Source organism: Geotrypetes seraphini, chromosome 9 (assembly GCF_902459505.1).
Source record: "Geotrypetes seraphini chromosome 9, aGeoSer1.1, whole genome shotgun sequence".
Taxonomy (NCBI): domain Eukaryota; kingdom Metazoa; phylum Chordata; class Amphibia; order Gymnophiona; family Dermophiidae; genus Geotrypetes; species Geotrypetes seraphini.
Window position 1 is genome coordinate 53,015,086 of NC_047092.1, and position 72,089 is coordinate 53,087,174.

The following is a 72,089-nucleotide window of genomic DNA, read 5'->3' on the forward strand; positions in this document are numbered from 1 at the left end:
GCCATTTGTTTTAAATGCTGTTTTAAAATGCTCATGTTATAATTATTTGTATTTTTATTGGTTTTATTAATATTAATCTCCTTTATATCCTACCGGTAACTTGCTTAGAAGCTTTGATAAGTGATAGAATCAAATTATAATAAAAACTTGAAACTTTTACATTTTTTAATGGCTGTCCCAAAACATTTCCAATGAATTTTGACATTCTTTGCCTTTCCTTCTGTTAAGGATTGTCGATATAAAATATATTTTGACAGGTTATTTTCTTTTCAGGCAGCAGCTAGAGATAAAAAGAAGCATAATCGAAAGAAGCATCTATGTCCATTTTGGGCCTAAGTCGCTAGTCGCCTAAAGTCCATTCTCAAAAATAAGTCCAAAATATTATTTTTTCTGAGAATCATCTAACTGAACGTCCATCTGTTTGATCGCCCAGACCCATTCTCATCCAAAAATTTGTCAAAGTCAGAAATGGCTAGAACAAGACCTTTTAGACATGGTAGGAGCCAGTAAAGGGATGGACTGGACACCCAGACATAGCAACACAGTAGTGGGGCTTCTTACAGGGCACTGCTGCGAACTTCTCAAAAAGGGTGCCATATACACATCTCACTACAACTTCATTATAGATCACGGTGAGCCCCTCAAAACACCCCTAAAACCTACTAGACCCACCTATCTACAACCCCAATAGTCCTCATGGCTGCAGGTGGCACCTGTATGGCAGTACAATAGGATATGTTCCACCATAAATGCAATAGTTAGAATGGCTTATGGGTCTGGGTCCTCCTCTCTATGGTTCACTAGCCCACCCCCTAGTCTACTTAAGCCACTTCTGTGCTGCTCTACTAGGCTTTGCTATGCCAGGTGCTGATATTCTGGAGGCAGGTATGTATGTTTTTATTCCGATTTTTATGGTGTGTGTGTGTGTGTGGGGGGGGGGGGTCAGTGATCACTGGGGCAGTGTATAAGAGTAAATACTTTGGCCCTGATTCTACAAAGTGCATCCCGATTATAGGCAGCTGTAGGCGTCCTACAGCTGTCTAATCAGCCAATCGGGATGCACGTTTTTAAAAAAAATGCTCCCCAGGCAGGCTGCCTATATTGAAGACGCCTCCGAGAACCTAGGGAGGCTCGCAAGACGCCTAAGCTTGCCTAAGGGCCTTAGGCGGGCCTTAGGCGAACCTAGGAGGCCCTACGTGTCTCCCTAGTAGAGGAAGAGATGCTTAAAATGTAGGCCAGCAAAATGCTGGTCTACATTGTAAGTAGACGCGGCCGCTATACTTATCGCGGCAAGAGATCTCCCTGTTGCAATAAGTATAGCGGCCGCAGCCGCCTGTCCCATCATTGGCAGGAGGATGCCCAACTTCTCCTGCTGGAACCCCGGACCTGGACCCCCCTCCCCCCCAAACTGGTAATCGCCGGCAGGAGGATGCCCAACTCCTCCTGCTGGAACCCCCAGGCCCCCCCCCTCCCAAACTGGTAATCGCCGGTAGGAGGATGCCCAACTCCTCCTGCCGGAACCCCCTGGACACCCCCTCCCCCCAAACTGGTAATCGCCGGCAGGAGGAAGCCAAACTCCTCCTGCCAGAACCCCCCGGACCCCTTCCGGACCCCCCATGCTAACGACGACCCCCCCCAACTAACCTCCCTCCCCCAACTAATCTTTAAATGTTGGTCGGCTGGACGGGTCTTGCTGCCATCCAGTTGACAGGTCCGCCTCGTGGAAATGAGACGGGCCCCTTCCTGGCCCATCCCCGCTAAATCTAAGGCCTGATTGGCCCAGGCTCTAGAAGCCTGGACCAATCAGGCCTTAGGCATAGCGGGTCCGCCCATCCCCACTAATCCTAAGGCCTGATTGGCCCAGGTGCCTAGCCTGTGCCAATCAGGCCTTAGAATTAGTGGGGATGGGCGGACCCGCTATGCCTAAGGCCTGATTGGTCCATCTCCTCCCTTACCAGGCTTATAAATTCTGATTTATTATCGGGCCTGTTCTCCACAGAAATGGGACACATTGCCTTGTCCCCTCTTCTGAAAAAAGCCGTTCTCGACCCTTCCTTACCATCTAACTACCGCCCCATAGCAAATATCCCTCTCCTAACTAAACTGCTAGAGGCCATAGTTGCCACCCAGCTCTCTTCTTACCTAGAGAGATTCTCCATCCTCCATCCCTTCCAATATGGCTTCAGACCCAGCTTCAGCACCGAATCCCTCCTAGTTTCCTTAATTTCTAAGGTGCAACAACTACATTCTCGTAACAAATTCGCTGTCCTATTACAATTCGATCTCTCTGCAGCTTTCGATGTTGTCCACCACGACATACTACTTTATCAACTTTCCGAGATAGGAATTGACACCACCGTCCTAAAGTGGTTCTCAAACTTCCTACGCTCTCGCTCCTACACTGTCAACACAAATGGCACCATGTCCTTTCTCTTTAACATCTATATGTCCTCCCTGAAGCTCCTCCAATTATCTCCCCTTGAAACAATCTACACATATGCTGATGACATCCTTGTCCTCCTTAAGACAGACCAGAACCTCACCAACCTCCACGAAAACATTACAGCTTGCATAATGAGACTCCATTCCTGGTCTTTCTCGGTACAGATCCACATGCTGAGGAAAGTAAGATCCTATTTTCGCCAACAACATTTCGCCGTCCTTGTCCAATCCATCATCCTCTCCAAACTAGACTACTGCAATTCCATCTACTTAAGCCTATCAAAAAAAAGTCTTCAAAGACTCCAGCTAATCCAGAATACTGCAGCCAAGTTGATCTTTGCAAAACGCAAGTCTGACCATGTCTCCCCACTCCTAGCCAAACTTCACTGGCTCCCAGTGATTTCCAGAATCCATTTAAAATGTTCCTGCCTTGCTTTTAAGATCATTCACAGCATCTTTCCTCCCTTAATCCCACTATCTTATAACTCCTCGAGTCCTGACTCTACCAGACCTGCCCAAAGGTATAAACTATCCTTCCCTTCTCTATACGGTATTTGCTATGCAGGCAAACTGGGAAAATCCCTTCTCTTCAGAATCACAGGTCTTTGGAACGACCTTACTACCCCGCTGCGGAACCTGGGCTCCCTCCAATTATTCCTCAAGCAACTGAAAACCTTGCTTTTCACTAAAATGTAATTCTATCCCACCTTACTCTTCTATATATAAGTTCATGTAAACCTTTTTATTCCTTCTCTTCATATATTTTAAGTTCTTGTAAACCATGCTGAGCTCCACATCCGTGTAGATGATGCGGTATATAAACTTAAGGTTTAGTTTAGTTTAGTTTAGTTTTACATGGCCTAACTCACAATGTTCAACTTCCATCCAGGCAGCCTCATTAAACTTTTGGTTATACTTGCAGTACTACTAAGTTTAGCTCAGCCCACGTCCCACCCAAATCCCGCCCTCACCACTTCTCCTAAAACGCCCCTTTTAGCTCTGGTCATAAAGCAGCATTGAAAAGGCCTAAGCCATTTTTAGGTATATCTAAAACCTGTTTCGATTATCTGCACTTGGACGACAGGTCTTTTAGATTGTCCAAGTGCCGATTTAGGCTGGTTTTTAGACATATATATTTTTTTATTATGAGCCCCAAAGAGTTTAGCCAGTTAATAGCATGTGCAGTATCTTATAAAAATTTTAGAAAACTCCTGAAAACATACCTATTTGATAAATTCTTCTAAAACACGATTTGTATTGAACAATTTATAAATTTGTATTTCCTGATAGTGTTTCATCTTCTTTGAATTGTAAACCAGTGTTCCCAACCCTGTCCTGGAGGACCACCAGCCAGTCAGATTTTCAGGATAGCCCTAATGAATATGCAGGCGGCAGATTTGCATGCCTTTCACTTCCATTATATGCAAATCTCTCTCTTGCATATTCATTAGGGTTCTTCTGAAAACCTGACTGGCTGGTGGTCCTCCAGGACAGGGTTGAGAACCACTGTTGTAAACCGTGTTGAGCAGGAAGGTAATGCGGTATACAAATAAAAGTGTTACGTTATGTTTGGCACTAACCAGACAGCACCAGGGCAATTTGGGTATAGAATCTGTGCAGAACTGGCAGTTATCCGGACAGCAGTAAATACTGTCCAGATAAAGATAGGAGTAGGGGTTCCCCTTTACTTTAGAGCACAGTAAAATGCCACGGCCATCTTAGGCTTTTGGCAGCATTTTGAAATAGTTAGTAGCAATGCTTATAGCTCTCTGCAAAGATGTAAGTAGTTTAAATTTAATACAGAAGTGAGCCATGGGTTTGTTGTGGGTAGTAATGTAATATATTGTGTTTTCAGAGTCTGCCCCACCTCTGAAGAACTCTAAATGCATCGGAGAGGGGGAGGGGACGTATCTGAATTTGCAGTACAAGTTAAGTTAAAAAAAAAATCATGAATAATTTATTTTAAAAAAGTGAAGCTAATAATTCTAATAAGATTTTCAAATAATTTATGGTAAATTTCTATATGATGAAGTATTGTAAGAAGTAGAACATAAGGAGAAAAAAAAGTTAATTGCCAGTTGTGCTGTGGGACTAATAAGGATTGCAGCCGTCAGGTGTTAGGCTACACCAACGGCAATCCGAGGATCCTGCAGATACACAATATCTCTCCTTTGAATATCTGTGTTAGATATCTAGCGTGGGAGTGTATTTGAATTGAATACAAAATTTGTGCATGCTTTTCAGATAAAGATAGAGCAGCACAAAGCCTGTTCATATTATATCTGGGTAGCAGTCTGAAAATTGCCAATATCCAGCTAAGTATCAGTGGCCATATTATGCCCAGATATTTGGTAAAAGGTAAAGATAAAGGGTCTCAGACTTGATATACTGTACATATTCTATGCAGGCACTTTCTTTATCCCTAGTGGGCTCTCAATCTGTTGTTTCTGGGGCATTAGAAGGTCAAGTGTCAAGGAAGTACAGTGGGAGTCAAACCCATTTCCCCAGGTTTTCAGCCCACTGCACTAACTAATATTCTGGTATGGTCTAGTGCTAAACATTCAGGCTTAAAAAGCTTACGACTGCTGACATTTAACATCACTGACTGCATAAGAATGAATATTGACCCATCTTCCAGCAGTGACAACAGTAACAAATTCACAGTAAGGTACAATGATTAAACTGCTGGTACTGGGGCAAATTCACTGGGTAGATTTGGTCTGAGGGGTTTGAGGTAATACATCCAGACCGCTTGCAGAGTTTTGCACTGGGAAGGGGCCTAAGGCCCTGATTGGCCCAGATACCTAAGACCCTTCCCATAGGAGAGGCCTTAGGTGCCTTGGCCAATCATAACCAAAGGTCCTTCCCAGTGCATCCCAGGATGCACTGGAAAGGGAAAGGCCCACCATTTTGAAGAAGCGGACCTGCCAGCAGAAGGGGATGAGCATCCCTTCTGCTGGATTGTCATTTAAGGTACAGGGTTGTGAGGGATGTTTAGAGTGTTTGGGGGTGTTGGGTTAGGATGTTAGGGGTTCAGGGGTATCAGGATGGGGTGTTGGGTCTGTTGGAGGTTTGAGGTGGGGTGTTGAGGGTTCAGGGGGCACCAGTGTCAGGAGGAAGTAGGCAGCCCTCCTGCCACTTTTTAATTTAAAGGTGGGTGTGTTGGGGTTTGGGGCTTCAATGGCAGGAAGGGCACCAATGGCAGGAGAAAGTGGGCATCCCTCGAGCCACTATTTTTAATTTTAAGGTGGAGAGGTAGGGATGTGGGGGATTGGGGTGGCCGAGGAAGGAGGGAATGGACTTCCCTCCTGCCGATTTTTCCTTTTTTACCATTAAATTTATATAGGCCATCATCGGGGGATTGGGGTGGGGGTTCCAGCAAAACTTTTTTTTTAATGGGCACAGATATGAATATGTAACACATTCACATCTGTGCCTATTAAAAATAAATCTACTCGTCCTGCCTCAAACAGCGTAGCGGCAAGAGGCTGCTTCAGGGCTTCCCCTTCCTCTCAGCTGTTAGAGACTCCCCTTGCCGGCTCTGCACATATGTTGGTTGATTTCTCCAATTGGATTATGGCGGAACTCTGGGAAACTAATTTGCATGCAAAATTGTTTGAACATCAATCGCCGTTTTCAAATCGGACAATTAATCAGCCCCACAAAAACCCACAGGATTTTAATGTTGATTTTTGTGCATCCGGCCTAATGCTGGAGGCGGTTTATAGAATCCCATTCAGTGCTGACTGTTTCAGCGCCAGTTTTTTTAGGCAACATATTTAGAATTTACCCCTTACTGAATATGGCAATTTTTACCAGCTTATCGGGTGGACAATTTTTAAAAAGCCTATTTTCAATGAAAAAAAGCTGTTATGCATGTGACATTGTATCTTGAAACTGCTCCCAATCTCTGTGTAGCTAAATGTATTTATATTTCTAAATAAGAAGCATTGTATTGCAAAATAACTTAAAAATCCACCATGAGGGCAATTTTCAAGGAAACTGGCTAAAGTAATTAAGCTATTACTTGAGTAAATTCACTAGGCTACAAAACATATTCCCTTCAGTTGCAAAAAATAAAAATAAAAAAATGCACGTGTATTTTTAGCCATGTAGTGGGGAGGGGAGGAGGTCAGAGGAGATTGAATAACCAGTTTGAATCACTTTCCATATTTTATCAAGTAGTCATGTGCATCTTGTACTTACTAGAAAGTTCACATGTATAAGTCCCCTGCCAAACCTGAAGTTTGAAAGGATAGGTCTGCAGAGAGGTTCTTTTTGAAAATTAGCTTGCAAATCCATTCTTGAAACAATCTGAGGTTTTGAAAATTACCTCTTATAATCTGAAGGGGGGGCCACTGGGCATGCATGACAAGCTTTGAATTGAAATATACTAAAAAAAAAAAAAAAAAGAGTAAATTATAACTTCTTAAGAAAAAAAATGAAAGGAAGAAGGTGATTTAAACTTAAAAGGCTTCAATTCAGCAAAATTCATCTCAGGCCAGTAATTCACTTCTGACATTTGGAGTTGAGTGTTGAATGTAGCTATTCATACTTTGCGTAAAATAAGGCCATGTGCTGTCATCTGTGTTTTTCCAGGTAACTGGGGTTAAGGTTATTTCCATGCCCTACCCGTGGATTCCTTTAATAAATATATGGTCTTTTATTAATGTAACTTCCCCCCTCCTTACTCCTTATAAGGTTTCTTCTTGAAAGCTTGAGATATATCTGAATGAGACAGAAGGAGGTGCCAAATGTACATCAATACACAGTTGTCAAGATTCAGTACAGAAATTAAATTATTTCTAATGTTCTGCTTGCTGCTTCAATAAGTAAACTAGATAAAAAGTACTATGGCCAAGATAGTTCTACTTTTTATATATACAGCTGCTTTTCTCAAGACTTTAGAACTTACCAGAGACTCCAAAATTAAGCTCCAGTTTAGTTGTAGCAGACTCATTTTTTTTTTTCATACAGGATCAGAAGCTAAACTATTAATCACAGACCCCTGAGAAATCAGAATCCATCCTAAAAATATGTATGATGAAAATGAGAAAGACTTATCCATTCTTTAGTAATTTCAGCTTTTATTATTGTAATTCATTTTATCAGGGCATCACTCAAAAGGAGATCAGGAGATTACAGGTCATCCAGAACACTGCTATAAAAATCATTTTTAACGCTAAAAAAATTTGAGCATGTAACAACACCACTCCTCAGAAAAGCTCACTGGCTACCCATTTCACATAGGATTACTTTCAAAATACTACTTCTTACTTTTAAAGTTCAATCTAATCACATTCCATCCTTTATAGATAGGATGTAACAGCGGAAGCTGGAGCGGCCCGCTTCCCCGATGTATACCTTTCCAACCTTCAAATACCAATCCAACCCCCTCCCCAAAAAGACACGTAAACATGAGTGGATAAACCTGGTCACAGCCCTGTTTATTGTAAAAAACATATTTAAATAACAATTTACATATAGTAAACAACATATATAAACATCATTAAATAACATTTTATCTAATTAAACCAACACAATGGTACCCACCATTGTGATCCTGATCCCGAGCTACCGACATAGATGAAAATGGCCCCCGACCCTGCCGTCTAAGCAAAGGTCCGAGGGGTGGCATGTCCCCACATGCCCCATTGTCCAGGGTCATCCGACTCACCAGGCACGGCTCCCAGCCGGCCTACCACTCATCCCATGATGAGACCAGCCACCAGTAGCTCGGGATACCGCCAACCAAAACCCCACACTACAGCACGCCGAACTAACGGGCGGGAGGGCGGGAAAGCTGCCTCGGAGGACCGGAAACCGTTACAGTCCTCCGAGAGTCCAGCTTATATACACCCCCACTCACCCAACCCTGCGGCCCCGATTCAGCCCTATAGGAGGTCTGTCCCACGGTGGGAAAGACCTCCTCCCTTCATTTAAATTTTCTGCCTGCCTAACCACCCCCTCCTAACTATTTTCCCGACGGACGGCAACGCGGGCCTCCCAGCTCCACGTTAGAGCCGCCCGTCGAGACAAGCTCTCGGGCTTTTTATTAATCTCAAATGATCCACATAGAACTCTATGTTCTTCCCAACAATACCTTTTAGCGGTCTCTTCAGTACGCCAACTGTTTTATGATACAACGCAGAAAACAATTTTTTCTGTGACCGCTCCCACACTGTGGAATACTTTACCCCTGACCTTGAGACAAGAAAAGAATCTCAATAAGTTTAAATCTAATCTTAAAACATTTCTTTTTAGAGATGCTTTTGAGATTTATATTTAATTTTTTAATTCAAAATCTCAGACATCAGGCCTTACATTAATGATTCCTTTTGTGCCTTTCTCACTGTAATTCAAAAACGGCTTGACCGATTTGAGCGAAACTTGGTATGCAGATCCCTCACTACCTGGGGTGATATGTTCTGGGGGTCTCGCGGCCCACCTGCACACGTGGGCAGAGCTACAAACAGAAAATCAGATTTCACCCATTCATGTCAATGGAAAAAATGTAAAAAGCTGCCATTCTCACAGTAATTCAAAAACGGCTTGACCGATTTGAACGAAACTTGGTATGCAGATCCCTCACTACCTGGGGTGATATGTTCTGGGGGTCTCGCGGCCCACAACTCTATGTTGCTTGCTCAAGGGTGGGTTCACCCAAGAATTTATATGTTCTTGCTCCAGGAGGTAAAACTAAAAATGTTGTTTATAATCACATTTTGCGTTAGTTGTATTGTATTCATTTTGTCAAATATTTCACATTATAATTTGAATATTGTACTTATTATTAAGCTGTAAAAAAATAATTTCATTCACCACTATAAAGTATCTTTATTTGAATCCATTTACAGTGTTATTGCTATAATTAAATACCCGTGCAACGCCGGGGCATCAGCTAGTAATCTATAAATTATGCCAGAAAATGCAATTGTCCTGCATTACAAGGGTACTCTTTAACTAGCACAGTATATTTAAATATATAATCTAAATAATTGAGTAACTACAATATAAAGGATTATTTCTTCATATGCAAACACCATTTAGTAGACTGTGGTATCCAAACAGATCAGAAAGATGCCTGAATATAATTCGTTTGCTTTTGATTATTTTACTGGCCTAAATCTGCTTAAACTAGAGTCCTGTTTTTCCCATTAGTTATGTGCTGCATTTTTCATCAGATTATGTTATATGAGGTTTTCCAGTTAATATACACCGTTACATGCATATGTGACTGTAAATAATCTATATATATCAAATCGGAGGTATGTATGTGTATATGTATGTATGTGTGTGTGTATGTGCCGCGATCACGCAAAAACGGCTTGACCGATTTGAACGAAACTTGGTATGCAGATTCCTCACTACCTGGGATGATATGTTCTGGGGGTCTCGCGACCCACCTGCACACGTGGGCGGAGCTACAAACATAAAATCAGATTTCACCCATTCATGTCAATGGAAAAAATGTAAAAAGCTGCCATTCTCACAGTAATTCAAAAACGGCTTGACCGATTTGAACGAAACTTGGTATGCAGATCCCTCACTACCTGGGGTGATATGTTCTGGGGGTCTAGCGGCCCACCTGCACACGTGGGCGGAGCTACAAACAGAAAATCAGATTTCACCCATTCATGTCAATGGAAAAAATGTAAAAAGCTGCCATTCTCACAATAATTCAAAAACGGCTTGACCGATTTGAACGAAACTTGGTATGCAGATCCCTCACTACCTGGGGTGATATGTTCTGGGGGTCTCTAGGCCCACCTGCACACGTGGGCGGAGCTACAAACAGTAAATCAGATTTCACCTATTCATGTCAATGGAAAAAATGTAAAAAGCTGCCATTCTCACAGTAATTCAAAAACGGCTTGACCGATTTGAACGAAACTTGGTATGCAGATCCCTCACTACCTGGGGTGATATGTTCTGGGGGTTTCGCGGCCCACCTGCACACGTGGGCGGAGCTACAAACAGAAAATCAGATTTCACCCATTCATGTCAATGGAAAAAATGTAAAAAGCTGCCTTTCTCACTGTAATTCAAAAACGGCTTGACCGATTTGAACGAAACTTGGTATGCAGATCCCTCACTACCTGGGGTGATATGTTCTGGGGTACTCGTGGCCCACCTGCACACATGGGCGGAGCTACAAACAGAAAATCAGATTTCACCCATTCATGTCAATGGAAAAAATGTAAAAAGCTGCCATTCTCACAGTAATTCAAAAACGGCTTGACCGATTTGAACGAAACTTGGTATGTAGATCCCTCACTACTTGGGGTAATATGTTCTGGGGGTCTCGCGGCCCACCTGCACACATGGGCGGAGCTACAAATAGAAAATCAGATTTCACCCATTCATGTCAATGGAAAAAATGTAAAAAGCTGCCTTTCTCACTGTAATTCAAAAACGGCTTGACCGATTTGAACGAAACTTGGTATGCAGATCCCTCACTACCTGGGGTGATATGTTCTGGGGGACTCGTGGCCCACCTGCACACGTGGGCGGAGCTACAAACAGAAAATCAGATTTCACCCATTCATGTCAATGGAAAAAATGTAAAAAGCTGCCATTCTCACAGTAATTCAAAAACGGCTTGACCGATTTGAACGAAACTTGGTATGTAGATCCCTCACTACTTGGGGTAATATGTTCTGGGGGTCTCGCGGCCCACCTGCACACGTGGGCGGAGCTACAAACAGAAAATCAGATTTCACCCATTTATGTCAATGGAAAAAATGTAAAAAGCTGCCATTCTCACTGTAATTCAAAAACGGCTTGACCGATTTGAACGAAACTTGGTATGCAGATCCCTCACTACCTGGGGTCATATGTTCTGGGGGGTCTCGCGGCCCACCTGCACACGTGGGCGGAGCTACAAACAGAAAATCAGATTTCACCCATTCATTTCAATGGAAAAAATGTAAAAAGCTGCCATTCTCTCAGTAATTCAAAAACGGCTTGACCGATTTGAACGAAACTTGGTATGCAGATCCCTCACTACCTGGGGTGATATGTTCCGGGAGTCTCACAACCCACAACTCTATGTTGCTTGCTCAAGGGTGGGTTTACCCAAGAATTTATATGTTCTTGCTCCAGGAGGTGAAACTAAAAATGTTGTTTATAATCACGTTTTGCGTTAGTTGTATTGTATTCATTTTGTCAAATATTTCACATTATAATTTGAATATTGTACTTTTTATTAAGCTGTAAAAAAATAATTTCATTCACCACTATAAAGTATCTTTATTTGAATCCATTTACAGTGTTATTGCTATAATTAAATACCCGTGCAACGCCAGGGCATCAACTAGTTCTTACTAAAAATGTATATTCCTATCTCTATCCATAGACAAATGTTTAGATTAAACTTTGGAAAGTCAGAAGGTTTTCTTCCACCTGTTATATTTAATCAAACTAATAAATGACTTAAGCACTAAAAATCACACCAAAAATATTTTATTTGGCATCTACCATACCCCTTAATTTCATAAGTGCTCAAGTTTTTGAACTTATAGGATATGGTCAGTTGCACTTGTAAAAATTTGATAATTGGCTCTTAATTAGAGTTAACAGTTAATTGTGAGCTATAATTGGTCTTCATGTACAATGTTTCAAATTTTATGATTAGGATTTAATCAAATGTTAATAAACTATGAATAAACTATTCATTGGTACCAATTAGTATTTACATATGTAAATGTCTTTAGTCATTATTCTGTAAGTTGTGAATTCAAATTCCATAGCACTCAACCTTGAGAGGCAGTGGAGCTGGTTAGATATAAATAAGTTGGCCCTTAATATTGAAAAACAAAAACGATGCTTTTCCCATGGAAAGAAACTCCTAAACTTATTGCCCCTATTACTATAAAAAGTATTCCCTTGCAATTGGTTTATACCATTAAAATCCTAGGAGTTATATTCGACAGTAAATTAACTTTTCACGAACATATTGGTAGTATCGTCAAATCATCTTTCTATAGACTCCGTCAAATCCGTTCCCTTTCACAATATCTTTGTTCTAAATCACTAAATATCCTTATCCATTCCTTAGTAATCTCTAAAATTGATTACTGCAACGCCCTTTTTAAAGGAATTGCACAAAGTGAAATCAGACGGCTCCAAATCATACAAAATACGTCCATTAAACTTATAACAAAGACAAAAAAATTTGATCACGTGACACCACTTCTCAAGAACGCTCACTGGCTTCCGGTATCTCATAGAATAACTTATAAAATATGCCTACTCACTTTTAAATCAATGCTTTTTAAAACACCCGCATTTATTATTAAATCACTGATCCCTTACTCCAGAAACAGAATATTGCGGTCAAACGAACATTTATTGACAATTCCATCCCTTAAGATCATCAACACTAGAAGACAATTTATCTTTTCTGTTACTGCCCCACAAATCTGGAATTTTCTTCCAATTTATTTAAGAGAAGAACATAATATTGATAAATTTAAGACCAATCTAAAAATATTCCTTTTCAAAGACGCTTTCGAATAATAATTTTAATCCTGAATTTATTAATAATATTGTATTTGACCATTCATTTTAAATTCCCAACCCTGTGTTTTTACCTGACCTCCTTTTCTATAATAATTTGTAGTTCAAATCCCTTTTACCTCTTTCTTTTTGTTTTGTTAAGTTTGTATATAGTCTAGTTTATTTTAATGTTTATGTTTAAATGTATTACTTTTTTAACATATTGTAAGTTTAATTGTTTTTTAAGTATGTTCATCGCTTTGAAGTAAGATTAAGCGATTAATCAAAATTTTAATAAACTTGAAACTTGAAACTTGAGTGGCATTGGCAGGCCATAGGTGTGTTAGACCAGTGGTTCCCAATCCTGTCCTGGAGGACCACCAGCCAATCAGGTTTTCAGGATAGCCCTAATGATTATGCATGAATCCAGATTTGCATGCCTGTCACCTCTATTATATGCAAATTTCTCCCATGCATTAGGGTTATCCAAAAAACCTGACTGGCTGATGGTCCTCCAGGACAGAGTTGGAAACTACTGTGTTAGGCAGTTGCTTTCACAGTTTACTACAGAGATCTCAAAGTTTCTCCTTGAGGGCCACAATCCAGTCGGGTTTTCTTGATTTCCCCAATGAATGTGCATGAGATCTATGTGCATGCACTGCTTTCAATGCATATTCATTGGGGAAATCCTGAAAACCCGATTGGATTGTGGCCCTCAAGGAGGGACTTTGAGATCCCTGATTTACTATCATTTATGCACTTGACTGCCTAGAGTTAGATACAATATTTTTACCAATACAAGTTAATACAATCCAGACTCTCACATTCTTATCATAAAAGACATATAGCAGGATATATCTTCTAGTAAACAGTATAATTTTTAGTTTAACCAGGAGTCATCAGAAGCGGTACTCCATTATGTGACAAGCACAGGTTTATAATACGCTTCCTCATAGATTCTGGTTAGTTTGTTTTTAATATTATATCTATTTTGTCTGTTTTTTTTACTATTTTTGCAATAAATATCTTTATAAACTTATCTTGTAACTTTGGTGAGGCGACTTGCCAACAATAAGAACGTGGGAGAGTCTGGACTGTCTTAACTTGTGTTGGTGAAAATATTATTGCTAGACACATCTTAAAATTTTTTCAACCAGTCTATTAGTGTTAGATACAAGCATTTATGCCAGCAATTGAGTAGCAAATTGCCTGGGCAGGGTGGTATACATGCCAAAGTACTGATACAATTTTTAAATGAACTTGTAGAGCTATTATTAGTGCAGGTAAAAGATCCTTTATCTGAAATTCTGTACACCAAAAGCTTTGAAAACCAAAATTTGAAGCAAACCGGAATAGTTAATGTCCCCAACGCAACAATGAAGGTGTATGTATTTCTCCTGATCTCTGTACAATTCAGGTCAGAGGACTGGAAAGTGGACAACTGAAGATTCCAGGGTGGCAGTGAGAAGCAGAAAAGTTTGGAGGGTTGTGAAATGGCAAAGAGAGATACAGATTGCACTCAGGGTGGGAGTGAGAAGCAGAAAAGAAAGAGTTAATCTCTGATAATAGCACAAAAAGTTGGGGTATTGAAGAAGCTTGATGAAGGTGTGTCTGTACAACTGCTGACTGAAGAATATGGTGTGGAAACAACAACTATATGACTTAAAGAAACAGAAAGATAAGTTCTTGAAGTTTTACAGTGAGAGTGATAACAGAAATTAACGAAAACCAGAAAAGCTTAGGTGGCTTCTGAGACTGGGCGTCCTAAACAGAATTTAGCCCTTAGTCCAGCAATTTTCCACTTTTTTCTTTCCGTACTTTACCAACAGAACAAAAACAGTGGAAAATCACTAGACTAAGAGGCAAATTCTATAAACTGCGTCCCAATGGTAGGCAGCGATAGGCATACTACCACTGTCTAACCAGCTAATCGAGACGTACATTTTTTAAAAAACCACCCAGAGGCAGGCAGCCTACATTATAGGCATTTTTGCGAGCCTAGGGAGGTGTGTAGGGCCGGTTAAGCTCGCCCAAGGCTAGGTGTAGGTGTGGTTTTACCTGAAAGTAGCCTTAGGCGAGCTTAGATGGCCCTAGGCATCTGCCTAGGGCCACGATAGGTGCCTGAAATGTAGGCCAGCAAAATGCTGGTCTACATTTCAAATAGACGTGGCTGCTGAGTCGATTGCAGGAAGGGAATCTCCCTGCTGTGATCAGTATAGCAGCTGCAGCAAGGATTCATAGACCTGATTTTGCAAGCAGTCCTCTTACTAAAAAATAGAGGATATAGTATGCAATATATATATATACAGTACAATTTTTTTTAATATACTTTGAGGAACATAGAGGCCAAAAGAGGAATTGAACAAGTGTTGAAGGTACATATTTGATATTTATCCTAGAGAAATAACTTCTTGTAAATCAAGAGGATATATGCTTGGTTTTGGAATTGACATGCCACTTACTGTCCGGTGCAATGGTTAGAGCTACAGCCTTAGTATCCTGACATTGTTGGTTCAAATCCCACTCTGCTCATTGTGACAGAAGCAAAGTTTAAAAAACGATTAAAAGATAAATAAAATATAATAGTGGTGCCAGCATTTCACTGTGTACAATTTTAATGAAAAACAGCATAAAATCGCCATTCTAATGATGTCATAATAATGAGACACGATAACGTTAAAGACGTTGTAAAGATGTCTATGGGCTACTTTTACAAAGGTGCGCTAGCGTTTTAGCGCGCACACCAGATTAGCGCACGCTATAGTGCGTGCTACCTGAAAAACTACTGCCTACTCAAGAGAAGACGGTAGCGGCTAGCTCGCGCTATTCCACGCATTTAGACCCTAACACACCTTTGTAAAAGGAGCCCTTTGTGACATTTAAAAGGTATTGTGTAAAGGACGTCTAATTATTTAGACAGATCTAGACTAGAGAGTTGCCCGGGGACAGGAATCCTCTCCGTCCCCACCCGTCCCCGTCAGGATCCTCTCCGTCCCCACCCATCCCCACAAGGAATTACCTCCATCCACGCCCGTCCCCATAAAAATCAGGAATTAATTCTGACAGGATCATCAATTCCACAGTTTCTTTTGTGTTTGCACTGCTGTTTTCCTTGTGGAATCTGTTTGGTGGAACCCTTTTTTTATTTTCTGTTCAGGTAATTAACTTATAAACCCCCTCTTTTACTAAGGCTGATGTGTCCTTTATATTATATGGACGAACCCTGCTTCCAAAGCCTTCCATCCCCGTGGGAGTCCCATGGGTAAGGGGGGATTCCCGCAGGACTCCCGCGGGACCGCAGGATTCCCGCGATCCCTGTTCCCATGCAGACCTCTAATCTAGACTTACTGAGTGGTACTGAGTTTGATTCTGTAGTGCATCTATGCATTATAGAATCACGCTCAGCATTTTCCCGCTGGATGTCTAAATGACGCCTAACTTTCAGATGTCCTTTACATAATTTGGCCCTAGCAGTCTGCCCTTACAGATAAGAACTTAGTTTTTTTTTTGTGGCTTGAATGCTAATGATGTAATAAATGTTTTAACATCTTCTCTAGATGAAATTGCTCTAAAGAAACAAGTGTTAATAAGGAGGAATAATTTTGCACACTGGTTTAATGAAAATCTAAGAGAAATTAAGTATTGTTAGGAAAACAGAAAGGAAATGGTGTAGGGTTCCTTGCCAACCAAATTTAGATGTATATAATGAAGTATTGAAAACAAAGCAAGATGTATTTAATTAAAAAAACTGAAGAATCTTCATCTCAATCAAAACTGTTTAGGACAATATCTAAGTTAACATCGCAAGATAATTTAAATAAATCTTGTGTGAATTTGATCTCTGCTCAAGATATGGTGAATGGCTTAATTCAAAAAGTCGAGAATATACAAGTAGTTAATTTGAGAATTTACCTCATCCTTTGGAAATTCAGCATTTGGATTATAATAGTATTTCTCTAAGGGCTCCTTTTACAAAGGCGCGCTAAGGGCCATAACACACAGAATAGCGTGCACTAGCCGCTACCGCCTCCTTTTCAGCAGGAGGTAGATTTTTTGATGCATGCGGTAAAACCCGTAGCACACTTTTGTAAAAGGAGCCCTAAATGTTATACATAAGATTATTAATAAGAAATTCAAGGAAGAATACATGCCAGCTGCTTTAAGGAAAAGGCAGCAGCATTTTGAAAAGTCCATCAGTAGATCCAGCTATCAACCTACTTTATCTCTTCTGGCAAAAATTGTTGAAAAAAATGTTCACATTCAATCGCCAAATTTTATGAATGAAAATCATGTTCTAGACAGATTCCAATTTGGTTCCAGAAATGACTATGATACTTGAACACTGTTAATGTCCTTATTAGATGTAGTGTGCACAGAATTTGATAAAGATGAAAGTTTTATTATGGTATCACTAGATGTATCATCTGCTTTTGATTCAATTAATTGTGACATTTTATTACATAGACTGAATGCCATTGAGATTACTAGAAAGGTATACAATTGGTTTGAATCTTTGTTGAATATGCATCAGTTTACAGTATCCAATGAGATGGATAAATCTGACTGCATGACAATGACTTACTGAATCCCTCAGGGCTTAGTCCTTTCTGCGACTCTTTAACATATTTTTTTAATCGCTCTGTGTTCTATTGTACAGTTTGGGATTAGAATATAGGATTTATGCAGACAATATACAATTTATCTTTAGGTTTAAAATATCTTACAAAAAATATTAGCCCTTCCCCCCCTCCTTTTTATCAAGCTATGCTAGAGGTTTTTAGTGCAGGTCAGTAAGATAAATGCTCCGATCCTCATAGGAATTGTATGAGCATCAGAGCATTTACCATGCTGTCCCATGCTACAAATCTCTAGTACAGCTTGATAAAAGGGGCTCTTGATTTTGTGTTTGTTCTTTACTTCCCATCATGTCTAAAGACATAAACAGCGAAGGAAGCCTCTGGTGTTCTTTTGGAGAGTTAGAGTTCTTTGGATACAAAATCAGGCTTTCCCGTTCAAGGTTAGCTTCGCTGGCTTGCAGAGCCATTTCTTATGGTTTTGCAAAGTGTTTAGTGACATTTTTAGGAAGATAGTAGACATTACACTATTCTACTAATAGACTCCTGAGGCAGGCCCATTTGGGCCGAAACATGATCGTGTCGAGTCACAAAATGTCAATAAAAAGACATTGAACACCAGAGTCTTCCTTCACTGTTTGTTCTTTGCTTTCCAAGTCTTGGGAAGTAATCATCTCCTGTTTTTCTTTAGACATGATGGCCCATATTCTATAAAAAGTGCCTTAATTTAGGCACCGGTAGGTGCCCTACCAGTGCCTAAGTTAAGTACAAAACACCATTTAAAAGACCTTTTAAAATAATTTTCAAGGCACCCTCTGCCACCATAATTGCACCTACATGGCTAACACTGGAAGTCATCTACCAACTACAATTCACTCACTACTTTTACTTAAACAGAAATACCAATCACAACTTCCACTCAGTGCAAACAATTCTTATCCAATGGGAATTCTGATTCCACCTACTCAAACAGAGTCAGTGGTAATGGGATTCTTCATTATTTCCCACTATTGGATAGATATTATTATTATATTCTTATTTATTTTGAGCTTTTATAACTTATTTTATAACTTATTTATAATTTATTAAATAGATTTAAAAGTGCATCACTTATCTTAAATCCTTATCGGTTCCCCTTCCCGACGCGTTTCAAATCTCTTTTTCAAGGTCGGAGGAACAAAAGATAAAGGCAATTTGTTCCCCCGACCTTGAAAAAGAGATTCGAAACGCGTCGGGAAGGGGAACCGATAAGGATTTAAGATAAGTGATGCACTTTTAAATCTATTTAATAAATTATAAATAAGTTATAAAATAAGTTATAAAAGTTCAAAATAAATAAGAATATAATAATAATATCTATCCAATAGTGGGGAATAATGAAGAATCCCATTACCACTGACTCTGTTTGAGTAGGTGGAATCAGAATTCCCATTGGATAAGAATTGTTTGTACTGAGTGGAAGTTGTGACTGGTATTTCTGTAACACTGGAAGTGGCATTAGGTACCATAAAGTGCCTATGTAGGCGTGATTCACATTAAAGTTAGGCACCAAAAATGTAGGACTTGAAAACCCTGGCCTATAAACAGCGCCATCGTATGACTGACATGGGATCGGCAACCGCTTTTAAGGTGGCCAACAACAACAGCACTATTTATAGAATCTGGGCTGATATGCCAATGGCTTCACTGTAATAGGTTGAAATTAAATGTGGAATAGACCTAAATGATGTTGTTAAGCACTTACAATCTTCCAGATTTTCCAATCTCAGATACTTTTAGAGATGTTGAAATTCACTTTGGAGCAACTCTTAAAACATTAGGGGTTATGTTAGACACCTCTCTTAAGATGAAAGATCATATTCATATATCATCAAGAAAAAATTTTCAAGCTCAGAACTTCAAGATCTTTAAAAACAGTGTTGTTGAGTGCTAATTTTTGTCTGGTGTTACAAAGCTTGATTTTACCGCATTTTGATTATTGGAACTCTTTTCTTATGGGTGTTCCTCAGAAATACTTGAGATCTCAAGTACTTTAGCAAGAATGTGAGCCTTTGGGACAGTCAGGGAACTCTAAGTACTTTCTCTTCATCTTAATTAATCTTACTTATTGCATTTCTTCTGTTTCTACTGTAAACCGCTTAGAACCTCACGGTACAGCGGTATATAAGAAATAAAATTATTATTATTATTATTATCTTTATAAGTTACCCAGAATGCTTTGGCTAGGGTAATTAATGGAAGCCCTAGATGGGAACACATTACTCCCATTCTTAAATCACTTCACTGGTTCCCTATTGAATACTGTATTCATCATAAATTGTCACTTGTCTTCAAGGCATTAGTTGGAAAAATGTCTCCTGTTTTGGTTGCTTCACATTCTTCAGCCAGTGAGGAAGTTACGCTCTTTAGGAATTAGTTCTATGCATGTCACATCTTTCCATGTGATTTATCTTGAAGAATATAGGAATTTCATTTTTTATGTAAAAAGACCTCAACTCTGGAACCATCTTACAGAACAGATTACGGTTTTGCAAGATGTGAAAAGCTTTAAAAGTTCCTTAAAAACTGTGGATTTATTTAATTAGCTCTGTTATTTATACATCTTCTGAATTATGAAGATTTTGAAGATCTGTTTTATTGTTAAATAATGATAATACTGTTTAATGTTTTTAGATGAGATTGTATGGTCTTAAAATTGTGTATGTTAAATTGGAATCCACCTAGAAATGATTTGATAGAGCAGAATATAAATAAATAAATAGCACCCAATGATTTCATAAGAGCATGGTTTGGGAGAGACTTGGGAGTTATATTATAAAATTTCCATACTACTGTAGGTTGTACACCAGCTTAAAGGCATGCAAGGCTTTAAAAAAGTGCTTGTTGTGTCATTCTCCTCAACCTCATAAAGGTTTTGTCCAACTCCAAAATAACATCAAGTTAAAATTTCAACCTCACTACTTAATTGGTGGCACTTACTTATGTAGGTTTACAAAATGGCAAACAAAGAGGCAGATGCTAACCTACTAAAACAGAAGCAACAGAAAGTACCAGGAAACAAAGAAGTTCCAGAGTTTACTAGTAAAAATAAGAACATAAGTATAGGCTTACTGGGTCAGACCAATGGTCCATCAAGCCCAGTAGTCCATTCTCATGGTGGCCAATCCAGGTCACTAGTACCTGGCCAAAACCCAAGGTATAGCACTATTCCATGCTACCAATACAGGGCAAGCAGTGGCTTCCCCTATGTCTTTCTCAATAACAGACTATGGACTTTTCCTCCAGGAACTTGTCCAAACCTTTCTTAAAACCAGCTACGCTATCCGCTCTTACCACATCCTCTGGCAACACGTTCCAGAGCTTAACTATTCTCTGAGTGGAAAAAAAAATCCCTCCTATTGGTTTTAAAAGTATTTCCGTGTAACTTCATAGCCTTTGTAATTTTATGATCCACTTGTACCCGTTCTACTCCACTCAGGATTTTGTAGACTTCAATCATATCTCCAACATTGCCACATTTTGCCTAATAAGGCTTCATCAAAGGTTAGTGAATATTTTTAAAACACAAGAACAGTATGGCAAAAGTTGTTCAACATAAAGGAATTAACCAATCACTCTATAAATGTCTCTCTCATAAACCGAGAGCAGGGAAAACATCCACTGAGCTCTGATGCAGCCTTATTAGTTAAAATGTGGCCATATTGGACATATTTTTATTAATAAACTTTGGAATTCGATTTTGGACATACATTACAGAATTTTGGACTATTTGCAACGCTCTCAAGGGGTATCTTTTAGCGGTTCATGCTGGCTTTAACTTTTTAAATTAAACAAATGAAAAATAGCAAAACAATTTGTTTTTCTTTCATTTCACTGAAATAAAATTAAGACATTTCTTAAAATATCCTATTTCATTTTAAATACATCCCTATTTTCTGAAGCCACTGCTATAAAAGCAGCACTGTAATATTACAGAGCCATCTTGATGATAAGCTAGCACCCTATCTATCTTATGAGGGGTCGCTGAAAAGTTCTCAGCTCAACCAACAAAGTTTGGGCAGTCTCCATCGAGGACTATACACTTAGGGCTCCTTTTACAAAGCCGCGCTAGCGGGGTTAGCGTAGGTGACTTTTCATCACACGCTAACCCCCGCGCTGGCCAAAAACTACTGCGTGCTCAAGAGGAGGCGGTAGCGGCTAGCGCGTCCGGCGGTTTAGCGCATGCTATTACACGCGTTAAACTGCTAGCGTTCCTTTGTAAAAAGAGCCCTTAGTCCAGTGATTTTCCACTTTTTTTTTTCCATCAGAAAAATATGGAACAAAAAAAGTGAAAAATCGCTGTCCCAACTTTCTTGATTGGGCTGAGAACTTTTCAGCGGCCCCCTGTGGATTACAAGCAGCCTTTCAGTTTTGCCCATTGTTTCACCTGGTTCCACAATGGGATGCCTTACATTTTCATCATGAAGATCCCTTTCATATTTTCTGTATGAATACTTTTAGTAGAACTGACACAATCACTGAAGTTTTGAAAGGGATGCATCTCACTTTTTGAGACAAAATGTGATTTGGATGTTCATTTGCCATCCTGCTGTACTTCAGGATGTCAATAATACTTTTGTCAATCAGTGTGACGAATGCAATATAGTTGTTGCAGAAAGTGCATGAGAAACAAAGCTCTTAATATGTACCATCTGTTTTACAATAAAGCACAATGTGGTAATGTATTTGGAACACCAGAAGCAATATCTCTAAGACATGAAATGAACATATGTTGTCTAAGAGCCTTCGGGCTGACATTGAAAAAGAGAAAAAGACAGTACTTCAAGGCAAATATTGTCCCAGTAGAAAGACTGCCAGAACCAATATGGCTCAGTCTATTGACAGGTCTCTGGTGAACTACTTTATATGAAGATTTGCACATTGTTATGGATAGCAGAGCTTTCTGTCCCAGATTTTTCAGCTTGGGAGGAGAAAAGAGTAGTCCCATCATACCACTTTCAGTATGGCCTTGCTACAGATATTGTCAGATGAAGACGTTACAGGCCATCACTATTTCCTAAAATGTGTCACTCACTGGAAACTGACAAGAGTCTAACACAACATGAATTGAGCAGTCTGTTTAAGCAAAGAAAGTCAACCCAGAGGAACTTCAACCATATAGGAGTAAAAAGAAAGTACTCTGTTTTCCCCATCAAAAAATAAAATATTGTTTAAAAATAAAGGGAATAAGAGTTTATAATATCAGGTTAAAGTATGCTTTTACAGACAAGCATTTGGGACTACAAAGGCCCCCTGATATTGCCTCAGGAAAAAAAACAACAACTAGTTGCCCATAAAGTTTGCATGTTTTAAAATATTCATTAGACTAACACAAGTATCCCCTCTCTCTCCCCTCCCCCCCTCTCAAAAATATTGCTGGATTTTAACTAGCTTGTTAACCTCTGCATTTATATATGATTCTGTAAAGTGTCATCTTTCCTTCACTGTGTAAGTGGGCCTCAGTGTTATTTATAAATGGACATGTATTTGTGTTATATTAATTCAAATCTAAGGAATTCTAGGCAAAAATAGATGCATGTTTTAAAACTACATTCTAACACAGACTTCAATATTTTCAAGTTATCATTTCTAAATTAGCACTTTAGGCTGTCCATTCAAGAATTTGTCCCATTTTATATCAGTATTAACATTCTCTTGAAAGTAAAGGGCCTGATTTTCAGAGGCCCTTTGGGTCCTTTTTACAAACTGTGGTAACAATTTTCACCCAACAAATGTGACGCAGACCATTCAATTCCTACAGACTGCAATGCATTTTCCACGCTGGAACTTGCTGCTGTGGTTTTGTAAAAGGGGCTCTTTATTTGCATATCTATCAAAGTCAGCCATTTACGGCATTACAGAGAAAAAAAACAGAAGCGACTGCATCTGCTCCAAAACGCAGCGGCAAGACTAAATTTCCGATCCAGCCGCTTTGAGAGGGTTAGTCCCTTACTGCTAAAACTACACTGGTTACCTGTCAAAGAACAAATTCATTTCAAGCTAGCTTATATGATCCACAAGGCCATCTATGGAGAAAGCTCCAGTGGACTAGTGACTTGTATTCCAGTCTCACATACGTTCCTCAGTTCAAGATTTATATAACAATTTAAGATACCTTTCCCATCTTCTCAACAAATGCACTGGAAAAAGCTGTTTAACACTACTTTCGAGTTCCTTGGACCATACATCTGGAACAGTCTACCAACTCATCTGTGGCAAATTCCCACACGTTGTCTTTTCAGGAAAAGACTAAAAACATACCTTTTCCCCTTGTAGTTACGTACGCTATCCGAGGTTTAACACTTCCCATGTAATACTCCCTCCAACCATGAACTATCTATGTTGAATCTGCTCACTTCTAATTTGAAATCATGAATGTAGCCCTTCTTGCTGTAAGCTGCAATGATTCCCTGTTGAAAATTGTGGAATATAAGAAGCTGTATTGCAGTGGTTCCCAAACCTGTCCTGGGGGACCCCCAGCCAGTCAGGTTTTCAAGATATCCCTAATGAATATGCATGAGAGAGATTTGCATACTTGTCACTTCCATTATATGCAAATCTCTCTCATTCATATTCATTAGGGATATCTTGAAAACCTGACTGGCTGGGGGTCCCCCAGGACAGGTTTGGGAACCACTGCTGTATTGCATTGTATTATATTTAAATGCTACAGCTGAGTATACATATAAACTGTGACTATGACACTGCTTCTACACATCGGGGCCCTTTTACAAAGCTGTGGTAAGTACCGATGCAAGCTTACCACAGCAAAAACTGGTATACAGTTGAGGAGTGCTGAAGCATCCCACAGTAACTTTGCCATGTGCCCGCGTTCCCAACGCAGGAGCATATCTGAGGATAGAGAATAGGTGTGTTCTGCCCTAATCAGTTAGCACAGCTACACTGCCACTCACTAACCAATCAGCACATGCTTAGTACGAGTCCTTTCTGCCTTCATAATGGGTAGTGGTAAGGGTCACAAGTTAATCTGTTTTAATGGTCACACTCTAATGGCAAAATTAGCACATGGTTATCAATACTAAAAATTGGGATTTTGGCAGTTTTACCCAATAGTAAAAATGGTCATAGATTGCAGGAATAACCTGTGTAAGAGTGCATTAAGGCTACTTTTTGGCACTGTTTGGTAAAAAGGTCCTATCACTTAGCACTGTTTTATAAACTGCACTTAAAGTTAGGCCAAGTTTTATAGAATAGGCATAGAAGCTAGCTCCACAACTAAAATTTAGGCACAACCATTTCTGCCAACTAAATTGACTCAATTTATTGCTGGCTAAGCATCATCTTTCAATGGTACTCCTTGAAGTCTGCAACCTCAAGCTTAGCAATGAAACTTAAGTCCACTCTCAGGCTACTTCAGTTTACCTTTACAAATTGTGAATATATCATATCTGCCTTTTCCTTTGCTCCTCCCCAGTTAATTGAGGACTCTTCCCATATATTTTTTTGTTTCTTATTAGAGAATGTATTCATTTACGCTGCTAATTTGTGTTTGACTTATATTGTCATCTATAATTTGAAATGTCAAATAAAAATAAAATAAAATATGTTAAATGGCATTTGAACCTGGGTCCCTTCGTTCACAGGCCACTGTACAAATCACTAGGCTACATCTTTGATCTTGCTGTTCTGTTCAGAATGGCAAAGATACCTGCAGCAGGCTTTCCTTTCTAGTTTTATTTTCAGCAGAGAGGAAGGAGGGAAGCAACCACTGGAGGATTAAAGAATAACAATGTCTTATTCCCTATAGTAATCAGCTGCTCAATTAGAGCAACCTTTTCTAACATGGACGTGACTGATAGGGGTCTGGATAAAAATGTCCCTTTTAGATATGGATGTTTCTTTACCATTTGAAAATCCCTGTTGGATGTCCCAGAATTGTACACAATATTCTAAATGAGGTCTCACCAAAGTCTTATACAGGGGTATCACTACCTCTTTTTCCTACTGGCCATACCCCTCCCTATACAAAAAAGCATCCTTCTAGCTTTCGCCGTCACCTTTTCAACCTGTTTGGTCACTTTAAGATCATCACATACAATCACACCCAAGTCCTGTTCTTCTGTTGTGCACACAAGTTCTTCACCCTCTAAACTGTACCGTTCCCTCAGGTTTTTGTGGCCCAAATGCATGACCTTGCATTTCTTAGCATTAAATTTTAGCTGCCAAATTTCAGACCATTCTTCAAACTTCGTCAGGTCTTTCTTCATGTTATTCACACTATCCGGCATGTCTACTCTATTGCAGATTTTGGTATCATCCATTTAGAGGCAAATCTTACCCAACAACCCTTCAGCAATATTGTTTATAAAAATGTTAAAAAGAACAGGCCCAAAAACAGAACCTTGAGGCACACCACTGGTAACATTCCTTTCCTCAGAGTGATCTCCATTAATCACTACCCTCTGTCACCTTTCACTCAACCAGTTCTTGACCCAGCTCATCTTTTTGGGACCCATCCCGAGGGCACTCAGTTTATTTATTAGATATCTGTGTGGAACATTGTCAAAGCTTTTGCTAAAATCTAAATACACCACATCTAGCACACACCCTCTATCCAATTCTCTGGTCAAAGAAATTGATCAGATTTGTCTGACAAGACCTACCATGTTGCCTTCGGTCCTGTAATCCACAGGATTACAGAAAATTGACCATTATCTGTTATAAAAGTGTTTCTATTAATTTCCTTACCACAGAAGTCAGAGTTACAGGCCTGCAATTCTCTACTTCTTCCTTACTTCCACTTTTGTCGAGAGGGACCACATCCAGCCTTCTCCATTTCTCTGGTACCACTCTAGAGACTTGTTGAAAAGGTCAGTCAGCAGAGCTACCAGAATTTCCCTAAGTTCTTTCAGCACCCTAGGATATACACCATCTGATTCCATCACTTTGTCTACCTTTATTTTAGCTAGCTTCTCATGAACATAACCCTCTGAAGATCGGTCAGGGTCTATTACTCTTCCATCCCTATTCATGTTTGTCTTCTGCGGTCCTGCGATTGTGAACACAAAACAGAAATATTTGTTAAGCAATTTGGCCTTTGTTTTAATCAGCTTCTAAACATTCCTCCCCTTCACCTTTTAGTCTCACAAGTGTCACTTTTGCACTTCTTCCTATCACTAATATATCTAAAAAAAATGTCTTATCTCCCCGTTTTTACTGTGTCAGCTATTTTTTCTTCCATTTGTATCTTTGCTTTCCTGACTACATGACCAGCCTCTATTAACTTTTCCAGATATTTTTGCCTATCTTCCTCTTTCTGCAATCTTTTGTAGTTTATGAAAACTAACCTCTTATTCCTTACCTTCTTAGCTACTACTTTTGAGAACCCAAGCGGCCTTCTTTTCCTCTTACTTACTTGCCTTACAAAAAGGATTGTCGCCCTTACAATCACTCCTTTCAGTTTTGCCCACCACATTTCCACTCCTTCCAGATGTTCCCATCCAGACAATAATTCATTGACGTAAACCCCCATCCGAATAAAGTTAGTTTTTAAAAATCTAGAACCTTTGTTTTTGAATGAGTCCTCTCTATACCCATCTTAATAATAAACTGTACCATGCAGTGATCACTGGATACCAGATGATCACCCACTCTAAAAATATTTCTGTGGCCCTATATGTATTTTATAAAATGTCTTATGTAAAATAGTCCAGACACTGTAAACATCTTTTTTTTTTAATTCTTTATTCATTTTCAAATCTTGCAACAAGTGTACAATATTCAATCAATTAATTCGTTCAAAATCACTTGACATTCTTAATGCATATAAAAGAGATCCCACCCACACCCAGCCCATTCATCAGTAACAAACCCATTAAAATACAAAACATATCTCCCCCATCCCATCCCATCTTGATGTTGATGTCCCTTTTTGACCTAGATATCTAACTATACTACCAGCCTCAACCTGAATCTCACAATCTATACATAAGTTTCAGGCATTGAACCCAAACTGGCACATTCTAAGTTTAAAATTATCAATAGAATTGGCCAGCTAAAACATACATACTAGACCATACTAATGCTCAGGTTAAAAAATGCTTTTGTACCCTTTGAAAACTTTGCACCATCAAACACTATTTTGACTTCATCTCTTTTCGACTGCTGGTTCAATCCCTAATCTTAAGCATCTTAGATTACTGCAATATCATATACTTGAGATCCTTTAAGAAAACCATCAACCGATTGAGAGTCATTCAGAATGCTGCCATCCGTCTCATTTATGGTCTCAAAATATCGGATCATGTAAGCCCGTATTACAGAAAACTACACTGGCTGCCGATGGAGGCAAGGATCATCTTCAAGTTTGCCTGCCTCTGCTTCAAAACCTTAACAGGTTCATCCCCAATCTACCTGTCACACCATTTTGAATTTCCAGGCACCATCTGCATACGTAGTACCTACCTATTTGCCTTCCCATCCTTGAAGGGCTGTATCTACAAGAGATTCCTTGATAGATCTCTGTCATTCCAAGCAGGCAAATGGAATAAATGTCTAACCACCCTCATTTCAAATGCACCCTCCTACCAAGCCTTCAGGAAATCAATTAAAACCTATCTCTTGGATAAATTTCTCTGACTCCCTTCCTGCCTTGTTGTATCTCTGATATGCCTCCGGATATACCTGACTACTCTTGACTCGATAATGTAATTTGAAAGTCTTTTCTGTTACATCGCTGTCTGTGTACAGTCTTTTCCTCTGTAAACCGCTCTGAACTGCTGTGGTATTGCGGTATACAAAAAATAAAGTTATTATTATTATTATACATATACAGGTTTGTATTGGCACCAAATCCATGATTCTATAAACCAGGAGTGGGGAACTCCGGTCCTCGAGGGCCGTAATCCAGTTGGGTTTTCAGGATTTCCCCAATGAATATGCATTGAAAGCAGTGCATGCACATAGATCTCATGCATATTCATTGAGGAAATCCTGAAAACCCCACTGGATTATGGCCCTCGAGGACCGGAGTTCCCCACCCCTGCTCTAAACGACACCTAACTCGGTAGGCACCATTAGAAAAGGCATCTACTGCATGCCATTCAATGTTAGGTGCCATTTGTAGAATCATGCCCAGTAGCAGCTCAGTCAAGTTAGGCACCACTGGGTGTCAATAATTTAGGTGCCGGTATATTAGGCCAGGGTTTTCCTCACATAAAATACTGGTGCCTAACTTTTTTGCACACCAAACTCCGCCCATAACCGTGCCCACTTTTCAGGTAGGCGCCGCTAGGCACCTCATTGTGGACACCGACATAGAGCCTACCGAGGTAGGCTCCTATGTGAAAATGAATTTTTAAAGCATTTTTTAAATTGGATTTTAAATGGCGCTTTTCAATCAGCAGCGCTATTTGAACCAATTAAAAAAATTAAGTTAGGCACCTGTATCAGTAGGTGCCCTGATTTAGGCACCTAGCAGTAGGTGCTGCTTATAGAATCAAGCTTAGCCATTTGGGCTATCACTATAGGAGGGGAAGTTATTAGGGGTGGGCTACTACCGTATCGATGGTGGACAGATTATTTATCACTAACGTGTGCTATTTTTGCACAAGTCCCATTTTATGCAGTGACCTAGGGATGCAAATTAACTGATAGAAAGTTATACTATCGGTTGAAATTATTGGTTGATAGTTGAAGCTCCCTTTAACTATATTTAAAGCTGTGCACTAGAGGATTTATTGAAGTCATGGCACAGGAAGAAGTAGAGTTTGGAGGGTATACAGAAGAGCAGTTTCAACATGTTTTGCAGAGACCTGCCCTTCTTGATGATTTAGAAGAAACCTCCTCCCAGTCATCATGGTTAGATCTTGAACAGACACATAAACGACTAATCAGAGCTGAATTGCATGGCTCTACCATAGTTCAGTACCTTAAAAAAAGCATGATCCCACGTGGACTACGAATATTAAAGGAACCCAAAATAATGACATCGGATAAAACATTTATGGATAAGTGGACAGCAATATTAAATCGCTGTTCACGAGACCTAATGATTTTGTTAGTGGAAACAACATCTGATATTGAGCTGGAATTAAGATCTAAGACTGTCTCTATGGAACTACAAATGAAGGATCAAATAGAGAAGGATGAATTTGAAAAAAAACGTAATGATCTCGAGGACCTTCTAATTCAATATAAAGATTCTACAAAACAAACAAAAATAAGGAAATGGAAAAGAGACGAAAAAGATTACCACATGGGTAGAGTATACTCATGGAATAAAAAAATGATGTCTGGCCCGATAAAAAAGAAAGTAGCATTTAATGCTTCTTCAGAAGAATCGGATGTCACCAGCGGTGATTCAACGGAAGCTCCTTCTACTAAGAGTTCGGGGGACGATGGACGAACAAGAGGTGGACGTCCAAGAGGAAGATCCAGAGGAGCCCAGAGAGGTCGGGGAAAACTAGTGACCAATGGGAAGACAAAATGAATTCCACTGTAGTTAATATTTCCACAGTTCCTTTGACTAAAGATCAACTATCAGTGCTAGAATTAGGTCTGAACTATGTGATAAATCAATATCCTGATTTTTTTCAACTGAGATTATCCTTTTTCAAATTTTTGAGGAAATTACAACTAAAACTTTTTTTCCAAAATAAAGAAACTATAGAGCCTGAAGATGGAGGCTCGATTTGTAAAAAAGAATCAAAATGGAACCCCCCTGGTCCTTTAGCCCCAGCGGTGGAAACATTTCGGAATTTAGTTTTAGCAGGGTTTTCTATTTTTGAAAAATCTTTTTCTCGTCAACAGGTCTTCCATAATCTGACTTACTACCAACATCAGGCTCTCATGCAGCTAAAAGATAATCGTGATTGCATGATATTAAGAGCGGATAAGGGTCGCACTACTGTCATTCTTAATAGAGAAAGTTACTTAAAAGAAGCTTCTCGTCAACTATCGGATGTAATTGCCCATTGATGAAAATAATTTTTGATTGGGTAACAGCGTTTTATGAAAAAGAAATGTTAACTAAAAAAGAATACCAATTTCTTTTGGAAAAATATCCACGCACGCCCAATATATATTTTGTGCCTAAAATTCATAAGACCCTAAAAGACCCACCAGGCAGGCCTATAGTAAACATTAAAGAGTCATTGCTAGAACCCCTATCTAAATTTCTAGATGTTTTTCTAGCTAAAGAAGCACTAAAAACCACTTCATATTTGAAGGATTCATCCCATCTGTTACGAATTCTCTCTCAGGGACTTAATGTGAGTGCTAAAACCTTTTTAGTGACATTGGACGTAGTGTCCCTTTACACCAACATTCCCCAAAATGGAGCTTTAGCAATTATATACGATACTCTTCAGAAAAGAGAAGGTACACAAAGGATTAGTACAGAATTCCTGATACAGCTAGCCCGTTGGGTGATAGAAGAAAACTATTTTGAGTTTGAAGGTGTATATTACCAGCAGATCCAGGGAGTAGCGATGGGGGCCACGTTGGCCCCGTCGGTGGCCACTCTCTATGTGGGACAATTCGAAGAAATATATCTATAAATCGAATTATTTTCAATACATAACATTATGGAAGAGGTTTCTTGACGACATTTTTTTCCTGTGGGAGGGCTCTGAAAGTGTTTTATGTGAGTTTCTAAACTGGATTAACACAAAAAATCCCCATCTTCAATTTACACCGGCCTATAGTAATGATAGAGTAGAATTTTTGGATCTACTCATAATAAAGGAAGAATTTCGGTTGATAACTAAACTTTTCAGAAAATTAGTGGCAAAAAATACTCTATTGCATTTCTCCAGTCACCATCCATACCATTTAAAATTTAATCTTCCAGTAAGTCAGTTTCTAAGACTTCGCAGAGTTTCATCACAATTGTGTGATTTTATCAAATCAGCAGAAGAGTTAAAACTCCGTTTTAAGGCCAGAGGATACCCTGTGAAATCCATAAAACAAGCGTTTATAAGAGCTAAATATGCGAATAGAGAACTGTTGATTTCCGAAAAAGAGCCTGAAGATCAAAGCGAGAGATTAATCTGTGTATTGCCATACTCTGAGGCGGCTAAAGAACTTATAGCCCAGATAAGAAAATACTGGCATGTTTTACAAATGTACACCATATTTAGTGACATCCCGATGTTTGCCTTTAAGAAAGGAAAAACAATTGGGCAAGTCTTAATTCAACAGAAATTGGGGAATTATAAAACTAAACAGATTGGATATCACACGAGTTGTGGCCATTGCCAATGGTGTTCCACTACCATCAGGGGCACCACTTGGAAAGATTCTCAAACGGGGAAAGTCATTACAGCAAAAATGAATACCACTTGTCAGTCAACATATGTTGTATATATTGTAATATGTCCGTGTGGTCTTGTATACGTGGGCCGTACTTCACGACCCATGCATATAAGACTAAATGAACATAAATCGCGGATAAAAATGAAAAACATCCAAGCACCAATGGTAGAACATTTTTTAAAACATCAGCACACTATTGAGCAGATACAGTGGCGGATAATAGAAAAGGTGGAAGAGGGACGGGAGGGAGGCAACATTGAAGAAATTTTGAATTATAAAGAACAGCGATGGATTTACACCCTAAATACAGTGACCCCCACAAGGTTTAAATGCAGAGTTAGAATGGGGTTCTCTAATGTAACATGTGGCTGAGTGAGGAGGTAGCCAAAAAATTGGGCTCTTCTTTATTATTGATATTAATGTAATTAATGTGGTTACGATCGGAGAGCCTGCTGACGCGGCGCTAACGTGATGACGTAGTCGCGTTAAAGCCGGGCTCCGCTCTATTTAACATCTGAGTAAGAACGCCGCCGCCATATCTGAGGACAAAGTGGTCACAGGTTGGCGGCTAAATTTATAGATGAGTGAGAGATGTTAGACAGCTTAGCTTTAAACAAATGAAAAAAAAAAAAAAAGGGATGCAAGTTAACTGATAGAAAGTTATACTATCGGTTGAAATTACTAGTTACGAATAAGCCGTTTTAATAGTAAAACCTCATCGTAACGGCAGCCTACATTGATAATTTCCTCTTTATATCTGCAGCACTTAAGTAACCCTTTTAGTCATCTTTAAAGGGAAGATCAGGGTTCATATATGAAACAATTTCTAAATCAGCAGCAGATATCGATAATAAGCAGTTGTCCAAATTGTATCAGAAAAGAGATGATAAATGAAGTTCCAATAAGATCTTGCCATGAGAGACTGCTGAAAGTATAGCAGAAGGAAGATGATAACTAATGACTGTGCGTTCATTTTCCCCACAGAAAGGACATATGTAGTCCAAGAAAAAAAAAAAAAAAAGGTGAGAATGCACGATTATAAAAAGGAATGCAGTGGATTGCAGAAATGCCAACAGATGTAGCTGACATCAAATGAATTGCCGGTGTAAAACTTTGTTGGAGAAAATACTACAATGGAAAATACATAGATGCAAACTAATTGGCTGTCATTTTTTCTTGTGTTTTGTTTTCTTTCTTTTACAAATCAGAATGCAATTATCCAATGCTGCTCAAAATAAAATACAATCTACTAAAGACGTTAAGAAGAACACCAGATTCATCTGGTGTGATATAACATTAGCTGAGCTGATGTCACCTGCTGGTAATATTTATTGAATGATGGTGTGGGGGAGAGGATGAGGGAGAATATATGAGGTGTTGTCAAGGATCTGTAGAATAAGGATTGACAAGTTTATAAGAGGAGGTAAGACAGGGTTAATAGACAAAGCTTGTAAGAAAGAAAAATGATTAGGGAGGTTTCTAAGGTGATGGGGGTGGAGCAGTCACGTGATTGGTAGGATGTTGTAGCAGGCTGGAGTAAATTCTGTGAGGAAAGGGGAACAGTAGAGTAGTATCTTCAGGAAAAGATTATCCCTCCCTCCCTCCCATTTGTGCTGGTGTTATGTGTCAGTGTTGAGGGTGGGTGTACAAGTTATATGTCAACTTGGGTGGGTTTGCTGGATCTTATGGAGTTGGGGGGAGGTGGTCGCAGCTTTGGGTGGGGCGGAAAATGGAATTTGGCCCAGTTGGATCTGGGAGATGAGCAGTTAATAAATAAATAAATGTAACATTCGTATGTGATACCGCTGCGAGGGGAATCATGGCCTTGCATCATTGTGGGTCATGTTTGGGGGTATGTTATAAGTTTAAAGACTTAATAGGATCTAGTTTCGACACCGAATAGCTCCCTGGGAGTGTGTGAAATATGCATTGGGGGTTTGTTGGTTTTTGGACAGGGATTGTATTGTAAGTGGAGATAATATTCAGAGATAGATCTAATCTAATCTAATCCTTAGGTTTGTATACCGCATCATCTCCACGTTCGTAGAGCTCGACACGGTTTACAGTAGGAGAAATAGGAAGGAACTACAACAGAGGGTTAGAGGTAGATAGATAATAAAGCTGCAGCCAAATATTTATTCCAATAAAATTGAGTTGTGTGATTTTTGATTGATGGTGATTAGCTTTCAGTTGCAGGTGATAGAATGCGAATGCTAATGTTATAGTTTGGCAAAAAAAAAAAAAAAAGAACTTCAAGGTTTATATCATTGGCACATCATGAAAAATAAAAGAATATGCAGTTGTCTGTCATATGTTTTTTAATACTCTATTTAGTTCATTGCTTTTTTTTAGATATGGCTTGCAATGCTATTAAACAACAGCATTATCACAAAAAGATTATTGCCTTTATAAACCCAAATGTTGATTTAACCACATTTTGGCCTTGAAGAGACAAACTTCCTTAGAAAACTAAAATCTCCATGTGTCATTGTTTATTGAAAGCTTCTATACTGTATGGCAACCCCTGTCATAATAAAGGGAAGTTTATTATTGTGAGATGATATTTGACTTTTAGCTCTCATCTTAGTGCCAAATAGCACAGTATCATATGTTAGTGCCACTTGATTTTCCATTACTTTGTTTATCTGTTCTCAAATGGATCTCCAAAATTGAAGTATCAAGGGACAATAAAATAATAAATGATCTAATGTCCCAGGTTTGAGATGACAGTGTCAACACCTATTAGACTTGGAACTATCTAATTTTTGTTACCAAACTGGGGTCCAAACTGCTCTATGTAACAAAAAAAACCCAAGTTTGTCTCATAGATGCAGACACTGTACATCTCATCCTCCAAGTCCAGATTCATGGCCATTGAGAAACAGTAATCTGATGCTTTATCTCAATTCTCCAAATGTCACGAAGACCAGTTTTTGGTTTCTTGTTCAAAAATCCAGATATTAATTTGTACCACCGAGCAGCCTGGTGACCCAGGAAATCCACCTGGAAGCACAGGAATGGCAAACTATACTGATTTTTAAGATTTTTCCAGTCAGGGAACCCCTCCTGAATGGCCTGCTTCAACTGCAACCACCTATACCTTTGAGATTTAGCAATGTCAAATTTTTGTTGCAGTCGTGAAAACTCAAGCAGCTTTTTATCCGATATCACATCATCTAAAGTACATATGCCCGCCTTCATCCAGTGTTTCCAAATGACCTTAAACCCACCAATCTGAATCTTGGGGTTTAACCAAAGGGACTGAGAAGTGGATTTATGAATTGAAATATCTGTTAAATTGGTAATAAATTTTAAAGTCTTCCAAGTGTCCATTAAAATTCTATTGTCCTTATACAACCTAGGCATCTTGATACTCAAAACATGACATAATCTCAATGGATATCTAATATATTCTTGAAATGCCTTTACTGAATATTTTTGTATATTTCTTTTGATAATTTTTAGTTAGATTTTCAATTCAATTTCATCATTCTATCTTGTTAGACCATATATGTTTGTGGACCTTCGGACTGCATCCAGGCATTTAGTTGCCGGTTGCTGTAATCTTCGTGAGTCCAATCTTTATTAATTAAATGTTTAACTCTTCATTTTAAATTAAATTAGTGAAATTTCTACATATAATGCTTAGAAGAACATCACTTAGCTTATCGGTGATTTGTTCTTCTGTTACCGATAAGCTAAGTGATGTTCTTCTAAGCATTATATGTAGAAATTTCACTAATTTAAAATGAAGAGTTAAACATTGAATTAATAAAGATTGGACTCACGAAGATTACAGCAACCAGCAACTAAATGCCTGGATGCAGTCCAAAGGTCCACACACATATATGATCTAACAAGATAAAATGATGAAATTGAATTGAAAATCTAACTAAAAAGCATTTCAAGAATATATTAGATATCTTTAATACAACGAGTGGCTTATTCTTACGACTGTTGTTCAATAATCTCAATGGAAACAGCAGTTGCCATTCCAACCTTAACCAGTCTGGAAGATTTTCCATGAGCTCGGGGAGGATCCAATACATACCCTGATGCATTATATAGGCTTGATGGTACCTATACAAATTTGGAAAATTTACCCACCCTCTACAATTGGCTTTTATAAGGATACTAAAGCAATTCTTGCTGTTTTCCCCAGCCAAATATATTTTGTAAGAATACTATTTAATTTTTTGTAAAAGGACCCCTGAAGAAATACTGGTAATATACCCATTTGGTAACAAACCACAGGCAAAATCATCATTTTCACTGTCTGAACTCTCCCCCACCAAGACACATGTAATGGGTTCCATTGTTCACACATTTCTGTGACCTTTAGCAATAAGGATTTTTCATTTACTTTCATTGTTTCTTCCAGCATTTGGTAAATCCAAATTCCTAAATACTTTATACCCTCTTCCTTCCAAAGAAAGGGGAATGAATCAAACAATCCTTTTTGACAATGTACATTAAGCAGAAGAATCTCCGATTTACTCCAAGTTATTTTATATCCTGAAAATTTTCAAAATCTTTCAATCAAGGATTCCTCAAATGAAGCAATATGTCATCTGCATAAGCAGAGACCTTGTATTCCCGACCTGCGTAAGGAATACCTTGGATCTCCTTTGAATGTTGAATAGCTAATAACAAGGGTTCCAAAACAATATCAAACAGCAAAGGAGATAACAGACATCCTTGTCTAACTCCCCTCTCCAGACAGAAACACTCCAAAAAAGTATTATTTATATATAATCTGGCAGAAGGGGAATTATACAAGGTCTGAATCATTTGTATAAATCTTGAACCAATACCAAACCAATTCATTGCTTGATACATAAAGGTCCATTCCACCCGATCAAATTGTAATTGTATTTGTATTTAAGTGCTTTTATAGAGTTATATGATTGTATTATATCATGCACTTACTTATAGCTTTAAAATGAATAAAGAAATTTAATTAAAAAAAGAAAGCTTCTATACTGCTGCTAATGACTGGGGGAGTCTATTCAGAGTGGTTTATATGATCTTTGTAATGGTGTTACAATGCATGAGCTTCTGTAAAGATGTTACAATACAGAGTTTGTGTCTCCTGGGATGGTTTCAATACAGACATTAAATCATAATCAATACATTATTAAACCGAAATCAATACTTGTGCTTTTATAACGGTGTTACAATACAGAGTTAGCGTTTTCTGAGTTGGTTCTCAATACATCCCTCTTAAACTATAACAATCAATCCTCTTTCTTATTTCTGCCTATAATATATAATCAATCTACCTGCTTATACATACCTACTGGAGTATACCTATACAGTCCTATGAAAAAATTAAGACATCCCATGAAATATTCAGTTCATTCTTAAGAAATGTTCACATATCGATGTCAGATCTTTTTTTTTTTTAATTTATCTCTGGAAAAGAAAGTGATGCAATTGTAGGTAAACTACAAAACTTTTCCTTGATTTACAAATGAAACAAAAGATATGAACAAAAATGTGTCTGGAATCAGTTTGGTCTGCATTAGCAAAAATAATTGTTCCTGTTATTTATACGATAGCTCCTGAACTTAAGATTTTGGAATATAGAAACATGATGGCAGATAAAGGCCAAATGGCCCATCTAGTCTGCCCATCCGCAGTAACCATTATCTCTTTCTCTTTCTATGTTGTTTATTACATGAAAATAATTCATACGTCTTTAATGACCCCAAGCAGATATTAGAGTTTGTAATTTCCAAGGAAGAGTTAAAAAATACATAAGTGATTTTCTTATAGCTGGTTTGGAAACATTTAGGTCCTTTCACAAAGGTGTGCTGCAACACACACTAAGGCAGGGCTGCCCAATTGCGGTCCTTGAGATCTACAGGAGACCAGGTTTTCAGGATATCCACAATGAACATATATGAGAGAGATTTGCATACCAAGAAGGCAGTGCAGGCAAATCTCTCTCATGCATATTCATTGTGGATATCCTGGAAAACCTGGCCTGCCTGTAGATCTCGAGGAACGGAATTGGGCAGCCCTGCACTAAGGGCGCCTTTTATAAAGCAACAAAAGTGATGCTGCCTTGGTAAATGCACCGAAGCCCATTCAATTCCTAGGGGCAGCAACCTCGCTACACTCATGTCACCCCTCTCCTTAAATCACTTCACTGGCTCCCTATCCGCCTTCGCGTACAGTTCAAGCTCCTATTGCTGACCTACAAGTGTGTTCATTCTGCTGCCCCTCAATATCTCTCTTTTCTTCTCTCTCCTTATACACCTCCTCAGATAAGCTGCTCTTAGCTGTACCCTTCTCCTCCACTGCCAATGCCATGTTTGCCCACAAAGCCCTTACGTTGTTTAAAAGCAGACTGAAAACCCACCTTTTTGATATTGCCTTCAATCCATAACCTTACTCCCCACTACCCAACCTAGCCAGCAGATTAACCATTCCCCTTAACTGTATCCATGACATCCTATTTGTCAATCTTGTCTATTTAGATTGTAAGCTCTTTTGAGCAGGGACTGTCTTCTTTGCGACTCTGTACAGCGCTACATATGTCTGGTAGTGTTATAGAAATAATAATTATTAGTAGTAGCTCTGCATTTAACGAGTATTGCTTACAAGCATACCTTTGTGAAAACCCACCATTGTTAGGGCTGACTGTGGATTCTCTTTGACTTTTGCATTTGTTCTAATAATGAGCTAGATTCACTAAGCAAACCGATCGTGTACTGATCGGTTTGCGAGCCCTTTGCGACAAGATTTCCCTCCGACCCGATTCACTAACCTGTGTACCAATCCGATTTTGATCTGTGCATGCAAATGAGGGGAAAAGGCATGCAAAGTAGGCAGGGACGTGATTCACTAAAAAAAAAAAAAAGAGGGACACCGACTGGACTGACCGATCCAAAATAAGCAACTGACGAAGACCAGTCGTTCAGGTCCTTTCCGACTGCCCTGCCTTCAGCCCCAATCTCCTGCCTGCCACGATCTCCTGCTCTCGCCCCCGATCTCCTGCTCTCGCCCCAAATCTCTCCTGACGCCCCGACTCTCCTGCCCTTCCCCGCAGTGCAAGCCCGAAGTTTTAACCCGCAGGCTTAAAGCGGGATAAAACCAAGGGCTTGCAAAAAACAAAACGTTTCCGGCTGAGAACATGCGCAGACCATCTACAGGCAAGGAAGATGGTCTGCGCATGCTCAGGGATTGCTCTCTAGCGATCCGTGCAGTCGGTGGTGGGCGTGCCAACGATCACCTCCATTTGCATGCAGGCCTTTAGTGAATTCTTCAGCTTGCATGCAAACAGACACTGATCAGACACGGATAGAAGGTTAGTGAATCTAGCCCAATGCGTTTTCCTTAAATTGAAAGAATACTTCCATATTTTGGTCCCAGTGCCTAAAATTGTGGAGGAAAGAGTTTAGAATACTTTTTTTTATATATATTTTCCTTTTGTGAAGTCCTTTTATTTCATCAGTTGCATTTTTGTGATATGCTTGTATAACTTGTAATGAGTAAAAATAAAAATTAAAAACAGATTTTGGAATCTAACCCTCCCTTTTACTAAGCTGCGATAGAGGTTGCTACCACAGCCAAGAACACTAAGGGGCTCATAATCGAAAGAGAAAAATGTCCAAAAACCGACCTAAGTTGGCACTTGGACGATCATAAACGAAAGTACAAAGCAAGGGGGGGAGGGAGTATTAAGAAGTGCTGGACTAACTGTTTTTGGGGCTTTTTTAAGTACAAAGCAGGGGGGGGGAGATTAACAAGTGCTAACTGGACTGAGGGCTAGATACACAAAGCAAACCGATCGTGTACCGATCGGTTTGCGACCCCTTTACGACCAAATTTCCCTCTGGCCTGATTCACTTACCTCTCCTGCGATCCACTGCCAATCCATACATGCAAATAAGGGGAAACGCATGCATAGTAGACAGGGACGTGATTCACCCCAAAAATTCTGTGCTGGCCGATCAACGCAAGAAGCGATCAACGCAAGAAGCTACGTCTTTCCAATTCTCCTGCTCTATTGAAGCCCTGCTCTCTGCCCTGTCGGCTCCGATATCCTGCAGCCCCGAACGCCTCCTTTAGCCCTGATCTGCCTTCCCCGTACGCCACCAGCTGCCCCGACTCTCCTGCTGTTCCCCATTCAACTGCCCCGTGGAGTTCTCTTGTGTGGAATGTCCCCACTCTCCTGCTGCCCCAGATCTCCTGCCTACCCCAAATGCCTGCCTGCTCCGACTCTTCCACCCTTCCCCGCAGGCTTAAGCAGGTTAAAACCACCAGCTCCAAAAGTGAAAAAAAAGAAAAAAATTATCTGCTGGCTCGGAGGTCCAGCGCATGCGCAGACCATCTACAGAGCAATCCAGGCAGGCAGATGGGGGCGTTCCTCTGATCGCCCCCATCTGCATATAGTTGTTTGCAGAATTCATCGGACCTGCTAGGATGGGGTCCGGATCAGACCCGATGGGGCAGGTTCGTGAATCTAGCCCTGAGGTTTTTTTTAAAAGTACAAAGCAGGGGGTGTGTTAAGAAGTGCTAACTGGACTAACTGGAGTTTTTTTTTTTTAAGTACAAAATATGTGCGTGTGCGGGGGAATGTTAAAAAATGATCGGTCCCAGGGGTCACATACCCTAGGTACGCCACTGCTAGCTAATGTTGACTACTTTTCAGGTCCTTTCTAATTCAATTAGTGGGACATATTTTGGCCTTTTCTAAGGCGTTATTTTCAAAGACATAGGAGCTTGAGCGCTTACAGTCGAGCTTGTAAGTGTGCCTATATCAATGTGTGCTCTAGAAATGATCCATCAGCAGTCTGTTTGGCACTGAAGCTTATAAAATTAGCCTGAAACACAGCAAATTACCATGGAAAATACACCAATTTAGATATATGAAAGTCAAAGAATATTGCTGGCCTTTTATAGCCTTGGGACTTTTATCAATTTTTTAAGTTAATGAGTGTGTGTTTCTGGGCTATTAACTTACAATTATGTAATGACAAACATTATGTCAGTTGATTATTAGCACACACAAAATGCCATGTCGAGAGTCTTGTATAGCCATTATAAGCTGTTTCCAAAAATGAAATAAAAAGTAAGAGAAGTACCGTATTTTTATGCATATAACGCGCGCGCTATACACGATTTTACAAACCACACAATAACCATGCGCGTAATATCCGTGAGCGCATTATACTTTTTTTTTTTACATTGCCACTCTGTCGCTAGAGAAGGGAAGAGGCAGCCACGTCAGCCAACTAGGCAGGCAGCCTTGCGCGCCGCTCTGCTGCTACGGAGTGTGATAAGCAGACTATGCCTGCTAGGAGTGTCCCTAGTACAGGTCCCAGTGCAAATCTAGACACTGCCCATAATCTATCTTATTCCCCATTTTCTGCCTCTCAGACCGAATTTCCTTCTAGGGCCTGTAGAGGGAGTAAGAGAGCAGCAGTGCTAGATTCCCATCCCCCTCTGGGTCACAAGGTGAATCACCGGAAATCCTTTCCATCTGAGGGTTGGGGGCGGGGCTGCAAGCTGCTCTCCCTGAAGACTAGGCTCCTAGAAAATCAGAGGAGAGAGGAACAGCAGCAGGGAAGGTCACAAGACTCAGGGCTGGGAGCTCCTGATAGCTGTCAAGCTCCTGAGGCCATGGAGTTTGTAGCAGCTGGAGAAGAATCACCTTCCAGTCTGAATGAGGAACCATGTGACATGGAGTTGGAAACAAGCCCTGAAGCTAGGGTTGGGCTGACTCCTGAGAATGCTCCTATGGAGGTTTGCCTCATAAAAGCAAGTATTTGAATGTTGCTGAAGTTTATGGCAAGTTTTGTTTTTTCCATTTTTGAAAGCTTAATTGCGCTTTCCCTTTTTGAGTTACGTGTACTATGGTATGCTAAGACAGTGGGGTTAGCCCCGTGTTACATGGTGGGATAGTGGGCCTAATTTCTGGCAATTCAAGACCACACGGTGCACACTGTATTTCCAGTCTTCAGTCGCTGAAGAAGCCAGTATTTTTGCACTGACTTTATTTTGGTGGAAAAGTTTTTCCTTTCTTTTGGTAATGAACTCCACCTGGACTATTATTTAAATGAGAACTTACCTCTGAGGAAGAGAGTTTTGTTTAAGTTTGGACTCTTTTTGGTTTCTCAACCAGAGACTGTTTATTGAGCATTGTGTTTACCTTGTATGGGAAGCCCATTGGTTTTGCCATTTCAATCCTGACAAACAAGTTACTGTTTTTCTTCTGTTTGAGCAATTAAAATATAATCCTTTCTTTGACACTGAACCTAGTGTTTTGGATGGTGTCCCTTTCACTGAACGCTGAAAGAACCTATCTTTGTGAAGCCCGCAGCGACTCACAAGAGTTTAATTGTGACCAGTGATCCCAGGCCCTCGGCCTGGAGCTTGCCGGCCACAGGAGGCAGCTGGAGACAGTGAGTCCTGCTTCCCACATGAACATCATCTTCCCCGCGGGCCGGAAACAAGCAGCAGCCTTCGGAACTGGAAGCGGCCCTGACAAGAGAGTTAGCAGCTACGGCAAGGCAACAGTGGTAGCAGCGGCTAGTTCCAGCCTCCCGCTCTCCTCCCTCCCTTCCCCCATGGCAGCGCCAGGCGGCACATTCGGGCTTCAGCCACCTCCACCGCCGCTCCTCTGACTCCCTTCGCCTCAGCCCCCGCAGCAGGCAGGACATGGAGGAACAGGCCTGACAAGCTGCGCTGGAGGAACTAAAATAAGGTACAGGGGAGAGGTCGGAGGGAGTTTGGGGGGGCCCTGCCTGCCTTGGGGGTTGGGGGGGCCCTGCCTGCCTGCCTGCCTGCCTCGGGGTGAGGATGAGGAGTACAGGAGCAAAGAAATGCTGAAGGAGGAGGGAGCATAGGGACAGGGACATGGAATAATGCTGGAAGGGGAGGAATAAAGATGCAGAGATGTGATACTTAATGGAAGGGGATGAAATGGTACAAATGGATAGTGAAGAAGAGAAGAAAGATGAGGAGTGCGGTATACGTGTGGGCGCGCTATAAGGAAATTTTTTTACATAAATACTTTGTTCCCGCGCGCTATACGCGTGGGCGCATTATACTAGTATGCGCGTTATATGCGTAAAAATACGGTATTCATTTTCTTGATTTTCTTGAATTAAGATTTCATGAAAACTACTAATCATTACAGGAATCAACATTCATTTAGATTTTGGCCATCAGGATTTAAGAATAAACTCCAAAACATGTATTAACTACAATTGCAGGAGAATATTATATTTACTAGGCTTAAGAACCTAGTCATAAAGAAGAATTTACTCTGAAGTCCTTTCAACAATATTAAACTTTGCAAACATAAGGGTAATTCCATAAAATGGAGCCTACATTTAGGTGCATGCTATGTACCTAACTGGGGCCTTTTCTATAAACAAAAGTAAACACTTACAGTGTTCTCTCCCGGTCATTCGTGGTCAGTGGTTTGCGGTCCCAATCATTCGTGGTATTTTCCGACTGCGACCGCCAACCAGAAGAGGACAGCTGGAGAGGCAGGAGAGAACAGCTGGAGCGTTGTCGAGTGAAGGAAATCACTCGTTGTATGCTCCGACCGCCTTTTCCTGCACTAAAGGCGGGCCTTACCAATCAGGAGCTGCTTTGACACGCAGCTACTGATTGGTAAGGCCCAACTTTAGTGCAGGAAAAGGCGGTCGGAGCATACAGCGAGTGATTTCCTTCACTTGCCAGCACTCTGGCTGCTCTCTCCTGCCTGTCCCGCTGCCCTCTCTGTATTCGCGGTTTTTCAAGATTTGCGGGAGTTCCTGGAACGGAACCCTCACGAATATCGCGGAGTATTGTATTTGTATTTGTATAATAGCAAAGTAATATGCCAAAAATGTACCCATATTTTAGGCATGATCATTTACACAAGCCACAGAACTGGTGTAAGTTATTGTAACATATAGTAACATAGTAGATGACGGCAGATAAAGACCTGAATGGTCCATCCAGTCTGCCCAACCTGATTCAATTTAAATTTTTTAATTTTTTCTTCTTAGCTATTTCTATTTCTATTGCACCTCGATTACTGAAAAAAAACACATGTAAATTATAGGATTCTACAAGGACTGGTTGAAAAGCAATGAGACTATCTCTGTTTTTCTTTCCAAGAAGTAGATGTGGCAACCCAATGCTCATACATCAACATTTCTGAACCCGAAGTTGGACTGCCATAGTCTTTATTGTTGGGTCACAGTGAGAGGAAGAACTTCATATGTTTCATCATGGCAGATGAGGAAGACATATCTGTGAGAGTAATCCAGAGGTGTGTGATTGAATTGTGTGTTAAACTTGGAAGGAGTGGTAATGAAACAATGCTAGCCTCCCTCTTAGATTATTTGCATAATTTGTTTAGTAAAGGTACAGGGGCTTTGATATTACAATTTGATTTGATCAGTGAGTTCATTTGATCTTGTAGATCATAAGAAACTGCATTTCTGGTAAGGTCTTTAGATGATTCAGAGGTTTTCTGTACTCGTGCACTTATCAGGGTCATTTCAGTAATATATTCTCTAGTAAACGGAGCAATCCATGTGGTGTCCCTCAGGGGTCCCCCCTTTCCCCTTTGCTCTTTAACATTTACCTGGCTTCTTTAGGATCCAGGTTAACAAACTTGGGCATTAAACTTTATAGCTACACAGACAATATAGCTATTGTGATTCCTATTATTTCCTCATGACTCTCAGCTTTGCTTTGGATACCAGTTACTGTCCTGTTTGCTCCTTATATTGACCTGTGTTGATGTGATGAGTAATAAGCTTTTGAGACTCTTGACAAAGGCATAGACACTGAAATACTGTCAGTGTCAAGTCTTTGCAGTGCTACAATCAATAAAGTGCATCTTGAATTTTATACCCGTGGCTGAATTATTGACATTTTATCCTCACGACTCCTCTGTTGTGCTGTGCTCTTCTAGTCGGTGAGGCCACCTTGGGCTTTTTTCTTCAGTTCCTTTTGCAGGGCCATTTTGTCTGGAAGTTTGTGTGTGGATATGTAGCCATTCCCTTATATTGTGGGCTAAGAAATGGGTGTTGGAGTCTTACATCACAACACACTTGACATTGGCTTTCTTGAGAGTTAGAGTGCCCTAGTTGGGGCTATGAGGACCAGATCCTGAATACCCTATTGCAAGTCATGTGTTTTTGTCTCCAAAAATGTTATTTATTCATCTAAATATGTGGGCAATTAAAGGGGTTGAGTTGATTAGACAGATGAAATGGGACTTGCTGTTCGTATGCTGCTGTTTTCTTCAGCTATAACTAGATGGTCACAAATCATTCCAAAGAAAATGTAAATGGTAGATGAGCTGTGAATAAGGGTCAGTGCTGAGGTGTCCAAATTTGTTGTTTTATTTTGGAGTTTAGTGGCGGTGTATGACTTGTTAACATCAGTTTGGCAGAATGTGCACCTTTCTGATTATAGGTTTGGTATTTTTCTTAGTTCAGTTCAGGACATTGTTGAGGCTTACGTAAAGTTGCAGCATCTGCGGTTGAGAAAAAGGAAATAAGCAGCACCATTCCCATTTGTGGGAGTTGTTAAGTGTGGGATATCTCCTGGATTCAACCTAATGGCATTGCTGAGAAGTTTGGAGGTTATTTTGATAGTATGAGTAAACTTAGGGGGTGGGATTCTCTAGCTTAGTGTCGCCTTAGATTGTAGGCAACACTACCAAGTTTGTGTAATCCCATTGTGGCTGGTCTGTTACCAAATGGCCAGGTGGCTGTGTGTGGTTGGGAAATCAAATTGGGAAGAGAAAGGATAATTTGATAGGAGTGAAAAAAATGGGAGTAGGCTGATAAAGGGAGAGAGTGGACTGATACCCTGGGGAAAAGTGTTAACGTATTTTTGTTGGGGTTGTTAAAAAAAGAAGCTGCAGCCATGTTTTCCCATGTGCAAATTTGTTTTGGTTTATTTATGGTGTGAAAGGAGGCCAATAGGGTATAGAGGTACAAGTATCAACAAAGGAATTCATCAACCAGTCATCATGAGGTCATTCACACTAGAGAACAACAGTGCTTTCACATGGCATCTTAAGCTTGTAAAGCTAACCAGATACAGTTTATATCAATCTATATGATATGTGGTATGATTGCATCATTACCAGCAGCATTACAACACTCTTTTGAATATCCAACAAGTGATTTTACTTTCTTAACCCTCATCTCTTGCCATTATTTTGTTCTTTGTTGTAAGGGCGTAATCTATCCAGTTGTTTTCATTTGCAATTTCTTTTAAAGCTAAGTGAAAAGTAAAGAAAACCAAGGGCTCCTTTTACTAAGGTGTGCTAGCGTTTTTAGCGCGCGCTGCATTGCCATGTGCGCTAACCCCGCGCTACGCACCAAGAACTAATGCCAGCTAAATGATGGCGTCGGCGTCTAGCGTGCGTGGCAATGCAGCGCACGCTAAGCCTGTGCTAAAACCGCTAGCGCAGCTTAGTAAAAGGAGCCCCCAAGTGTTTAGGAGAATGTATACGTTAAAATAACAATGCACCTCAAAAAAAGTAGCAAAGAACAACAAAAGTAGCTACTTTTGTTTTCTAATGACTACTAACTGACTTCTGTGTATGGTATTAAAATCTCCAAATTAAAGAAAAAAAAGGCTACGTATGGTGAATTATAACTGACTAATGACACAGCTGTGTAATCTAAGCAAAGTGGGGAAAATATATATTTAAAACTGCTTCTAAGCTAAAATTGTAACTCCAGGTAATTTGTAATTGCTACCAGCATGGGTAATTATCCATGTTTACCTCCTTCTGAAATGTGGTATTCCTAATACGTCTAATTTGTAATTGGTAATTGGTACCACTATGGGTAATTACCCATGTTTACCTCCTTCTGAAAAGTGGTATTTCAAATATATCTAATTGGTAATTTGTAATTGGTACAAGCAGAAGTAATTATGCATGTCTACCTCCTTCTGAGTAATGCATGCTATTCAAAAGCCTAGTGTTCTGTAGTTACAGGTTCATACGGGATTTCAACAAGCACAAGGAGGTCATAAAAATCAATGTTTACACAGGAGTTAATAGAATTCACTTTTTTTAAAAATTGTTCAAAAGTGTTTCAGCACTGTACGGTTATCTCTAGCTCTAAATTAGTAAACATCTGAAGCCTCAATTAAATGCCCAGTTTTTGTTTTATTAAGCCTAACTAATCAGATTCTATAGCTTTTCATCTTGCCTCATACCTGCAAGCTGCTAACGAGATAATAAACTAACTAAACTAAACTAAACCTTGGGTTTATATACCGCACCATCTCCACGAATGTGGAGCTTGGCACGGTTTACAGGAAGAAAGATGAGAGAGGAACTACAGTGGAGAGATTAAAGAGTTAGGTGTAAAGCAGTTTATATACCGCAGGACCGTGAAGTTCTATGCGGTTTACAATGATTAAAAAGAATGCTAAAATTGAGTAGAACTTACATAGTTGGAGGTTAGTGACTAACAGAATATGAGAGCGGTTGTTGTAGGAGAGATTGTGCGGATCAGCTACCTAGGTAATTCAAGAACAGATATGTTTTTAGGTGTTTCCTAAATTCACCATAGTTGTTTGTATGCCTAAGTAGTTTTTCCAAGTAAAGACACTTCATGGGATTTCTAAACTGTACATTGGGCTAGATTCACTAAGCAAACCGATTTGCGACCCCTTAGCAACCCCAGCCCAATTCACTAATCTCTCCTGTGATCCGATTCCAATCCGTGCATGCAAATGAGGGGAACTGCATGCAAAGTAGGTAGGGACGTGACTCACTAAACTTCCCAATCCGACTGGGCTGGCCGATCAACCCAAAAAGCAACTGCTGGGGCCAGTCGAAAATGTCTTTTTGACTTTCCAGCTCCATTAAAAGCCTTGCTCTCTGCCCTGCTCTCTGCTAGCCTTGCTCTCTGCTGCCCTGAATCTCTCCTACCCTTCCCTGCACTGTGAGCCCATGGTTTTAACTGATGGTTTAAAACGGGTTAAAACCACAGGCTCTGTGCTCGACAAAAAAGTTGCAGCTTAGACGTTCCCCCTTCCGCACCGATGCCCCCATGCCAATTCTCCACAAAAGGCCCGGATCACCTACTTCCCTCCCTGCACCTTAATCTCTAGACTGGCTGACTGGCCGGGCCCATCCAGAACCTAAAATTTCGAAGTAGGAGGAGTGCTCAATCCCTCCTGCTCCGTAGGCCTCTCTCCCTCCGGCTGGGTATATGGCCGGAAGCTTCTCCTCTGACGCAACCAGAAGTTGCGTCAGATGATAAGCTTCTGCCCACAGATGCACAAGACTGCAGGCAAAATCCGACAGCTTGAGCAAGTTGCTCTCTAAACTTAAAAAGTGTCGTAAAGGTAAGGGGGAGGGAGGGAGATGCTTGGACCACGTGAGAGGTGCTGAAGGGTGGTGAGATGGCGAGAGGGAAGGGTGGTGGTGGAAAGGAAAGGAACAGATGCTGAAGGGAGGGTGGAGAGGAACAGATGCTGAAAGGGAATGGGGAACAGAGAGTGGGGAGAACATGCTGAAGGGAAATGGGGGAGAAGCAGCTGAAGGGAAATGGGGAACAGAGAGAGAAGACACTGGAAGGGAAGAAGACAGAGATGCCAGACTATGGGGGAGCGGAGGGAAGAAGATGGGTGCCAGACCAATTGGAGCGGAGGGGGGGGTGAAAGGAGAGGCACAGTAACAGGGCAAATGGAAGACGCAGAGAGAAGACAGACAGAGGATGGAAGGAATTGAATGAGAAGATAAGGAAAGCAGAAACCAGATAACAAAGGTAGAAACAAAAATTTCTATTTATTTTTTTGCTTTAGGATAAAGTAGTATATTAGTTGTGTTGATAAAAATTTATAAACAAAGCCCTGCCAGCTGAATATCTCTTTCTCTAGTTCAGCAGCCAGAACTTTGATTTATAAGGAAGGAATAAACTACATATTGCAGTACTGAGACTTGTATGGATGCTGCAGAGATAGTAGTCGCGGTGACGGGGCAGGGACAGTGGTCGCAGGGACAGGGCAGTGACAGGGACAGTGGTCAAGGGGATGGGGCAGTGACGGGGACAAATCTTTTCCCTGTGTCATTCTCTAAGTGGCACAGAGAATGGATATGGTAACATACCCCCGATTTCTGTATACTGCGGCCAAAGTTGCATGTACAAATCTGTGTGCATTGCTAATTTGCTTGTGCAATTTAACTGTTTAACAAGCCAATCTGTGCCAATGATTGCCAATTAACAATCAATTATTGGCACCAATTAGAATTTAAATGCAAAACTTATTCTACTGTATAAAGTGATGCTTGTAGATTCTAGTGCATGGGTCTCAAAATGGGATATTGTCAGGGGAGAAGGATAGGTGAGTCATTGGCATTCCTAAAGTTAGGTGCACTATTATAGAAAAATGAACACATAGTACCAATATTCAGACCACGGGAGTTATCATGCTGACTCCCACAGTTGGCACTGAGCTTGGATAGTCAATGCTAGGTCATTTCTGGTGAGCAGAATTGAATATCTGGTTTATACTCATAAATACACACCTGTTATGAAGCCGCATTGGTTTTTTTATCGCTGGCCATGGCAATGTTAGCTCTGCTGCTCATAGGAATTCTAGGAGCGTCGGAGCTAATATTGTCGTGGCCAGTGATAAAAAGCCTAACATAATTTTGTAAAAGCGGGGGGAGGGGGGTTAGTTAAGTAAAGTTAATATTCTACATTGGCTGGCTAAGTTTATAGCAGAGAATAATAGACCCTCTATTTATGAAGCCTGATTTGGCCACTAAACATAGCCAGCTAGCATTTAAAATATCACAGCTAGCCACTAAGACCCTGAATCTCTAAACAGCGTCCAGCTCACAGACACAATTGAGTGCGATTGTCAATCATCTATTAGGCGCTGTTTATAGAATCATGCCTAGCGGTGCCTAAGTGGTCTTAGGTCTAGTAGGCTTTGAAACCTTAGGTGCACTGGCATTTAGGCCACAGTTTTCTTGTCAAACCACGCCCCAAATCTGCCAACAATCTGCCCCCTAACCACGCCTACTTTCTAGTAGGCACCTGGAGGTAGATGCCAGCCTCAAAGTGGCAGGCACCTACTGAGTTAGGTGCCTACCAATTAATTATTTTTAAAATCATTTTTTTAATTGTTTTTAATGAAGCTTTTCAATTATCAGAACTGATTAGGCTAATTTCAAAATTCAGTGCCTAGATTGGCTAAGCACGCTGATCTAGGTGATTAACTTTAAGCATCTTTTATAGAATCAAGGCCTAAGTGCTAATATTCAGCAGTCATCTCTTGCTGAATATTAGTGCTTAGCTGGCTAAGTGCTATTTAACTGGCCAGGAGCTGTTCCTTGTCGGTGAAATAGCACTGAATATCAGCCGGATATTTTTCTTTATAGAATAGGCTCTAAATAGCTGCCCTCTTAGTACCTAAAAATAGATACACTGTTAATAGAATTTCCTCCATTCAAGCAAATATCCAAAACCACTTATGTGCTTGATCAATTAGCATACCATACTTTACTGTGCACTGTCACTTGTGCAGTTAGTAGAGCTGTACTTGCCCTCACCTCTAGGGCAGCCACTCAACCCCAATGTACCAAATGAGTGGTAGATGCACACACATCACCCTTCCCTTTTTTCCTCAAAAATATCCTCAACAGTTAATACCGAGTTTCCCATTCCAATCCTCCCACTTAACACTCTATCAAGACTTCATCTGTTGAAGCACCAGATTTAAACTAGAATCTCTGACCCCCTAGAGGTAATGCTAGGGTACTACCATTAGGGTTCAAGCATTTTTGCTGATAAAAAGTATGGTAAATATAGTAGCTCACCACATTGTAATAACAGCATCCCATCATTTTGTGTTTTCAAAATTATATATATTGAACCTGATATGGAGTGACTGTAGCCACTGGATAAAATAAATCAAAGGAGTCATGAGCATGGAAAAAGATGACTATTGCTATTTTGTTGCACTTCTGTGACTGGTAAAGGTGATCTCTTATTCGCGATCTCTTCTTCCTGGTAAATTTTAACTTATGAGATAAAGCACCAACATTTCTTGTTAAAACTGTTGGGTCAATATTCGGCCACTATGGTCAGAATTTTTTTTAACAACAGTTGAAGTAGATAAGTTAAACCCAAATACCGAGCACTGCAATACAGATACTCAGAGATGCTAAATATCTATGTAGAGAGGCAAGTGTTGTTGATGTTCGAACCACTATTATCTTATTTATTTATATTCTGCTTTAAGCCCAAAGAGTTACAATAAAACATTCACAGTTTAAAACAAAGCACATACTCATAAATACTCAGATAAACAGTATTACATTACACATTTCAAAAAAATAAAAAGAATATAAAACATAGCATTAGAAATACCCTGTTTCCCCAAAAATAAGACCTATCCCGAAAATAAGTCCTAGCATGATTTTTAAAGATGCTCCTAATATAAGCCCTATCCCCAAAATAAGCCCTAGTTAAGATTGACCCCCAAAGCGCCTCCCCTTCGAATGTCCCCAATGCTCCCTGACTCCATCCCTGACACTAATGCTGCCAGATTTGCTGAAAAAATTGGACTCATCAATTCATCAACCCCCCACCCCTGCTGCTTTAGGAGGCCTCGGAGCGGAGGTATGTCAGCTTCACGGTGGGAGGGTCAGTGGGGTCCTGCTGCACAGGGGGATGGGTAAGAGAGGAGGAATGATGCTGTACATAGGGGGGGGGGAGAGAAAGAAAAGAGGAAGAATTGGGGTAGAGGAGAGGAAGGGAGATCTGATTTTAGTACATGAAAAAAATAAAACATACCTGAAAATAAGTCCTAGTCTGTTTTTTGGACCCAAAATGAATATAAGACACTGTCTTATTTCGGGGAAACATGGTATATATGTAGCCCTGGCTCCACCCACACAGCTCATCATAGATGACCAGGGTTCACAAAAAGAGATTTCTTTCTGTGGGGCAATTCTTATGGTCACCTAAGCTGGATATACAGTAGACTAGGGCCAGACATACTCTGGTAGGCTGAAGAAACTACAGTTCTGGGTTCAATCACCATGCTCAGTCCCTTGCCTCATTGCAATTCAAAGAAATCAAGCCAGAGTCAAGGGGTAACTGAAAACAGCACTTTAATTTAATCTAATCTAATCTAATCTTCGATTTATATACCGGGTCATCTCCCAGTGGAGCTCGACTCGGTTCACATATGATTAAGACTATAGTACATAGCAGAAAAACATAGAAGAAAGAAGAGCTATAATTAAAAAACTAGAGTACATAGTAAAAGAGCATAAGAAAAATAACTATAATATTATCATTTTGTTGAGGCTGTAGTTAAACCATTTAAAAATAGCGAGAACGACAAAGTTTTCAAGGATTTACGAAATAATTGCAGCTGGCCTAAGAGCCTAATGGAGTCAGGAAGTTCATTCCAGATCTCTATAAACTTGAAAACAAAAGAGCGACTGAGCTTCCCAGCAGATTTAATTTCCTTAAAGGAAGGGAAGGCTAACTTATATCTTTGTGTATTTCTCAAATTGCAGAGTCTAAAAGTATTCCAACATAAGGGGACAAAAGGATCAAATATTCCATAGAGAAACTTGAAAATTATGCATGCACATCTACACTGGATCCTAAATCAAACTGGGAACCAGTGAAGCTTTTTCAACAGAGGGGAAACATGATCATACTTTCGGTTCCCAAAAATGAGCTTAGCTGCAGTATTCTGTATTGACTGAAGTCGTTTTAGACTGCCCTGCTTACTGCCCAGATAAACTGAATTACAATAATCCAGCTGTGAAAGTACAGTAGATTGTACCAACACTGTGAAATGTTCTTGATGGAATAATGATGTAACCTTCTTCAACATGAGCAAACAAAATAAGGACTTAATACGTTGTCAATGAAGTAGATAATAAGAAATCTCTTAGCTCTCAGATGCCTGCGTTAGCATTAGCATAGTGTTTTAAGCTAACTTTTTGCAGGAAGTATGGTATCTTTTATCGAGCTTTAGAGTTCTTCAATCAAGAATATTTTTTTAAGTTTTTAAATGCAAGTTAAAATATATAAAAGCAAAAACCGGCACTTAGCTTTGAGCATGTAATTTCATAGCCGGTGTTATGCTGTTGAACCAGACCCAACGGGCCCCGTTTCACCCAACTTAGGGCTTCCTCAGGGGTCAGAACGATATTGAGCTATTAAAGCCCAAACCTTCAATTAGAAAAAATGGCGCTGGCCGTTGGGTCTGGTTCAACAGCATAACACTGGCTATGAAATTACATGCTCAAAGCTAAGTGCTGGTTTTTGCTTTTATATATTTTAACTTGCATTTAAAAACTTTAAAAAATATTCTTGATTGAAGAACTCTGAGAGCTAAGAGATTTCTTATTATCTACTTCATTGACAACGTATTAAGTCCTTATTTTGTTTGCTGTGGTTATTTAGGACTTGTCCATTAATTTATTATAGTGCTTACCTTCTTCAACATGCACAGACTAAAAAAACACTTTTTTGTCAAGGAATTTATCTGTTCATGAAATGTAAGTGATGAGGCCAAGATGACATCTAAGACTCTAGATGAAAATCAATATGCAATGAAATACCTGTTTTCAGTATGACAGAGGTCTAATCTTGGCCCAACCCAAAGCAATTTGGTTTTGGCAGCATTCAATTTCATTTGATTAGACAAAGCCCACATTTGAAGTTTAGAAATGCAGCAGTCTATACTAGAGACCAGGTTGTTAAGTTCAGGGTCAACATCTAATAAAATGAAAATATCTGCATAGGTAAATCTAGTCTCTGCTTTTGAAAGGTAAAAATTTTTTAGAGAAGTCATATATACATTAAACAAGATTGGCGACAGCGGAGAGCCTTACAGCACCCCACAGCTAAATCTCCAAGAAGAGGAAATCTCACCCTCCAAATATACCTCATAAGATTGCAAAGAGAGGAATTTTCTAAATCAATTCAGTACAACTTGGTTTAAACCAATATCTGATAACATATGAATCGGGATGTCATGATGAATGACATCAAATGACGCCGACAGATCAAATTGCAGCAATATTGCACAATTATTTTGTATCTGTAAATTTTGAATCTTTGAAATTAGCAGGAGTCTCCGTACTAAAATTTGGTCTAATCCCATGTTGAAATGGTAACAAAATAGAAAATTTCTCCAAGTAGTTGGAAAGTTGGCTAGAAATAATTGACTCCATCATTTTTGTCAAAAGGGGTATATTTGCGATTGGTTGATAATGAGAGGGAACTGTTGGGTCCAAATCGGCACTTTTCAATAACAGTGTCAAAGTTATGTTCCCCATACTCAACAAAAAATAACCATTTTCAAGAAAATGATTTAATAGTGAAGGCAGCCATATGATAGCTTGATTAACTTGATTGTAGGCTTCAAATTCAACTATCAACAATTTTTTTTCAGTGTTGGCAGTCAGGTTTAAAAATTAATTTTTTTAATTTTTTCTCTGTAACCATAAATCACATCCGGTTCACTATAACCATACCTTTCACACTCTCAGTCTCTGTCCTCTCCTATGATCCCTTGTAAAAATAAAGTCCTGAGATCTTTTCCGCTGTGAACCCCTTGGATTCCCTCTTTCTTCTCTCTTCTGTTTGCTCTGCTGCAAAGTCTCTTAGAACTTTCTCCTCACAAGTAATCAACACTTCAGGAGTCTCCCATGGTACTGGGACTCTGGCAGGAGAAACCCTGGATCTGGTTGAGGTTACCGGCTTCCACGCCCCAAACACTAAGTACAGCAATCTATTCATTATACAAGGGTGGCTTAACTTAGCCAAACAGAGAGTACCCATCTCTCCTTTTTAGTCATTCCCTCACACAGGGCTCAGTCCTCCTCAAATAGCTATCTAGAAAAAGTTAGGGCAACAATTTTTCTATTCTTATATTATCTGGGTAGTTATTCAACGATAAGGTTTGAAATTAGCGCTATTCGAATAGATCTGTACTCAAACCATGTTTTGCTCAGTGTCATGCCAGCACTATCTAGATAGTGTTGAGGTGATCTGCAATGATCTTCAATGGCACTGATGAGATAGAATCACTGAATATCCATAGATTGCTACAGCTGAGCAGCAGCGGAGCCTATAGGGAGACATTCTATAAACGGCACTTAGGTTAGGCATCATTAGGCACTCTAATCATGGATGCCTAGTGATGCCTAACTGAATTCCGCGCAAAGCATAATTGTTTAAAATTGAATTCATTAGCTTGGTAAAAAACGATTAAACATTATAAACCAATTCGTTTTACATGGAATACCATGTGGCGCCTAATGGGAAGTAGGCATGGTAAAGGGCAGATAATAGGCGTGGTTGACTTAGGCATCGCTAAGAATATGTGATACATGCCAGTAATTAGGCTAGGAAAACCCTGGCCTAACATAACAGTGCCTACCACTAGGATGCCTAGTAATGTCTAAGCCTGCTTAGGCATCCCTAGGCATGATTCTATAAATGGTGCTGTGTGGTTGATTGACAACTGCCTAGGCATGATTCTATAAATGGTACTGCATGGTTGATTGACAACTGGTGCCTACAAGTTAGGGGTAGTTTATATAATCAGGCCCAAACTGGCCTTCACTATATGGTCATTTTGAACTCAAGACTTCTGCATTTCATACTGTCTTTGGGTTCTTTTTAAACTGTTGTTTAATAGAGGTTATAGTATTATTTAAATCTGTTTTAAGCATGAGTGTCATTTGTAAAATACAAGAAGAAAAAGAATCAGGAAATGCAGGTTAGTTAGACTGGAGTCCTGGATAAGTGTACAGCAAATGAATCTCAGTGTGGACATACAAGACAACACCATTGCAATGGTAAATATGTGATGTATAATTAGATGATAAAAAAAATCAATGCTGCTAGTACTGGATAGGATCTCAGTATCATTGCTGATGGCCAGCTGTAAATGTCAACGTAATGATAAGTCTCAGCATGCAAAGCATTGAGTATGTTAAATGAAGGCAATGTATTGTTATTCTACAATTCTACAATCCCTACGAGACTACACTAGAAATATAATTAAGAATTTTAGTGCTGGATAAAACTTATTTTGAATAAATTCAAATCTGATAGTTTTCTTTCTTCATTAATTGCAGCTATGTTTTGCAATAATAAGCTGTCAAACAGTCAAATAATTTGAACTGAAATTACTTTCAGTTAAAGTTCTAGGATCATGTGGTGGATAATGTCTTAAAAGGTTGCCTATGTGTAAAATCCACATAGGTTCCCATTTCCAGACTATTTTATTAAGATATGCAGGGAGCAAAGTAGCAAAAATCATGCTTAGAATGAAGCCTTCTCACCTTTACTTTGAAGATTGATACCTTCTACTTCTAGGGATTAGAAGCACCATTTTGATGCTTGCAGCTTATGGGGAAGAATGAGTGGGGATCACTTATGATTACCACTGCTGAACAACAGGGAAATCTTTGGTTGATCCAAAGATGGAGAATGGATTCTTTGGAGTTCTGGGATCTGTTTTGGGGAGGTCTGGGGGTCTCTTTAATGAGATAGGGGTCTGTTTCAGGAGGAAAACAGTGGGGAATACAGTATTTTGGGAGAACATTTGTTGGTGAGGAGCCTCCAATCAGGGTATGGTCTTTGTTAGAGCCAAAGGAATGATAGGATGCATAGGAAGAAGCATAATTCATATGAAAGGGGAGACTGTAATGTCTCTGCACAGGATTTTGGTGAGATCACACATTTTTCAAAGCTGAGTATCTTTTGGATTCAATGCATTGTGGATTCAATGCTGTATACCATGGGAAATAACTAGCTAGGCTCCATGAGGTTTGCTTCTGTGGTCAGTTGTTGTGCTGATTTGTCTCTTCTTGTAGATTGATTTCAGTGCTGGGGGTCATCTCCTTGATTGCTGTCATGATTTGTCTAATCTTGTAGACTGATTTCAACATGTATTATAGCTGGAGCTATCTTCAGGGTCCTCCCATACGAATCATTATTGTTCTCTGTATTATTAAATCTACAAGTTGCCATTTTGGCTTGAGAATTAAGTACATGAAATTTACTTTTATGCTAATTATATCTAGCAGTTGACATTCTTCTGAGAAGATCAAGAATGTCATATAATTAATATATATTGGTCCTCAAAAGCCGTGGCAACCATGCGTCAAGATTCCACTGCCTAGATAGTGGCATAATTAACGACAGCATAGCATGCTCTGAACAATTAACTCATTTAGTTTTGAATATCAGACTCCTACAGGAAGAAACTTCAAGTAGATTACTATGTTTATGCTTTGTCTATGTTTGACTTATTATGCATGTTCTCTTGTGAACTGCCAATTTGGATTGTGTAGCATAGAAATATATAAATAAGTGCTCTACCTGATTTCTTTCAAAAGGAATTTTTAAAAAATTTCAAATTTTATATTGCTGAGTTGGCGTCAAGTTATTGTCTGTTGCTTAAGTAGAACAGAATTATATTTATTTAGTTACTTAGGGGTCCTTTTACTAAGGTACACTAGCTGTTTTTGCACGCGATAAATATTAGCGTGCGCTAATCAACACACGCTAAAACGGCCAGCGCGCCTTAGTAAAAGAGGGAGTTAATTATTTAGAGAGCCTGCTTGGTTTTACTGGGGCTCTTTTAACCTCTAAAAAGGGACACAATATATTTTTGCTCTTTGAAGTCACAACATTTCTGAGATGTTGGTTTCCTCCCTCCTCCCAAACTCCCACTCATCCCATCTTTCAATTCTTGCTATATGGACCCACTCGGCTGAATTGAATTAGCTCTGGTATCCATTTGAAGGGGATATTAAAGAAGTAAATAAGTCAAATTTTAGTTATCTGTTAAAAAAGCAACATTAATGATAATATGGGAGGCTTTAAATAGTCATTTTCTTACATCTTTGAGGTAAGCCTATGTACTTTTAAACAATTTTATAAATGATATTGCAATTCTCTATTAGAAAACCATGTAGCCCTATCCTATGATACAGTTTTATTTGGTACTTCTATGAGATTGAGAAGCCAAATTTCAGCAAATAATAATAAATTGCTATTAATAATGACAGGAGTTGCCATTCAGCATATTACTAGAAACTGGAAAGATTATACCAGACTCAGTTACACCTTTTGGTGGAACTCGCTATGCCATATATATAAAATGGAAAGAATAATTGCTTTACAAAAGGGGAATTATAATAATTTTAAGAAGATTTGGGGGTCATTGATAGCATTTTGTAATGATTAGACACCTTCTTACATAACAGAACATAGTTAGAAGGGAGGGAGGGTATTTAGAGTTATAATTTTTCCTATTTTTGTTTATAATATATGTAATATTGAATGAATTTAATACTATTGTTGGAAGGGATGGGAGGGGGGGAGGGGTTTTTATTTATATATTTATGCTGATGTTTGATTAGATTTTCGAGTGATTTGTATGATCTAATTGATATTTTATTGTACACTTGATGTAAGAAATGAAAATGAATAAAGATTTTGAAAAAAAAAAGAAAAACTGTCTAAGAAGGTTTGCCTCTTTGCAGAAGACATCAAAATTTGCAATAGTGTAGACAATGCAGATGATATGGAGCATGAGGAGGGATCTAGCAAAGCTTGAAGAATAGTCTAGAATTTAGCATCTAAGGTTTAATGCAAAAAATACAAGGTCATGCATGTGGGCTAAAAAAAAAAAAAAAAATCCCAAGGGAACAGTAAAATACTGTAGATGAGAGAGCAGGAATTAAGGGTGATCATATGTGATGAGCTTAAGGTAGTGAAACAGGTAGAAGAGGTTACAGCAAAAGCCAGCTTGGGTGCATAGGGAGTAGATTTGTCAGGACAAAGTAAGAGTTAATAAAACCTCTATATATGTCTCAGGTAAGACCTCATTTGGAGTACTGTGTACAGTTCTAAAAACTGAACCTTCAAAAAGATATAATGTGCTTGTCTCATAGAGCATATTGGGACAGACTTAATCTCAACAGTTATGCTTTGGAAGAACGGCAGAGAAAGCGAGATATGAAAGAGACATTTAAATACCTTTGTATCATAAATGCACAGGAGGTGGATCTCTTTCAATTTAAAGAAGGCTCTAGAGCAAGGGGGTTTAGGATAAAGGCAAAAGGCATGGAATGGCTTCCCAGTGGAGGTGGTGGAAACCAAACCTGTATCTAAATTGAAGAAACCATGGGAGAAGAATAGAGGATCTCTTTGGGAGAGGAAGGGATAGTAAAACTTTGTAGATTGTATGGATGGACAGATTGAATAAGCTATCATTTTCTCTATTTTATGTAAATGCTCATATTTTAAATATATCCAGTATTCAACTCCCACCCATCTTCCATCAACTTCATATTTTAAAAACATCTATGTAAACTCAGTTGCAACCCAATATGAAGGGGAAAATGGGCTGGCACAAAATACCACACGATCTCCCTTCCTCCGTGCCTTTAAAAAACATGCTTTTGAGTGAGACTTTGTGTGCCTTGCTATTCGACTGCTCAAGTGTCCTCTGAGGAAGGCGTTTTTATATGCCAAAACAAGGGATCCTTGTTGGGACTTTTAATTGTTTAATAAAGACTTTATTACCGGTTGAAAATACACCACCCTTGCCTTTTTTTGTTTGACTGCCCTTTTAAAAAAATTTGGCCTTTGATCCCCTATCACTACCCCTCTCTCTCTTTAAAAAGCACCCAAATGTCCCCCTCCACAAGTTTACAAAAGTTCCTCAGGCAAACTGGGAGGAGCAGATGGTCTTACCCCTGTCCACCCGTGACTGGAGAATAAGTGCTGCTACAGCTGACAGTCCCAGCACTCGGTATTAATTTATTCTCTGCACTCAGTGAACAAGTCATCCCCTGATCTAAATATACAGTAGGTATGAACAGAATTCATCCATTTCCTGTCTAGGTTATTGGTGTTCATTTTCTGTCTTCCGATAACTAGATGCAATTGATCTGCAGTTTTCATAAGTCTCTCAAGTCTGGGTTACAAAGGTGGAAAATTGTTTTACTCTAAAAATGGCAAACATGAAACCGTTTCCCCCCCAGTTAGAGGTTGTAAACTGAAAAAAAACACTATGAACACCTTCTTTCACATCAAGCAGCATTGTGGGGTAAAGACCTAGATCAACTGCTTTCGCCCACTACTTATGAGGAATTCAGAAAATGTCTAAAAACTCAACTGTTCCTAAAGTATCTAGACAACTGACCCACTCATCTTCTTTCTCCTCCACAGTGTTTCCTCTGTCCTGTTAATCTCTTTCTCCTCAACAACGCATTAACTCTCCTCTTCTCCCCTCTTAAATTCAATCAATTTGTACCTCACTTAATCTATTGTAAACCGCATAGAACTTAACGGTATTGCGGTATATAAACTGTTATTATTATTATTATTTGGAATCCATAGTAATTATTATGGTTGTACAAAACTGCATCAATTCAAAAGTAAATTGGACAAGTAGATGAGAGGAAAAAGTGCTTATCCAACAATTCAGAGCCAATCAACATAGCAGGAATTGGAAGAAAATGCATTTGCTGTTTCAGAATTGGCTACAGATGTTCAGCATGTGTTTTTATCATTTCTGTCTTCATGGAGTTATCTTTACAATGACTTTCATGAGAAAAAGGGTAACAGGGCTATTAAAATGCTGTATGTATATCCATGTTTGCATGCATTTTTCATCTTGTTTTCTGATAAATTACTTCCTGTAGTCAACTTGATGAACCAAACCAAAATCCATTTTATGATGTGCTGAAAAATTAAATGCATGGGTACACTAATATGCTTCTTGGCTAGTACTTCTAAATAAGAAAAAAAAATGACTTTCCAAAGAGATAACATCCAATTACATTGAAGACATCAGCAATGCAAAAATTAGACTTCTTTTAAAGGTTAATCATTACACTACATAATCACTTTGAGTCTTCCAGTCCCACCTGCTTAGTTCAGTGGTATTATACCAGCTCATTTCATCTTCAAATTGTTTTTTATTCTCTATCTATTTATTTAATTCATTAATTTTCTCCCTGTCTTGTGATAATTTCTCTCAAGAAGCAATAATGTAAATCTAGAATCCCAAGTGCAGATGTACACAGTATTATATGCTACAGCTTTCTTCAGCCCTCTTTACCTACAAAGATAGATGCACTTTCTTGATTTATAGCTACAGGAAGTAGAACAAACCTCATATTACCCTTGAATTTTACATACTAAATGAAGAAAAGCATCAGCAATTTCTAACGAACACAGGAATTCGAAGTTCAAAAGGACTGAGAAAAAAAATGTCTCTAAACCTTACATTTATCACCACGTGCTTTAATCTAACATACTGCATTATTTATAAGACATTATCGGCTTGAGAAACTAGCTCACCTCAAGACTTGATAAATGTAGGGAATGCCACCCAGTCTTTCTGCCTGAATCGTTGTCTCTATTACTTGGAGACATCAGTCAATTTTTCCTAGATCATAGAAATGCAAGATGCCTATGCAAACCTTTATCAAACTGAAAACTGAATAAGGAGCTTTCAACACAATCTCCAGATAAAGACAAAAGCCTTTGGAGTCTTCTCTCCCAATTCTGTGAGAGGTTGACAGAAAGGACTAAATTCTGTATATGACACTGAAAAATCGGTACTGATATAATTTAGCAATGATGCTCAAAGTTGTGTGCCATTTATAAAATAGTATTTGGTGCCAGGATCTACACCTAATTTTGGACACGAAGATTTACACCAATTAAAATATGGTATAAATTTTCACTTATTCTGTAATATTGTGTATAAATTTGAAGGATGCCTTTGGCCTACTTATGCCAGTCCCATGGCCATGCCCCTTTTCAAATCCACGTGAAAAATTTGCGCAAGGATCTCAGCACCTAAACGTGCATGTATAAATTTAAATGCCAATTAGTATCAATAATTGATAATTAGCATGCAATTAGTGCTAATTTGCTTGCTTGGGATTTTAAATTGCATACACAATTTTGAGCACCTTATATAGAATTAGGGGGAAATGAAAATGTAAACTTAGAATAAGTTAATATGTTTTAAAAAAAAAAAAGTATTACATTCTAAATTTGGTTAATGAGATTGTTAAACCTTTTACATTTTTGTTTCTGATTTGTTGAGACTCCTTTGTCAGTAATTTAGCTTTGAGATCATTAGCATAATACTTCAAATATTCTTAGGAATTAGTTTATCTTGCTCATTTATTTAAAGCACTGGGATTTTATTATTCTAAAATATTATTGTTGCAATTTATATAGTATAAACAATTCAGAAAAGGGGAATGGATGGCACAGGAAATAAGGTAGAAGATTCTAAAGTCCCTCGTTCAAAACCTTTCAGAAAGCAATATAGTGACCTATGTCCTCTACCCAGTTCCCAATGTTTAAAACATGATTTTCAAATTATTCAGTCTCTGCTATTTTACTGCCTGTAATCCAGAACTATTCATGGATGGTCAGCTGAAACAATCTATTACCTTGCTACGATACAGCTACATATGCAATAATAAAGATGATCAAACAAATGATCCTAATCACAATAATGAAGGACCATAAGTTATATGCTATACTGTACAGATAGCACTTAGACACTTCTTAAAAAGGTCTAGTTCCAAACATATAAGTTCTGTCCAGGATGTCTTGTTAAATGTTTGATTATCGCTGCAAGATGTCTATGTCTAACCCACCCTTGAGACTGCCCAAACCCTGCCCATCTCGTGCTCTGATTGTACAGAGGTTGGAACACCTTACTAGATGTACAGAAAGACGGTTTTGTTTATCGACACTTGGACGTCCTGGAGAATAGGACATCCACGTGCTGATTTAGGATGCTTTTGGGAAATCTATGTTTTTTGATTATGGGCCCCTCAGTAACTCTCCATTATGTGACTCTGCCTTAAGTATTGCATGATGTTTTGGTTGCCATATTTCAAAAAAGAGATAGCAGAATTAGAAAAGGTTTAAAGAAGAGTAACCAAAACTATAAAGGGGATGGATCTCCACTCATATGAGGAAAGGCTAAAGATGTTATACTCATCAGCTTGGAAAAGAGATGACTGAGAAGAGATATGATTGAGGTCTACAAAATTCTGAGTGCTGTTGAATGAGTTAAAGTTATACAGATCCATGGTGAGACCTCACCTGGAGTACTGTGTTCAGCTTTGGAGGCCACATTATCAAAAGGATGTGAAGAGAATGGAGTCGATTCAATGAATGGCCACTAGGATGGTTTCAGGACTCAAGGATCTCCCATATGAAGAATGTCTGAACAGGCTGCGCTTAAATTCTCTCGAAGAGTGCAGAGAAAGAGGGGACATGATAGAAACATTCAAATACGTCACGGGCCGCATTGAGGTGGAGGAAGAAATCTTTTATCCTATGGGTCCCATGGTGACAAGAGGGCACCCGCTAAAACTCAGGGGGGAAGATTTCATGGGGACACCAGGAAATACTTCTTCACCAAAAGGGTAATTGATCGATGGAATGGTCTTCCACGTCAGGTAGTTGAGGTCACTACCACACTCGACTTCAAGGGACGATGGGACCATCTGGTGGGGTCGCTCCAGAGGAATGCTTAAAAGATGGATTCTCAAGGAGGGAGGGTTCTTGAGTGGGCAGACTTGTTGGACCGTCGGCCCTTTTCTGACGTCATACTCTATGTTTCTATGTTAATTTTTAACTCTTTTAAAAAGTACAAAGAATAGAGGTTACTCAATGAAGTTACAAGGAACTACTTTTAAAAACAAATAATAGAAAATATGTTTTTCACTCAGTGAATAGTTAAGCTCTGAAACTCATTGGCAGAGAATATGGTTATAGCAGTTAGCATTTAAAAATATTTTGACAAATTCTTGGAGGAGAAGACCATAGTCTACTATTGAGACAGATATAGGGGAAGTTTTTATTTCAATAAAAAAAAAAAACACTGTGGATGAAACATACTTCTTAAAAAAAGTTTTTAACCATTTCCTACATTAAAAATAGTTTTTGAACAGTCTAATTGAAGAAGGTCTAATAGGGCTGACTCTGTTTGGCTATTCTTATGTTCTTATGAAGAGAATTCCAAACTAGGGCAGTTTGAAAGATGATGATGATTTAAACAATCTTCTAGGTATAATCTTTTGCACAGTAGGAAAACCAAAAAACATCTGGTCTTGATGCCATTCTGAACACTGATGTGCATCACTTTCATTTGACTTCTTCATTGATGTCCCTCCACAGGGTCATGGGTGGAATGGGAATATCTTATAGTGGTTTGGCCGCCACAGACACTTGTTGCCACATGTGTGTGTGTATTCTGGGTTGATGCTGTGTGTTGTGGACTTCTTTGGGTGGCAGTACACTGCTGGTGGCCCTTTATTTACAGGGCTTTGGGATCACCTGTCACACATCACCTAGGAGGGGGAGAGAGGAAATGAGCAGTCAAAGCAGTCATATAAGAATGAACTGTAAGCTGTATATTCTGATAATTTCAGTCACTGTGTTCAGGTAGATGTGGCTCTCAATTGTCTGGGCGCGCCTTTGTCTTTCGCGCCGTTGTCTATGAACCAGATGTGGCTCTACGTCTACGGTGTCAGGTCAAAAGTGCGCTGGGACAAAGGCACGCTCAGACAATTGAGCACAGCGCGGAGGCGCGCGCCGCTCAAAATTACAGTTTTTAGGGCTCCGACGGGGGGGCGTGGGGGGAACCCCCCATTTTACTTAATAGACATCGCGCCACATTGTGGGGGCGTTGTGGGGGGTGTGGGAGGTTACAACCCCCCAAACCCCCCATAACGCCGGCGCGATGTCTATTAAGTAAAGTGGGGGGGTTCCCCAACAAAACCCCCCGTATTAGCACCTAAAAACAGTAATTTTGAGTGGTGCACGCCTCCGCGCTGCGCTCAATTGTCTGTGTGCGCCTTTGTCTTTCGCGCCGTTGTCTATGAACCGGCTCTACAGGTCTATGGGGATGACTCTGTTCGCTCACCTTGTCAGAGTCCTGCAGATTATGTGACACACCTGCACATATGTAGTCTGAGACACTGTCTGCACTCTTTGTATAATTTCCCCTCATTTTGGAAGACTATGAGAGTGAAATAATGAGACTTTTTACTGAAGAAATTTCTCTCCTTCCTGGTCTCCTTCCTGCATGTGAATGTGGGAGCACAGTAGTGGGTTTGATATATATATATGGGGGTAGTGGGGCCCAAAGGCACAGAGCTGTCCAAGTCATTGGGTAGTGCTTGTGCAGGGCAGAGTTAGCTGTTGTGTGCTGCAAACATGGACTGTCCATCTACTGCTTGTGGATAGCACTATATACCTTGTCCCCTATATATGATATATCCAGGGCTAGTGCTATACATTTTGCATCTGGGCATATATGTTTGAATTACCACCTCAGGCAGCACAATATATTTTGACTGACAGAGTTTGAATAGGCACTTGGGACATTGTGAAGTGTTTTCAGCTTCCTAGGCACCCTTGAATACACGTATTTGAACATTTTGCATGTACACATTTTGAAATATCACCATCGATATGCTGTATATTTTGATGGCCTTTAAGATTTTCATCAGGTAAAATATGTCATGATCTCTAGACATTTTGGCTAAAATGTATGTTCCAACTTCCATGACTTTTCTAAAATGATGTGGTACATCTTTTAAATATTAAATATACATTTTATAATGAGCAAAACGCAAAGTATACTATATATTTCTCCTTCTGATTAGTGGCATAGTAAAGGGTGGGGTTCCGCCCCGAGTGCCATCTTGGTAGGGGTGCTGCACCCATCCTCCTCTCTACCCCCCACTCCTTCCCCACCCCTACTGCTGCATGTGCATGCTGCTTCTCTTCCCTGTACCTCTGTAATGTTTGTGGCACAAACAGCAACCCCCAACCTGCTGTTGCACCTGCGTCGGGTTTTCTTCTGACATCACTTCCTGGACCCGCGCCTAGGAAGTTAAGAACATAAGAACATAAGCATTGCCTCTACTGAGTCAGACCACAGGTCCATCATGCCCAGCAGTCTGCTCCCGCGGCGGCCCCCCCAGGTCAATGACCTGTAAGTTATCTATTACTTTAAAGCATTTTGTATTGCATAGTACCCCTCTATTTGTACCCCTCAATCCCCTTTTCCTTCAGGAACTTGTCCAGTCTCATTTTGAAATCCACAATCACACTTTGTTTTACCACTTCCTCTGGAAGTGCATTCCAGGTGTCCAACACCCTCTGAGTGAAGAAGAACTTCCTGGCATTTGTTCTGAATCTGTCTCCCTTCAACTTTTCCAAGTGCCCTCTAGTTTTCGTTTCCCCGGCCAGTCTGAAGAATCTGTCCCTCTCTACTTTCTCTATACCCTTCATGATCTTGTAAGTTTCTATCATATCACTCTAAGTCTCCGCTTTTCTAGGGAGAAGAGCCTCAGCTTCTCTAATCTCTCAGCAAACGAAAGGTTCTCCATGCCCTTTATCATTTTTGTTGCTCTTCTCTGGACCTTCTCAAGTACAGCCATATCCTTCTTAAGATACATAAGAACATAAGCATCGCCTGTCAGAGGGAGAGCCCACACAGGAGCGACAGCAGGTTGGGAGTTGCTGCTTGCACCAGGAATATTACATGAGTACGGGAGAAGAGAAGCAGCATGCACATGCAGCAGTTGGGGGGGTGGGGAGGTTGAGGAGGGAGTGGGAGAGGGAGCAAGGGGAGGAAGCGAGGAGGGGAGCAAAGAAGAGGGTGAGGCAGGAGCGCCAACGCCCCAGGTGCCTCTCACTCTTACTATGCCACTGCTTCCATCTGAGCTCATCCATGGTTGGAAGCCCTAGACTCTTCCCTGTTTAAAAAATATATATATATTTAAAATTTCAGTCAAAATGGAAACAAAATATAAGAGGTAAGAGCTGGCCTTATCTTAGAGAAGTGTGTCTGTGAGTACACCAGGAAGACCGCCATTCATCATTGCTAAATGTGCCTCCTTTTGTGAATAATTCAGTGCATTCAGGTTCAACCGAGCTCAGTTTCAGAGAGGAAAAAACCCTTCTCCAGGAACCCTGCTTTACTTGTGACAAAAAAAATCACAAACAAGATTGGCTAATAGAATGGTGGTATCTTCTCGCAGGATTGGCACCATTAATTGACTTATAAGGCCATGGGTTTTTGGTGCTATTTTATAAAATCAGTGCACAACTTGCAATGAATATACATAAATGAAAGTGGTCCATACTTGTGGGCAGAGCATGGGCATGTCATAGGGGTGTTGCCATGCGATGTGTACAACTTATAGAATTCTCTTAGTTCTATGTAGTGCTTGGTATACTTTAGGCCAGTGTGTCGAAAGCTGTGACACACTAATCTCAGGGTTGTGACTGGAGGGCACATAGAAATGCACAGATGTCCTCCAGCTGCAGCCCTGAGCTTCCTATTAAAATCGGGGGGAGGGGGCTACAGAAGGAGAGGTGAGAAGGAGCAGAGTCACCAGTGCGGAGGAGAGGCACAGGCGCCAGCTGACTGACTACAGGACGTGCCTCTCGCTGTGAGAGGCACATATGCAAGCAGTCAGCCGGCGCCAGCACCTCTCCTCCTCACCAGCATCTCAGGGCACACCTGGAATCTGTTGGGGCTCACTAGTATGCCGCTGCACACAGTTTGTAATACACTGCTTTAGGCATGGCGACTTAACACTAGCCATTGAACTGGCATAAGTGGTAGCTTCTAAGTTTCGATGTGTGCCATTGGGTTCATAGTCATTCGTGCGTGAGACTTCAGCGCGCCGACATTGCAGCACCAACAATTCGGTGAAAGGCACCAGCGCGCCACCTAAAAAGTGACTTTTAAAGAGCTCTGACGCGGGGTGTGAGTGGGGAACCCCCCCAGTTTACTTCATACTATTCACGCTGCTGTTGGGGGGGTTGGAACCCTCCATTATAGAGTAAACTTAACTTTTTCCTGATTTTTTAGGAAAAGTTAAGTTTTCTCTATAATGTGGGGGGTTGCACCCCCCAACCCCCCCAACGGCAGCGCAAACAGCGTCCCCCCACCACACCCCTTGTCGGAGCTCTTTATAAGTCACTTTTTAGGCGGCGCGCTGGTGTCTTGCACCAAATTGTCGGTGCTGCAATATCGGCGCTGAAGTCTCGCACGCTTTTGTCCCATCACTGTGCCATTGTGGTACCTTAATTTAGGTGCCACTTCTTAGAATTGCCCCTATATTGTTTTACAATTGCTGAATTTTCAATTTAAACTTAACTAGGACCAATAGCATTTGCCTTAAGATTACTAAAGTGCAGAACTGCAGAAACAGGAAACATCTGCTAAGAGTTCAGGATACTATATTTTGTCTCATGCAGGAGTAGTTTTACATTTAGAAAGTAAATTAACCTTTGGAGCTCAATAGGAAAAAAAAAAAAAAAAAAAAAAGCACACATTTCTTTATAAAAAGCATCTGCCTCATCTTTATGGAGTATGGAAATAATTTAAATCTGTCTTGAGTTCCAATTTGTTTAAAAGTACAAATTTAGACAGGTGGTCAATACAAGACATACTATAGCATTACGACGCTAATTAAGTGTTACGAATGCATCCAGCAGAGAAAATCCCCATCCCCTCCTGTTTTGGCAGTATTTATCTTTTAGGAGAATGGCAGCTACATAATAAAGTACATCAATAGTAATAACTTCCATTTTAGAGATCACTTTTAAATGACAACCTGGGCATTACGTAGCAGGCATATAATCAAGAACAGAACTTATTTTTCGACATATGTACATTCCTCCAGTGTTGATTAATAGAAAGCTAAACAAATGGAGTAATATGCAAATACTAACTTCTGCAAATCATTAAGGGAGAATTATTTCAGCTTGAAGCTATGTGTTCTGTTATTTAATCTCCAGAATGATTAAAGTTCGTAACAAGAGGAGTAACGACAATATTTTCCTCTCTCGCCATCTCTCCTTTAGGCCAAGTATTAGAGAGTCTCTCTTAACTGAAAGAGAATGATGAAACCCCCCAATACAACTCAATCTATCTACGAGGAGGTTGATGTTCCATATTTTGCATTTTGCACACCGTTTCTGATTTTCTGCATGTTATTTATCTCTGGGGTCTACATATAAGTGCATGCGGAGGAAATTTAACATGGGAAACTGAGCTGCAAAGATTTTTTAATTTTTCCTTATCAGGGCTAGCAACAATTTTTGATTTTGCAAGAAAAAAAAAAGACCTATTGAATCTGTGAGCATTAATAGTTAATGACAAGTTTTGACACCTAGTGGTGTCTACATTATAAGCGCCACTCAGCACGGTTGTCAATCAACTATAGGCACCGTTAACAGAATTACTGGTGGTGCCTAAGTGGAATTAGGAATTTGAAAATGACATGGTGACAAAATTCATCACCGTTCCCGTCCCTGCGGACAACCACGGGAAACCTTCTCCATGTCTTTCTTCATTCTTTAAGGAGAAAGGGAAGAATCAGAGTATGAATGGACACAGCCACTGACACTCAAGCCTTGCGTTGACGAATGCTGGTGTAGAAGGACTGAGGTTGAGATAGATACTAAAGAATGACATGGGAAGGTTTCCCGCAGTTATCCATGGGGACTGGAACGATGATGAATTTTGTCACCATGTAATTCTCTATTAGGCTTTGCTAGCTGTCATAAAGCTGCTACATTATTTATTTATTTATTTCATTTTCTTTCCCAGGACAGGTTACAGGTTACAGGTCAACATACACAATATACAGTTAACGGGTTACAATTTGCCATAGTTATAGTACAAGTTTTTTCAGGTACAAGTTTTTATCCTAACTCGACACATACTAGGGATCTAATACCACTATCCATAATATGCAGTTTACAGATTAAATTACCTAATTTACCAGCACCTTTCTCAGATGCCTAGTGATGCCTAACTCAACCATGCTTACTCTCTACTCTTAACCACACCTGTTTTTCAGGTAGGTGTCATTGGCATATGAAGGCACTTCCATTTAGGTGTCACTAGGCACCATCTTTTTAATTTTTTTTTTTTTTTTGCTAATTATTCAATTGACTTCAATGACACAGTCAATTACCACACAATTTAAGCTAATTGATGAAATTTAGGTTATGCATACATTTCAGTTAGGCGTTGCTAGGCAGCCTCAATTACGATACCTAGCGGCAGCCAACTAGGGCACCGTTTATAGAATCTGGCCTTAAAATATCAAATACTGCACAACTCTTGCAAACAAGGAGAAATTTTTCTCTGCATTAACATGGGGAGTATCCTCTGAGAATTTTGCAGTAAGCATTTTAGTAAAATGGGTTCCTCAGTAAAATAAACAGAAAAAGTCCAGCCTGAATGCTAAAAATATTGAAAAATTTCACAGTTATTGTAGCTAAATGAAAGGAGTTGCTTATTAAATAGTCATGGGCAGAGGAATTGGAAATGTAGTTGTTCCTGTTAATCTGGCTACGAGGAGCTGCTGAAACATTCTCAACCCAACCAACCAACTTCCTAAATTCTGAGCATTATTTTGCCTCTGTAGCTGAGAAGAGTGTTACCTTATTTCATTAAGTGCCATTTGCAGAAACAAAATTCTACATTTTGGCATTGTTTCAGGTCATTGATTGAACCATATCAACATCATTCTCTTTAGAGAATGACACGGGGCAAATTTGTCCTGATCCCCACAGAAACTCAATTTCCCCGTCCCGTCTCATGGGTTTTGTTGCTGTCCCTGTTTCTGCCCCATTTCTCTAGGCTCTACCTCAGGGGTCCCCAAAGTCCCTCTTGAGGGCCGAATCAAGTCAGGTTTTCAGGATTTCCCCAATGAATATGCATGAAATCTATGTGCATGCACTGCTTTCAATGCATATTCATTGGGGAAATCCTGAAAACCCAACTGGATTCGGCCCTCAAAGAGGGATTTTGGGGATCCCTGCTCTACCTTAAACGCACAAGCCTCGAACACTTATGATTTTAAAGTGTTTGAGGCTTGAATAGATGAAGATGTAGTTTGCATGAATGGGGCAGGGACAGGAAAAGAATTCGAGGGGATGGGATGGAAAATGAGTTCCTGCAGGGACAGGAAAATTTGTCCCCATGTCATTCTCTAATTCTCTTCTTGGTTAGGCTGAGAACTTTTCAGCACCACATCGTACATTAATGGTAGAGCAGAGCAGCTGTTAGGTGGAATGGAAGAACTCACATCCCAGACTGCTTGCTTTCTCCTTTTTACATATGAGGACAGGGCAAACATCCTGAAGTTCCTTTTTTTTCTGTAGCCCAGTACCAAGGTGCTGAGTCAGCAGCTTCACTAGCTTTTTAAAGGCCCTAATGCTCCATTAAGTGATAAGTCGCAAAGCTGTGGAAAATATGAAGAAAGAGGAGGTAAGATTTATGGGAAAGATTAGAATATGAGATAAGAGATCATGGGGAGATAATGCACAGATACAAGGAGCCACTGAAAAGTTCTAAGCCCAACCAATAAAAGAATGATGTGGATCCATGAAGCTTACAAGTTATTCCACACTTTTCTTGACACATTCTTTTATTGGTTGGGCGTAGAACTTTTCAGCAGCCCCTCGTAGACAAGAGATAGTACGATATAGAAGAAATGACAAGCAGGTGGCAATAAATAAAAGGCTGAGGGAAAAAGGGGAGGAGTGATGAAAAGCAGCAGGAAAACAACCGCCACTAAACATGAGGAAGAGATATGAAAGAAAAACACCAGAATCACTATGAAAACATACCAAAATGTTTCTAGGTCTCCCAAACCTTTTGAGTCCTTACCAGCCCCAAATTCCAAGCTTACTTGGATTGATTTTTGGAAGAATGTCCTACCCATATAATTGTGTTTGTTGTGCCTAATTAAATCAGTCTGTGTTCAATCTTTCCATGTTATTTAAGCCTAACTATTTAATATGCTATGGATTGTATCAAAAAAATATTCATTTGTGAAGTGAAAAAAAATACTCCCATCTAGAAAGAAGAGAATAAATCTTCTTGTGCTTAACTATTGCATGTATCTGTATTTCCTTTGCAAATTGAAAAACTCATTTTTGTTTATTTATTCAAAACTAAAAGCATTTTCATAATGTGTGTTGGATACCAACAAAGCTACTTTATAAAAAGCAGGTCTCATTACAACTGTTTTTTATCATGTTGACATGACATAGTGCTCAATGTGTTATGCAGGTGGGGCACATTGTGAATAAAAGCAAATATATATATATTTTGTACAGGAGCTTGAATAATAAATTAATGGAAGAAAGATTCATACCA